Genomic DNA, 72089 nt, shown 5'->3' with positions numbered 1-72089 from the left:
TTTATAAACAGACACATCACCTTAAACACGAGACCTTTACTGGAAGGAGACTCCATTTTCTTCCACAAAGCGTGACAGTCTTATAACAACCTTACAGTCTTTGCTTTATGGTAAATCTCACTGGGTAACAATCATTACATAGTAAATATTTTATAATAATTTCTCCACTTAAGTCAAAATTTTGAAGTTACACACGCATGAATTTTCCCCAGAATGTTTCTAATTCGATGGCAAGATTTATAAAATGTAAAAGTTAGAAGGCTCTTATAAAATATACAATTCTTCTCTCTTCTAAACATTTTTTATTATTTGAAGAAATCTTTAATAAAACAATTTAAAGGTTATTCTTCTCTTTCTGACCTCTCTGCTTCAATAGCTACAATTAGATTTTTAAAAAATGATTATCATTAAATAAAGAAATTCTTGGTTTTAGCTAATTGTTAAGCATTTTAACGCCCAAAGTACATAGGGGGTCTCCTTAAATCTCATTTAAATGACATCTCATGAACTATTTCTTCTTACTTCTGTGAACTGGTGGTTTGAGACTTTTAATTGAAATATAAGGTTGACAAATAAAATACAAGACATCCAGTTAAACTTGAATTTTAAGCAAACAATAAAAATATCTTTATTATACATCCAAAATATTGCATAGGATATACTAAAATATTTCAGTTTACCACAAATTCAAATTTAACTTGGAATCCTATATACTTAAAAACAGCTTTATTAAGAAAGTCATGTATCATAAAATTCCAGAGCTTGTGTATAATTTAGTGGTTTTTAGTTTATTCAGGGTTACGCAACCACCACACAATCTACTTTTAAAAACATTTTATCACCCAGAAAAGAAACCCTGTAGTCATTATCAGTCACTCCTTTCCCCAGTTCCTTATTCTACAGCCCTAGGCAACCACTAATTTACTTCCTGTCTTTACAGACTTGCCCATTTTGGACATTTCACACATAAGGACTCATAGATACGTGATCTTTTGTGACTGATTTCTTGCACTTAGCATGGCTTCATTGTTTATCCATGTTGTAGTGTGTATCACTGCATCCTATTTTATTTGCTAAATTGGGCAAGCCTAATCATAAAGCAATTTAAAATGAAACCCTTTACCTAGTGTAAGGCCAACAACTGTTTTTACTTCCAGACTCAGATCGGAACAGATCCCTGCAGCTATTGTTTCAAATTCTTTTGTCTCCTTTGTTTGTACTGTTGGGAACTTGTCCTTTTGCATTTGGAGCCTGGGATCAGAGATATCCTCAAGGCAACAGGGTTGGGGCAGTTAGCGGAGAAGTTGCCCAGAGTCAGAGGTGAAGGATGGAGAAAGAGCCTGGTGCCCCAGTTGGTAGTAGAAAGGACCTGAAATAACCAAATGCACAAATACGAGGTGGGAATGGTCAGAGCTACCTGCCTGCTTCCACACCTCTGGGGCTTTTGTGATGTCTCCTGGCTTTCTCTTTCCTTTGGGATCTCCCCTTGACGTTGGTTGTCACCAAATGTCCCCTCTATGAAATGTTAGAAATATTAATAATGCAGTGGGGTTAATCCATGACCTACAGTTTGAGCTAGCATTGCTAAAGTTTGAGTTAGCCTTGCTTTTGATAGTGGTCTTCGGCCAGAGGATGTGATTTAAAGAAACGAGAACAGTTTTGCTTTGAAAGTCAGAAGAGCTTGATTTCACGTCTGCCAGCATCATTCTTCCTCAGCCTGGACCCCAGCCCTGACTCCATCCCTGCTCTCCTTCCCTCCTCTCCCTGGCTGCCCCCAAGGACAGGACGATCTAAGACCAAGGTCCTGCCTTTGACCCCATCGTCCATTCTGCTCATGGCCTTTAGAACTATGGTCTACACAGGACAAACCAAACCACTGCTGGAATTGTTAGGGGAAGCACACTGACTGAAACCGCCCGCCCTGGCCAGGCTCTCTAGTAACCATTTGCATGAGTTCTTTTACAACAGGAGGTCCTGATAAGGAACAGGGAACTAGGAAGTCACCACCAACCGGAAGAACTCGGGAAAAGTCAAAAGGAGACACCGCGTGTCCATCCACCTCCCAGAATCCCTCTCGCTGGCATCCATCTTGGCTGGGTGATGCGTGCGTCACCAGGAAGGACTCTGAGTCAGAATGATTGGCCAGACAACCCGGAAACTAATCCCATCTCCATAAAACCTGAGACCCTGAGCCACATGGCAGAGCAGTTCTCCTGGGTTCCCTCGTCCTGCTGCTCTCCAACTGGGTGCCTTCTTCCAATAAAGTCTCTGCTTTGTCAGCATTTTTCTCCTCGGACAATTCTTTTCCGAGTGTTAGACAAGAGCCCGCTCTTGGGGCCCTGGAGGGGAGCACCCCACTTCCTACAACATAATTGCTTTCAGATTTTCCTATCAGATGACGAAGGAGACAGTTTTAGAACCTCAGCAAATGACAGTCAAATGAATTTCCTTTTTTTTTCTTTGTTTCTCTCTTCCTCTGTCTCTGCCTCCCTCCTTTCTTTTTCTTTCCCTTTCTTCTTTCCTTCCCCGTCTTCCTCCCTCTCCCTCTTTCTTCCTTTCTTTATCTCTGTAGCATTATTCTTTGCCCTCCCCAGACTGAGAGAGCTGACTTGTCATCTGGACAGGTCTTAGGAATTCTGTGATTTTGCTCCTGAGGGTGAGTGAGAGGATCTCTCCTCGCAAGGGATCTGAGGCATGAGTTCAGCCCCACTCTCTGCCTTGCGTGACAGGATGCTCCGTGCATGCCTGCTGGAATCCAGGACACCGTCCTGCGCCCTCCACTTGTAAAATATGTATTTCAAACTCGATGTATCTTTCAACTTAAGCCTTCGTCAAAGCTGTAGCCAGCATCAAGAACTCCCCCAGAGGGCCTCGCTCTAACACTTCTCTCTCCCACAGAGAAAGTAACCTGCTGTCACCCACTGTGTACATGCTCAGCTGGCAGAGTGAATCTTTATCATGTTAAAAGTTGTGGGGTGGGGGGAAGAAAATCACTAGCCATAATTTCTCCTCCAGAAATTCTTACGAAAAGGTCAGCTTTAATGCAAGGCACATCAGATGCCTTTTAAGGAAAGCAGGGCTTGGTTAACTTGTTCCCAAACTTTAGTTCTTTAAGGTTTTTTGTTTTTTAAGTTCCCAATCCTCTTCAAACTCCAAATATGTGTGGTTTTCTGAGAGTGGGCTGTTGTACTTTGCAGCACAGCAACCCCGAGGCAGCAATTTTCCCTGTCAGGATTCTAGAGAGAGACGAAGGAATGATAAATAGAATTCACTGTGGGTGAGTTTGGTCTAAAGGAAGTTCTGCTCCTTCTGTGCTGTGGGAACCGTATCCGGGAGCCACAGGGTGTCCAGGACCAGAGATGCCTCACAACTCAGGAAGGCATTGCCCACACCTCCCAGCCCTCAGCTCCACACAGCCTCTGCACTGCCCTGTTCATGCCTCATTCCTGGCCAGGTCTGCGAAGAAAGTTCTAGCGTTTCTCAAAGTAGATTTCATCATGTTCACTAATTAACAGCAAGGCATAATGAGCTAAGTACATATTGTATGGCATGGTTGGATGGCATCACCGACTCAGTGGACGTCGGTTTGAGCAAGCTCCAGGAGATGGTGAACCACAGAGGAGTCTGGCGTGCTGCAGTCCATGGGGTCACAAAGAGTCGGACGCGACTGGCTGACTGAACAGCAACAATATATTGTATGTGTAAAGACTAAATAAGGATACCCTAAAAGTGAGAAACGCATAAGACACAAACACAAAACCACTGAATAATCCGGAAGACTGACATTCTATCCCTGGGCCCAGTCATTTTCAAAACTACTTCCCTCAAGAGACCATTCGCAAGGCACAGATGATAGTTATTTTATCAGTCTATCCATCAAGCATTGTGTGTGGAACACATCCTAGAGTATGTCAGGCTCTGTGAAATGATTACCTGAATCTAAAGTACTAGATGCATCTCTTGCAGTTGCAAGAGGTATGATTATCTCATTATTTCAAAATAAAATTTCTAAATGTAAAGCATTAGTGAATTCCAAGATTTTATAGAGGTTTGTAGTCTCATCATAATGAGTGAACTCTCACAACAAAAATTCCCAAGGAAGATAATGGTCCAATCATCCCTCCTAGTCAGTATAATGCTATGTCTTGGGTTTGGCTCACTGAACTCATTTGAGCCGTGTATCATTTACCAAGCAGGTCTCTTGAAAGAGTAAACCTTTGCTATGGAGTAATTGGGAGGAACCCCCCCATACCACCTCTGTACTATATTACACCTATATTGTGTCTGTGTGTATGATCTCTGTGTATGTGTGTGTATACATATACACAGACATACTTTAGAGATATTGCGGAATTGACTCCAGACCACTGCAGTAAAGTGAATATTGCAATAAAGCAAGTCACATAAATTGTTTTGGTATCCCACTACATATAAAAGTTATATTTATACCAACCTCCAGTCTATTAAGTGCTTCCCTCGATGGCTCAAGCAGTAAAGAATCTGTCTGCAATGCAGGAGACACAGGAGGTGTGGGTTCAATCCCTGGGTTGGGAAGACTCCCTGGAAGAAGAAATGGCACCCCACTCCAGTATTCTTGCCTGGAAAATCCCATGGACAGAGGAGCCTAGCGGCTACAGTCCACAGGGTTGCAAAGAGTCAGACATGACAGCGCGCGCACACACACACACTCACACACACACTAGTCTATTGAGTGTGCAACAACACTATATATTTTAAAAAAAATCATGTCCTTTAACTAAAGAGTACTGTATTGCTTTAAAAAAAAATGTTAACCATCGTCTGAGCCTTTAGCAAGGCATAATCTTTTTGCAGTAACAACATCAAAGATGAGTGATCATGGGTCACAGTAATAAACATTAATAATGGAAAGCTTGAGATATTGTGAGAATTATCAAAATGTAATGCAAGATATGAAGTGAGCAAATGCTGTTGGAAAAATGGTGTCAATAGACTTGTTCAGGGTTGAGTTGCCACATTCCTTCAATTTTTTTAAAAAAGAAAACAAACCAATATCTGCTAACGCCATTAAGAGAAGCACAATAAAATGAGATATGCTTGTGTATCCCCTATCCTATGCTTAACTAAATTAATCCATCAGATTTATCTCTAAAGTCCCTTCAGCTCGAAGATTCCTGGATTCTGGGTTGTGTCAATGTCTAGATCCAGCTGGAGGGAACAGAATCTGGGACAGGCCTAAGCTTTGAGAAATAGGGGGATCTGGAGAACAAGAGGCAGTCTAAGGGAGTGAGCAGTGTGGGGCCTGGATCAGAGAAGGGACTGTCCAGTGGGAGAGGAGTCAGACGGCAGCTGTGAAGGCAACACGTGAAACTTGGCCATGATCATGGTTTTACCCAGAGCCAGACCAACACCTGCAAAACCGGATTTAATGGCAAAATGTCTAAAACTTGCTCAATGAAAACAGTCTACAGACCTTCTTCTCAGAAGAAATGATTGCTGGACCCAATGGGGTCAGCCTCTGAGCCTTCATTTTATGCCTAGAAGAATCTGCATTTATACAGTCGATTTCCTCCTACCCTGGAGTTCAACTTTTGACTTCTCCTTTGTTGAATTCTGGCAGGAAAAGGGGCCGGAGGTTAATGGACTTGAGTGTACGAGGCTCAGTAATATAAGAACTGTACATTCCTTTACCACTTAAGCTTCTACACATTATCAGACTAAGTAAACATAGCAACACCTCACTCAGCTACCATCCAGATATACGGCAAATGCATAAATTGGAATCGGGAAAGCAGGAAAGGGGTGGAGATGAGAGGCCCTGGAAAGACAGTGTTTGGGTTAGAGACAGAGGGACAGACAGACAGATGGACAGACAGAGCCTTGTGTAACCATTCCCGCTAACCTGCAGGCAGCCCGCATCTTGTGGAGTATATCGAAGGGAAGCAAATTCCTCGAAAGAAATCAATTAATGAAACTTGCATGCTTCAAGACCTTGCTTTGAACAAGGGCCTATAGCTGTGATTAGCGATACAAGCCTTAAAGAAAAAGGAAAGATTTACTGTGGAAAAGAAGAGCCAGTAGCACAGGGACAACACGCAAAGGTGAGGCATCCAGGTGGCTGAAACACGGACCGCACGCTTAGCTGCAAGACTGAAATGTTGTTAGCTGTTCCCTAATTACAAGGAATAGAGTACCAATACATAGGATTGTTTCTAGCCTTCTCCAAATGAGGTGTGATGCTATCTTGTTGCATTCAAGCTTTCTCAACAAGTTCCAAGTCAGTAAGCCTTTAGAATCTTGTCTTAAAAAAAAAAAAAAAAAAAAGAACAAACAAAAAAAAAGAATTTTGTCTTAGTTCTGTTTATGCTGCTTGCAATATGATCTCACGAGAAGCCCCTTGGCAGCCTGGATGTGAGGGGAGTCTGGGGGAGAATAGACACATATATGTGCATGGCTGGATCACTTTGTTGTGCACCTGAAACTATCACATTGTTAATCAGCTATACTCCCAATATAAAATAAAAAGTTTAAAAAAGAGAGAGAGAAGCCCCTTGGTTGGTTATTAAGTCTGTGTGAGGCTAAATTTTACAGTTATAGCGAACTTGGAGTTCTGGCTTTCCAACTCACTGAAATTAGAAGTGAGAGAGGGTTTACACAAACACGAACGCAAACAGCAACAGGAAATGACAAGCAATAACAATAAAGGGAAAGAAAATGGGTACGCTCGAAACGACCAACCCAACGGTCAGAGAGCTCAGCCACGCTTCCAACCCCATCACAGACCTTTGTGACAGACAGTGAATGGCCTACATCTATTGAAAAAATACAACTGGAATCAGTAGATTTGATGTTTAAATGTTAGGAAATGTTTTGTCCAAAGGGGTTAAAGAAAAATGGTCTCTTGGCTACCTAGAGCAAGTTGTCAAGAGATACGGACAAGCTGAGGTCTATATTGGGTTAAGTCATGTCTCCCCGAAATGTCTATCACCCAAAAACTATAAATGTGACCTAATTTTTGAAACAGAATTTTTGCAGATCAGGTTGAGATGAGATTCTACTGGATTGGGGAGGCTCTAATCCCATGATGGCTGTCCTTATAAGAAGAGGAGAATTTGGAAACAAAGGCATGGAGGAAAGAGGACTACATGAAGACAAAGGCTGAGGTTGGAGTGAAGTAGTCCCAAGAATTGCCAGCAATGAACAGAAACTCAGAGGAGATGAGGCAGGGTCCTTCCTTGGAGCCTTTTGGTCTCAACCTTCCAGGCTCCAGAACTGTGAGATTATAAACTTCTGTGGTTTAAAGCCACTAAGTTTGTAGCACTTAGTTTTGGCAACCCCAGAAAATTAAAATAAGGTCCTCTTCTCCGTGGTTCATTCCATTAATTCAGAGTCTGTTGCTTTTAAAAAAAATGCTGTTTGTTGAGTGTAGTACTTCATACAGTACCAGAGCATAAATATTAACATAACATTAACCTAGAATAGTGAATAAATTACCCCTTTTAGAGTTAACCTGCTTCTGGTTCAGTTACAATCTCTTCTATTTACCTGCTTTGTGACCCTGAAAAAATTACTCAACTTCTCTGAGCCTCAGTTCCTTCTTTTATAAAAGAGGGTAATGCATAAGATTGATGTGGAGAATAAATAAGAATGTATGTGGCACATAGTCAGCTCTAGAAAAGAAAAAATTTATGTCTCTTCCTTTCTCCTGGCTTTATGCCAAAGCAATAAATTATGGAATTTCAGGCACCAGTGAACCAGGAGGAATTTGTGTGGAGGGCATGAGGGAAACAGAATACAACATTCTGGCATTCCTGAATCACACTTGTTGGGGGGGACACCTCTTTGCCCCCACTTTTCCTTTTAAACTTGAGCATCCAGGAGAGTGCAGTACAGTTTCCAGAAGTGGGCAAACTAGAATGAGATATTACCATGCAAGGATGACTAGTTAAGCAATTTGGCCAAACATTTGGATATTTAGTCCATGAGAGGCCAATGATCTGAACACTGCCCTGGATTTTGACCACATATTAGCTCAACTTAAGCATTTTTAGCAAATGTATTTGCACTTTAATGCAAATCACTAGGTTTGAGTTAGAAAACCCAAGTTCAAATTCCAGCTCTGCCACACGTCACCTGAAAATGAATAAATCATTTGACTTTTGTGGGCCTGTTCTGTCATTTACAAAATGAAATTATCTTTGCTCTATCTTTCTCCTAAGGCGATTACATGAAAACTCTATGTAGACCGTACAGTGCTTCTGTAAAGATATGATAACATTATTACTGTGTTATAAAGACATGGAGATTGTTATTCCCAATAATATTATTTCTGGGGGCTTTCAGTCAGGGCAATAGCATTTATAAATATTTCCAAATCCCCATCGGCACAATAGGAGAGCAACATTTAAACAATCCTCAAGCAGTATTTTTGATAAAATTAGGTGACATGGTTTACTCTGGTGGTTTGGGTAGGACCAAACCACCACTATACCTGGAACCTACTCACAGCCTTTATAGGTTAACAATTCTACGGGAAGAGAAAAGGGAGTTCTGAGGGTGTAGGAGCCAGCTCTCAAAAAAGTTTAAAACATTAAAAAAAAAAACCGACCAAAACAAACAAACAAAACTCAGAAACCAACTTGACAGGTAGTATTTGCTGAACTTTAGGTATAAATACTCCTCAGTCCTCTTGGAATTTGCAGTGATGCTCAGTAAATGGTAATTAATATCATAATCACCACTGTCACCATGACTACCATCCATTATCCAAATTTCCCCTATTTGATTTTAAAACATTGGTTAGCTCTGAGCAGTGCACTTTTTAAATTAAACTTTTTATTTTGAGGTCATTATAGCTGGGGAAATCTGAATGAGATTGGTAGATTGCAAAAATGTCAAAGTCCTGGTGTGACATTGTACTTTAGGCTTACCTAAGGTAAACCTTTGGGGACGCTGGTAAAGGGTACACAAGATCTTTCTGTGTTATTTCTTACAAATGCAAGTAATCTATAATGTGCCCCAAAGATTAGTGTTGCATACATATTTGTTGAATAACTGGCATTGAGCAAATCCTAGTTGAATAAATGAACAATTCTGCAAGATATCTATTACTCTTCTCATGTTTCAGATGAGGAAACTGGGACTTAAAAATGTTAAATAATACCCAAGTGTCACATAACATATAAAGAGAAAAGTCAGAATCAGCTGATCACAAAGTCTGTTATTAATAATGACATCATAGTCTCCCAAAACACTAGCGTAACTTCTGATAAACCAGCATGAATATTCTTTATTTTGGTATCACCACTTTAAGTGCCTGGGCTTCCTTGGTGGCTCAGACGTTAAAGAATCTGCCTGCAATGCAGGAAACCTGCTTGGGAAGATCCCCTGGAGGAAGAAATGGCTATAGTCCATGGTATCGAGAATAGTCAGACACGACTGACTAAGCACACACACATTTAAGTGCCTAGCATCTCCCCACTGAATCTCATGACTATTCCTATTTATAGTGATTCAACCTCAGCCCTCCTCCATGCCTTATTGTTCTCAGAGCATCCTTGTGAGAGCTTATTATTAGTGCCACTGCATGTGAAGAAAAAAGAAGACGAGTTTACACGTGTTTAGAAAAATCTACCGATTACTAGCATGTTTAAAGCATGTTAGGTTTTTTAGAAATGTCCATTAATTTCTGAGAATACACTTGTGACTTTATACTATTCCAGTTGAAGCTGCCCATGTAAAAATCTGCAAATGGATCCGCTGCCAGGCATAAGAAATAGTTTGAAAATAATAGGTCTGGCTGCTTTGGGGAAAGATGATTCAGAAAATAACCTCCCCTGGTGTAGAGAATAAATACTGGAAATAAATTCTCCAAGATGTTCAAGGTCTTGATCACTAGGTAATGAGATTATGAGCTCTTCATATTTTTCTGCATTTTCTGAGTTTTCTACTCTGCATGTATAATGCTACTGAAAATAATATAGTAAAACTAAGAAAGTGAATGGTCTGGGTAAAAATTTTACAAAGAAAAATTTTCATTTAAGTGAAAAGGTATTCTGGAATAAACTTATCTTAGCCCAGGTTCTCTAGAAATCAGAATGAAGAATCAATATGTGCTGTCAACAACTGGGCCTCTTTGGGGTTTCCAAGAGGGAAATATCAGAGAGTGAAAAGTTCTATGTGTCCATGACTCATCATGGATGAGATCGTGGATGGATCATGTATCCATCCATCCTGATGCCTTGATTTCAATGAGAAAAAAATTTACATCACTCTATTTTTGCTGCAAAGAATGTAAGTTAGCAAACTCTTGCAGAGAACTTTCACTGAGATAAATGACACTGGCGAGCAGGATGTCCCACAGTGATGCTCAGACTCACTGGCCCCCGCCTCTCTCCTTCTAGAGCATTCACAGCGCACAGCTCTAGGACCCACCAGTCACAAAATTCAGTGTGGACAGAGCTGGGCCACATGGCAGCCTGACCACGCCTCTTCCCATTTCTTACATCAGTAGGGAGGAGACCAGGACTCCAAATGCAGGAAATACAATTTTCTTGGGCTTCCTAGTGGTAAAAGAACCCACCTGCCAATGCAGGAGACTTAAGAAACGCAGGTTCGATCCCTGGGTTGGGAAGATCCCCTGGAAGAGGGCATGGCAACCCACTCCAGTGTTCTTGCCTGGAGAATCCCAGGAGCCTGGCAGGCTACAGTCCATAGGGTTGCAAACAGTCAAACACAACTGAAGCAACTTAGCAGGCACGCACAGAGTTTTACTACAAATCGGGGTCCCGGAGACACAAGCACAAGAACAGCAGGCAGCAGGAGGGAGAGTGAGCAACATTTGCAGGGGCCTTGGTCCAGCTCCTCCTAGGACGTCCTGCTTTATTTAATCCTTGGGCAGGTGACTCCATTCTTATATCTCTGAGGATGAAAATGCCATACAGAGTTTTTGAAGAAATTTCAAAGAAAAAATCAAAATATCATTACAATTGGCATCATATTTTACCTTTGCAGATGAGTCCCACCTCTCTGCCTCTTCCCCAGAGATAACGTTTTCTAGAGCTTTCCCTGGGGCTCAGAACACAGAAACACAGCTTGGAGAGAGACATGAGGATTTTGCAAAGGGAAACAGGGTCCAGTGCCTGTGGCTTCCGAATTATACAAATTACACTGGCCCTCAGGCTGCAGTGTCTGATACAGCTTCTCCTCACATTTGAAAAATAGTGTTTATTTATTTATTTGCCTGCCCTGGGTCTTAGCAGCAGCATGCGAGATCCAGTTCCCTGACCAGGAATCAAACCCGGACCTTCTGCTCCCTCTGGGAGCTTAGCCACTGGACCACCAGGGAAGTCCCTCCTTCTCACGTTTTGACAAAAATCGTTGGCATCCCTAGTGTGGGGATACCAGCGTTCCAGTCTCTCTCATGTTTACAAGGAGCTGGAAATAAGAATAACGGCACAGTTGGAATCGCTTGAGTTTTGGTTTTGGCTCTCCTATGGCTCAAGACGTTGTTGGGTGGGACTTGGAAGTTTCGAGGGGTCAGACAACAGCTGTGGCCCATGGGTTTTGTTGTCACTTTTAGTAAATACCTGGATTGGTAGTGAGCAAATGACAAATGGGCATGGGGTGGGAAAGGAAGGAGTTCTGATAGATTGTAAAAGTGAAAAGAAAAGAAGAGGGAGAAAGGATAAGAACTAAGAAAGAAAAGGAAAGAGAAATCTGAACACCTGAGAGATTTTCAAACAGTAAGTCTATAGTTTATCGCTATATTTACTGATATCAATATTTACCCGTTCCTTCTAATGTGTCAGGAATAGTTCTAGGAGCGAGAGACAGACCAGGGAATAAAACCTGTCTTTTGGGCACTTACATTCTTGTGGCTCTGCTGGAAGGCCCATTTAGGATGCTATGGCAAGAAGGAAGCTATTGGGTCCCCTTTAGTTAAGACTTCGCAGCACTTTGGGTCCCTCTGACATCATCCCCAAGGTCAGAAACCTAAATCGAGACCTGTCTCCTACAATCCAAAAGCTGAGACATGACAGAGAATTACCCCGGCCATAGAGGATTGGAAATTGGAAGAGAACCAATTCAATGAACATGTTGCCAAGCAACAGATCAGAGTCACCAACATCCTGAGGAATCTTCCGGGTAAGAGAAAAGCATCGTGGTTATATCAGCAGTGGCGGTTCATCTGCTTCTTCCTTGAGTGGCCACAAAACAGGAGCAGATCTGTATCTTCTACAAGACAGAGTGTCTCCAGCAATCTACACGGGTGCTTCTAGGGGGTATATTGGTATAGTGTCAGCAGGTGTGCCCACCCACGGACTCTCTTCCCACTGGGCCCGTGACACTGTTTTTTGGTTGCTTTTTTTTGTAATATAAAATTTGTCATTTTTTTTTTCTTATTAGGAAAAAACCATGTCTACTGTTGAAATCACTGTAGAACAGATAAGTAAAATGAAGAAAATTAAAATCACTTATCATCCAATAAGCCAAAAGTAGAATTTGATGCATATACTTCAGACCTTTTTCCTTTGAGTATGTGTTTGTGTTTTTGTGGTGTTTGTTTGGTTTTGTTGTACAAAACAAGATCAGATCACGTGCTGTTTTGGAACATGCTTTTTTTTTTTCCCCACAACACTATAAAAGCGACCATTTTCCATGTTATTAAAGTACTTCCCTTTGATCAGACCTATGTATCTGGATAAAGGTGATTTCACCAGGGAGGAGGGCCCTCCTAACAAAGAAAGGTTTGTCCATGGGGGTTCAGGCCCCACTGAGAGCTCTGCAGATCTGCCAAATCAAACAGGAAAAAAGAGAGAATGCCGGCGGGACCTGAGTCTAGCAGTGCTGGCGTCTGCAATGCAGGCCACGCTCCCTTCCGGGAGGGGACATTCCAGAGGCACCTGCGTCCACTGGCGTCATCCCCTGGCCTCTGTCCACTGAAAAAAGATGCACAACATGAGCGTTACCAGTTCAGTTATAACTGGGGCAAAATGAGGACAGCAGACTGCAGACAGCGCCTCAGATGGTTCTGGGAGACAGCTCCAAAGAGGTAGGGGGGAAATGTCAGTACATATGTGATTTTGGTGAAAGGGAATACATGTAATCAAGCACATATTTTTCCAGAAGGTTTCTGCTAGTCTCGTGAAGCTTTGCTTGTCACGAGAAACAGTCATCACCATGAAGGATTTTAGTGCTTTTCTAGATATGAGGAGATACAAGAATTGTGATCATAAAATTAGTTCCTGAGCATAGCTAACTCTCTGAAGACCTGTCCTGCCAGTTTACCCCAAGCTCAGAGTGCCTCATTTCTGCTCTCCTCCCTCGGGCCTTCAGGGGGTGTCGGAGGTCAGCAGCAGCACATGATTTAATCCTTGTAGAGGTAGATGGCGAGCCCATGACAAGTACCAGTTTGCAGCTGACAGCCGGTTCAGATACTAGCCTCCTGCCTTCTGGTCACAGAGCTTCTCCACTCTTCTATTAGCAAGACTTTTTGCATTCACTTTGAAAACGCCCCCAGGGGCCTCTTTCAGAGTAGCAGCTGGCCGGCTTTCTGGAAGGGGCTGCATTACGTTTAAGCCAGGGGTGATCCCAGTAGGGTGAACGTCTGTCTCAGACGCGCTGGGGGTCCAGCGCCGGGGCCCAGCCTCGTTGCCGCGGCAGCCGTGGGTAGCTAGGTCCTCGCATCCCTTCAGCGCACGCTGCGGGGACCCGGGAGTGCAGTGGACCAGGGGTGCAGTGGACCCGGGGGTGTGGGGACCCTGGGGGTGCAGTGAAGGGGAGCCTTAGTGCGTGCGTGCGGAGTCGCAGCTCACCCGCCCAGCCAGGGTTTCCGCAGGTCATCCCAGCAGGTACAAGAAAACCTTTTCGCTGGCTCGTCACAGCTGGGTTCCGATTTTAAAAACATAAAGGCGCCTTGTCTTGAAGTCACCCAGCCCGTCTAACCACTTTGGAAATTTCTTTCTGCTTCGAAGAACTCGGAGTCAGTCATGCGACATCGTCCTGCGTGGTGAGCTGGCGTTATTCACGCACCGAGCCTCTCCTCTCGCAAGGGGCGGCCCTGGTTTCATCTTCTGTGAGGCAGCGGGTGGCAACACTTGAAAAGAAAGGTTCAGCTTGCCCAACCCGCTCAGGCACACTTGACTTTGAAAACAGTAAATACTCTACTACCTGATAGAGGAAGAATGATTAACCTGAAAAATAAAACATGGTGGTTAATGGTTGTAAGCGGGCATGGACACCTACCCCCTCCTCTGACCAAACTTTAATCCGGCTCCTCTGAGCACCTCTGCTCAACCAGGTCCGACTTGGGCTTCTCTGCCTGTCCCTGGAGAATCCAGTTTGGGCAAGAATCTTGCTAAATCAGGAGGAATTCCCCCACCTTGGTACCTGACCATCTCCACTGCATTCAGCAGGCATTCTGTTGAGTTGGTCTAGCAAGAATCCCCCTTACCCCTTAGGGTTTGCCTCAGCAGTAAAAAAAATTTCCCCAGGTGGCTCAGTGCTAAAGGATCCACCAGCCAATGCAGCAGTTGTGGGTTCGATCCCTGGGTTGGGAAGATCCCCTGGAGAAGGAAATGGCAACCCACTCCAGTATTCTTGCCTGGGAAATCCCATGGACAGAGGAGCCTGGTGGGCTACAGTCCATGGGGTCATGACAGAGTAACTAAACAACAACAAATTTCCCATCCACTGACCCCCACTGGCTCCTTGCCTTCAAATCCACGCTCATCTCTGTCAGACTTGAATCTGATCTCGCTCCCTTATAAAACCCCATCGCAATACCCCCTCTTGAATAAGTCTGGCTAATTGTCATTAACAAGTATCCTGAATAATTTTTTAACAGTATCTGCGTCTGTGTTGAAAGATACACCATGCCGTGATAATCCAGTTTTCAAAGAATTTGTAGAAAATCCATTTATTAAATATCATTGAATTTTTCTTCCGTATCCGGCTCTTGCACTAATTCCTCTAGGGAATCACTTGGAACCTCTGTAATATTGATTTGTAGTGTGTGATTGGCCCAGGTTTGCAGGAGTGATTGTCTGACAAAAGTTTGTAGAAAGTTTTCTTGTCGGTCTCATTCTTACAGCTGAAGATTCCTTGTCAACTTTACTTTTCAAAGTAGAGGCTTTACAGGGGGTAAACACAGGCATAAGAATCCCTCTGGGGACCTCCCTGGTAGTCCAGTGATTAAGAATCTGCCTTCCAAGACTGGGGACACAGGTTGCATCCCTGGCGGGGGAGCTAAGATCCCACATGCCACGGGGCAACTAAGCCCAAGCACTGCAACTACGGACCCCACACTCAAGAGCCCATGCCCTGTAACAAGAGAAGCCCACTGCAAGAAGACCCAGCATAGCCAAAATGAAATAAATAAAGTTAAAAAAAAAAAAAAGAATCCCTCTGTTCAGATGAAGCCAGATGGAAGGCACTATAGATGTCCCTATAGAGAAGGTGACAACTGCCACCAAAATGTCAGAAAGTCCTCACACCAACTCCCCTGTTTGCAGTCTTTCGTTTACATGATTATTTCATAAGAAGAAAGGAGAAAAGGAGAGGACCAGTAAAGCAAAACAAAAACCAAAGCTCTTGGTTAACAAAGAGTTAGTTAAGGCACCCCTCATTATCCTGAAAATTATAAAGAGAAAGAATCAAGTCATTAAAAATTCTTTTCTTTCCTATAGGAACTATTTATTAGAGTAATTACATAGACCTAGTGGGTGAGGGGGAAGAATGCTTCTCGACAGCATAATTCCAGCCAATAAATGCAGGCCAGTATATTAAAATTATATTTTGCAACTTCTAATTAAGTGACTGATTCAGACAATTGCCACTGATGGATGTTTAGCTGAACCTTATAATAAAGGGATTAAGCTGTCATCCTGTAAGCCCACTGATCTATTCTAGCGTCACTAAAAGTGAGGCAATCAGATCTGTGTGGCAATAGATAGGCAGCAGATCAACTGTGAGATATTCCTAAAAAAAAAAAAAATGGGGCAGGGGAGGAGGTAGGTAGAAAGGGACTCAGGCAAGCTCTAAACACTTAACTCCTAGTCCACGGGAAATCCAAGGAAGAGAGAAACAAGCGAAATGACATCGTGGGAAGCAACCAGCCAACACCAGGGCTACTTTACAAGACACTGACCCCGTTTCTTCAACAGGTCAATGATAAGGAACAGAAGTGGGGAAGGGACTGTTCTACATTAAATGAAGCTTAAAAAAGCCTTGGGACATGATTAAACATAATGATGGACCTTGTTAGTATGCTGATTGAAACAAACCAACTGTAAAAAGACTGCTTAGTCCATTAAGGGAAATTGAACATATATTGTATATTAGGCAACTTCTAAGGAATTATTGGCAACTTATTAGATGTAATAATGCATTATATGTTTTTTTTAAAGTCCTTTGATTTATGGGTGAAATTATATAATAGGGGAATAGATGTCAGTACAGTGCTATGTAGATGGTAGATAGCCAAGTACGAATGGTTACAGAGCTGAGTAGACACATGGAGGTGTATTGCAGCCTCTTCTCTTGTGTATGTTTGGAGATTTTCTCTATTAAAAAATGAAACGAATTAAGTGGTAGCAATTACAAGCAGGGAAAATATTGCAAATGTAGTCTGAACAACTTGTAGGCACTAACACCTCTGATAAACACACGAGCTATCCTGTGTTTAAACAATTCAGTATTTAAACACATCCTGAATGTAAGGGCTCCTTACTGTTTCTTGGTAAGTTGGGCATTTGGGATTCAGTCCTTTGTTGAGACGATGGTTTTTGATTATCACCCAGGGTCAAACATTTTTCAAGCCACAACTCCTCAATACTCTGATGAGAGCACTATACAACTAACAAGCAGACAGACTTTGTTCAAAATGATCAAATTCCAACAGAAAAAGCCCTGCTGTCCAGAAGCAACAGTGCTGACAGCAGCGAGCGTTCTTTCAGTTTTCAGTGAGTTTCATTCCACCCCTAATTCTCTCATCATTGAATGGGAACCTCTCGGGTAGGGAAAACAAAGCCAGCGTCACTCAGCGGTGCACGTCTGTCTACACTGAGAGAGCTTGGCATGCGAGGAGGTGGGCAGGACCCGACACCAGCCAGCACCTGACCTGTCTAGTTTACAAACTATGTCCTCAAAACCCAGCTCCTGTAACGTTGTCGTTTCAGGAGTGATGGAAACGCATTCCCATTCAGGAAACACTCCCAGTAGTTTAGGGACGTGGAAGCCACTCCAGCGTCACTCCAGGAGTTAGCTCCTCCTCTCTGCTGCTTCCTCACTCACACCCTGTAATCACCTCCACTGGGGTGCCTCTCTACCTTGAATCTTTATGAATTTTTTTATCATGGAAAATTGCAGACCTATTCAAAAGTACAGCCCCCAGGCACCCTTTACCTACTTTTAAAGAATGATCAACGTTTTTCAAATCTTGTTTCATCCACTTCTTGCTGACCTAGGTTGTCTTCCGGTTTTTTATTTTGTTTTCTGGAGCATTTTAAAGCCATTCCCACACATGTCATCAGTTAACCGGTCTTGTGCCCACTTCTACTGCATTCATTGCATGGCAGCATCTCGGGCTGGACTCCCGGTCCTCAGGAAGAGGATTGCTTTATGTTTTAGTCGCCGAAACAGAAACTGGACCATGGCGAGCACTCTGAACACTTGGAAGTCAATGTGTAAGTAAGGGCAACAGCGTTGCTGCCATAGACTTAAGAACAGGTCTCGGTCACAGAGTGCGGAGTGCCTCAGCCCTCAAGCCCGTATTTAGCCAAAGCTCATCTGTTTCGGAGCAAACACTGGCAGCCTTAGAGCGGTGGCTGCGTAGCGTGGCGGTTCAGCATGTGGGCTCTGCAGGCAGAGGTCCTTGATTTGAACCCCAGCTCTTCCACCACGTGCCGTGTCTTTGGGTAAGACAGGCTGCGTTTTCCAAAGATTGCAGTGAGCTCTCCTGTCCCCGCTGTTCTTCTAGGATGTGGCCATTTCCCCAGCAAGAGATAGGGTTCCTGTTCCCTCCTCTTCAAGGTGGATGTGCCTGTGAGCATCGTGGAAGTGACGTTCTGTGCTGTCCAAGGCCAGGTCTTGGAAGGGAATGCGGCCTCTGTATTCCTGGCTGCACCATCCAGGCCATGTGAGCATCCAAGCATTCTGAGACCGCCATGCTGTGAGGAAGCCCACAGACCACCTGGAAAGGTCCTGGACTACACGGAGAGATGCCTGGCTAACCCCAAGCTGCTTCAGCCTCCTTGTTCTCACCATCCTATTTCTACTTCATCTACTGTCAAGCGAACAGCTGCATGAGTGAACCCAAACCAGAACTGCCCAGACAAGCCCTTCCTCAATTCCCGACCCACTGACACCATAAAAAATGATTGTTGTGTTAGGCCACCAAGTATTGGGATGATTTGTTGTGCAGTGATAACCAGAATATTGGGCAAGTTACTTAACCTCTCTGTGCCTCAGTTTCCACATCTTTAAAATGGGGATAATAGTTATCTACTCCACACTGGGCTTTTTGGAGTATTAAACAAATGAGGTTAAGACCAAAAATCACCTGGTACTCTGTAGCCCTCAGTAAATATTGGCAATTATCATTTGGGAAACATACATGGTTTAGAAATCCTGGCCAACCTAATAAAGATTAGCATTTGCAAGTTCTTACATGCCAGGCAGGCTGATAGCTTCTGCGTGAGAAGTGTTTTCCGTAAATGAAAAACCAGCTGCAAGGTGGCTATGAGTTTTGCATTCTCTGAACGACTGGGGAGAAACTAGAATTTAAAACATGGCTCAACCTATCATTTGTACAGTATATGTCACCGGAAACGCAGGCGTGCCTGGCAGGGCTGACTCTGGTAAAACACGCTTCAGAAAGCAGACACAAAAGGCCCGGTGATCACTGTCTCTTTTGCTCTCAGGCACAGGTAAATTGAGTGGAAGGGAAAGTTTCTCACCAATTTGACCTTGGAAGAGAACCTGAACGTACTTAAGCCAAGAATTTCTTTTCTCGTGCATGAAAACATGGGCTTTTATACTCATTTGGCGAATTGTATGCAGTCCTTCAGTAGCTGTCTGAGAATGGCGTTGTTGACTAAAATACAAAGAAGATGGTGGCCATGGGGCTCACTCATCAAAGGATGGCATGAGGATCCCTTGGTGGAAATGTTTCAGAACACAAATCCACAGCTAGAAGAAGTCACATTTCTATTTGCTATCACATGTTCAGTCAACAATCACTAATCACTAATGTCGCACCTAACCGCTTCCTGAAAATTATAGCCGTTACCATCTATTCTCTCAACCAGTAAATAACACAATCCATCTTCTGCATTTTTTTTTTTACCTAGTGTAAAAAGTACTAGGAGTTGGGACACTTTTGGTGCCTTTTCTGGGGTTTTAGGTCAAGAGAGGAAGCTTCAGAAAGGTACATGTGGAGACTACATAGACCCTCCTCATTAAAAGAGTGAGTTTAACTTTCCCACTTGTTTTTTCCTTGAAAGCACCCCCCTCTTTCTTTGTAATGCCAATGTGGAAATTACAGCTCAGAACTCTTTAGAGCTATTGTTAGAGACAACATCAAGAAGACAGGCTTTTCATATTCTTGGGTGGAGTTATGAACGGGCCATGAAAGAAATGACGGAATGAGAACAAAAGAATCTTTTTTTCAAGTAAGGTGAAGACATAAAAAAAAAAAAAAAAAAAATCTAAGAGCCATGAACCATACAGTCCCTTAAAACGAAGAATTCAAAGATAAGGAACCTAACACTGTATAAGGAAAACTGAGTTGAAGTTGTAATTTTAGGATCATAAAAATATAAGATGAAGCAAACTAGAAATTATTTTTATTCCAAAGACATCACCGTCCCCATCCTCTTGGTAACATGCCACACTGATTAAAAACCAGTGCTTTCCTTCAAGAATCAGAAAGCAAACTTTAGTCACTCCCCCAAAGCCCAAGTTTTAAATGCTTTCTTTAAAAATGTGTCCCCCGGAGTGGTGCGTAGTACTGCTAAGGAGTAATAGTGAGACCCGAACGGTGACACAGGACTCAGAGAGGAGACAGGAGCCTCTCAGGAGGGACAGAGGGGCTGTGGCTGAAGCACAGCGGCTCCAAGGGGAAGGTTCTACGGTCCTTCTGGACACTTGTAACCTCAGTGAGTCAACGGCTCCTGCAATGCTGTGATAGCTCTGTTTGGGGAACCCAGGCAAGATCACTATTTCATGTATTTCTGAATTAAAATTTGCTGTAATTTAAAATAAGTAAATGGAATACATTTGCAGTAAAATGAACGACTTGGGAGAATTCCTGGTTGAGAATGGATTACGCTTCTGAGGGAAAGCACAGGCCGATTTATGTGGCGTGTTTGCACTCTCAGAGATCACACTGACATCAAGGCTAGTGATGCTAAAGTGGATGCCGGAGAGCCACGTGTCCTAACACGCCCTGGGTACTTCGTGTCTGACAATGGCGGTGTACACACAGGAGACGTTTATTATGTGAGTTCGGCGTCAGACACACCTGTGATTTTTCAAACGGCAGGTTACATCCTGTTAGTGAGTCATGAAATCAATTCGTTACACCAGGAACATCTTTTAACAAAACAGAGTAGGATATAAAATAAAAGAGCACAGAGAAAACATTACTTCATGGCATTTTTGTTTACAGTCCCTCTGTGTTTTTAATTTTTATCATCCTCATAACATGCGTCTCAGAGGGTATTATCATCATATCATCCATGTCTCCCAGGTAAGAAGAAGAGACACACAAAGGGCAACCTGAACAAAGCCACCAGGGCTGGGCCTTGGCCCTGAGACAATCCGACAAGCTCCCGTGGTCTCCCCCTGAGCAGCGGGGACGACAGGGAACTCAGATCCCCCCAGCCCATCTCGGCCCCTGGCTGCACAACATACCCCCCTGCAACGGTGTCTCCCAGCAAAAGCCGCTCCACAGAGCAGCTATCCAACAAGCTCAAAATAAATAAAAGATACATACGAGCAGGTCTGAAAGAGAAAGCTATTTATTTACATCATTCTTTTCCTTTTTACAACTCCTCTGCTTTTAAATAATAAAAATTTCTGGATAACGGGGGAGTTTTAAATTAAGATATTTTAACAGAGGATTTTCACAATATGTTTTTTTATGTACATGAATTTTCAAAAGTTTTAAACAGTTCTTTTCAACCTGCATGACATAACTAAAAGCTGTAGACCTTTAGATTTAGACCATGCATCTTTCTCTAAAACTTTCAGTTTAGGAGATTATGTTTAGCATCTTGCAGTTCAGATCCTGACAGCTGAGGATCTTGTTGACGTACCTGCTTCGTAAATGAATCAAGTAAGCGGAACCGATCTGAAATGTTTTGGTGGTAAGCAAAGGTTATTTTTTTTAGACATCTTACACTGCTTTCATGAAAACTTTCTGGAAGTTGTCTCTGTCAGTCACATGACTGCTTTCTTGTTCCTGTGTATGGACTCTGAGCACACGTTAGATGCATGAGAACAGGTTTATTCTATTCTATCTCTGGTTTAGCCAGCTCTTAAAGACACCCACGGGGATTCCAAGCTTTCCGGGGGAGACACTGGTGCGTGGCTCCCCTTGTCCGGGCGTATTTCGGAGAATTAACTTTCCTTGGCTACTGCACATACTAACCCCCTTACTGTGAAGATGCCCGCGTCCATAAGACGACTTTCAACAAAAACAAAGGGCTAACACCCTTTCACATCACGCTGACAGATTTCAAATATTTATTAGTCAAACTAGAAGAGAGATTTTCCTAATATTTTAGCATGACTTCCTCTGAAGAGTTGGTGTAACATCCATTAAAAAGTAGAGAAGATTAACCTGTACCATGATCAAGTACAGCTAACCAGGAAACAATCACACAGTTCTGTCCAGTTTCTCCGTGAGAACAGCTGAGGCCCATCCTGAATCTCACGCGGCAGCGATGGAGGCATCGTCCATGAGCCGGCCCTGTGGCTTCGGAGGGGAAAACAGGGACGGTGTGCAAGGTAAGAATGACCACAGAAGCGCTGTTAACTGGAGAGGGTCTGCAAGTACTTGGAACTGTTTCACGGACACAGAATAGATGTGTGCAAGTTCCCATCTGTCTCCTTCCCCCCACTTTCTCTCGCCACGGGAGCCTGGGAACGGCGACCTCGCAGCTTCCGTGCGGCCCGCTCCCTCTGTTCCTAGTGGCAAGCTCACCAGTGCATCACATCCTCTGCCCGTGGAGTCCCCTCGCCCCCTAACCTGCAGCCGCCACCCACCCGGCAGTGTACCGCGTGCGACAGGGCGCCTAGCCCCCACTCCCGCTCGAGTGGGAAAGCTTTAGCCTCCCTCTCGTGCTCAGCCTGTGTCCCGGGCTCCAAGCGGGCCACAAACCTGCGCTGCCAGCAAGCTCCTTGGGACTCAAGGGCTCCCCTTCTCCTGTTTGGGAAAGAGTGATGCATCATGAACTCTACGGTGCGTAACTACAAATACTGGGAGGACTGAAGTGGCGGATAAGCACAGAATGCCCCTTTCTCGAAGCTCACTGATTGGAAAAATTTGAAACATGACATCGAAGAGGAACAGCTAAGAGTGAATAAAAGATATCGTGACTGCTTTTAGGTGTAACGTTTATGACAAGTCAGCGACACCCCAGAGAGTCATCAAGTAGTTAAAAGAATGAGATTCCTGCAAATGACCTTATTACGCTGACGGACTTTAGCAGACAGAGAGCAGCAGAGTCAATAGACCAGCGTTAGAACCGCAGCACCACAGGTTGACGCTGTGATTTAAGCAGACGATTCTGGGGGTTCCCTGAGGCAGTGAAGGGGCTCTCCTGCTCTGTTCTGTTGCTGGGAGGCTTCATACATGGAGATACACATGCATGCATGCGTGAGTAAGGCCACTGAAGCTCAATGCAGGAATGGAATGAATGAAAGACTAGGTCAATCAAAGAACAGGAACCTGGAAATCATATCACTGTTTAAAAAAATCAAAACATTAAACCAGAGTATAGTTTCTGACTGGTGATCATTTTTAGAAAAGATCCAAATCCAGGAGCATTACATAGTTATTAGAATCAGAAAAGTTCAGGGATTGTATTCAGAAAATTAATCCATTTTGATTAAAAACTAGTTACAAATTAACTACAATTTAAAAATATATTTCTAAAAAATAAATTATAAAATAAAATAAAACAATTTTAAAAGAAAAACAAAAATAGAAATATATTTTACTAAGCCAAAGGAAACGCATGTTTAAGGAGGCCATCAAGATAAATCTTAATTTGCCCAAAGGAATAAAAATCTTTAAAATTAGATCTAAAAAAAAACTATAAAACAGAAAATAAAAAATTGATAATAACTTAATAAGAAACAAATAGCAATACTGCCAAATTTATGTAGTAACAGTCAAAATACTAACATTGCTAGTCTTAAAATACTATTTAGTGAAGTTTACGTGAAAAAACTGTGGTGTTGGAGAAGACTCTTGAGAGTCCCTTGGACTGCAAGGAGATCCAGCCAGTCCATCCTAAAGGAAATCAGTCCTGAATATTCATTGGAAGGACTGATGCTAAAGCTGAAACTCCAATACTTTGGCCACCTGATGAGAAGAACCGACCCATCTGAAAAGACCCTGATCCTGGGAAAGATTGAAGGTGGGAAGAGAAGGGGACGACAGAGGATGAGATGGTTGGATGGCATCACTGACTCGATGGGCATGAGTTTGAGCAAGCTCCGGGAGTTGGTGATGGACAGGGAAGCCTGGCGTGCTGCAGTCCATGGGGTCACAAAGAATCGGACACAACTGAGCGACTGAACTGACTGACGTGAAAAAACATCTACTTGCCTTTGTTTCCAAGACAATAAAAAGCAGAAAATGTCTAAGCCTCACCTTTACAAAAATACTGGTTGGGATGAAGCGCCTGAGCAGTTGATTTGTGAAGTTGGGAAACCTGAGCAAGTTGATGTTGAGAGACGGCAGCTGCTGGTACCCAGCCATCAGAGGGTAGAAGTTATATAACATCTCCTGTTCCGTGCCGGGGAGGATACGTAGTCGAATCTAAATCACAGAAGTGACAGAAAAAGATAAACAAATCCATGTATGAAATAAACTTGCAACAGCTACATGCTGTTACCTGTTGAATTCTGGCAAATGATCAGACACTTAAGTCTTTCTGGAGAAATATTCGCACCCTCTCCTATTCATACATCTTCCAGACAGACACCAAAATGTAGGGCTGAATTAATCAGGCCAGAACCACGCAGGTAACATGTAATACAGACATGTGCACGGTTTCTCAGCTTCTACCAACATGCAGAAGGCAGTCTGTACTGGCTTAACAACGCAAACACTAACAGCTCAGCACGTCCCGTGTCTCAGACCAGGCAGGTTACAGCCACAGTGCGCGATGGGATAACGTGTAGAAGAGCATCTCTGTAAACATTACATCGCCGTGAGAGGAGCTGGTTGTTTCCTGTGTTTTGTCTTAGGGATTTTACCTTTCTGGTAAGGTAAGTAACTTCAGGGCGAAAAAAAGATGTTTGTACTTCAGGAAAGAGCACCACCTGGTAAGATTTTCGGTACTTTAATTATTTTTTAAGTCAATACGTGAAAGAGATCAGGACAATCAAGAAAAGCTTACTCATTTGCAAGTGAGTACATAAAGGTATGTGATGCGTCAGAGATACTATATGTGTGTGTGAACCAACATATTACAGCCAACATTATAGTTGGTATAGAGTAACATTATAAATCTATATCCATGTACAGACCTATTGTACACTTCATGTGTAATTCTACACTCATTTAACAGCAAACACCGCACTCAGGACATGCCAGCCAGATGGCTGACTCAGGGTGAATACTACTTGGCGTTATTACAAGTTTGCGCTCTAATTACACCCTTATTATTAATAATAAAAAGCATGTGCCGACCACTGAGGTGTGTCTCTGTTGCCATGTTGACACAGGAGGACAGTATTCTTGCTGAAAACATGGTTTTGCCTGGGAGAATGTTCCACCCAAAAATCTGATGAACTTTTCCACCTCTGATATGAACAGATGAAGCAAAACATCTGAATCATGAATTTTTCTATGTAGATACAAAATTGTGCCTACACGTAACACAGGTATTCTATGCAGGATCAAAATCTCTAAAAAATTATACTGATAGGTTAGAAGCGAATTAGGCTTTTAATCTGTGCAGTTATACTTCAAAAGGTCTCAAATTAAAAGATATATGCACAAACTCCTTAGCAATAAAAGGAATATTTAAAAATTTTCAGGGACTCTATTATTGTCCAAGGATTTGTGAACTCTTATTTTATATGGAGAAAGAACCTCTATATGTGATCTCAATATAGAAAGGGTGGCCCATTTAACCCACTTCTACAGCAAGTTGTAATTAATCTTCAAAAGTGACTTAAGATTCACCACTATCAAAACAAGAGGGACCACAGTCAAACTTATCAATTCATTTCTGACAGCTCTCCACTTTCTGGCCACACTCCTGTGTCTTCACAAGCAACCCCGTGAGATACAACCTGTACCTGTTTAAGCCCTGAGAACATGAAGGCATCGCTGGGCTCCACGGAAATCTCCACGTCTTGAACTAAGTCCGTCTTATTCTGCAGGTGATACCTGACAGGTAGCGACTCTCTGACACGCCCAAACGACGGCAGATCTGCAGAGGTGACATTTCTCTTGGTTAAAAAATAACAACAAAGCTCACCATTCATGGGTTCCTTTTGTAAATAAATTTCATTCCATAGACATGGAATTGTTTAAATTAATGAGAGCACTGCATTGTTGTTAAATAAGAAAATTCTCTGGAAAATAGCCACAGGGCTATGATAAAGCAGCCTAAGAAGAATCAAAGTCCTTCTACAACTGATTTGGCTCAGAAAGGGTCTCGGCTACCAAGAGCTGAATTACCTTTTAGGAATAATTTCTTAAGCCTACAAAAAATTTCCCTAAATATCAACAATGGCTCGAGAAGGGATGACAGATAGTATGGGCCCCTTGGTGGAAACTATGATGTATTTCTGTCAAAACCTTTAACCTGAATTTGACCAAGACTAGAGATCTAACTGGGATTCCCAGGTGGCACAGTGGTAAAGAATTTGCCTGCAATGCAGGAGACACAGGTTTGATTCCTGGGTCGGGAAGATCCCCTGGAAGAGGAAATGGCAACCTGCTCCAGCATTCTTCTTGCCTGGGAAATCCCATGGACAGAGGAGCCTGGCGGGCTACAGTTCATGGGGTCACGAAGACATGACTGAGCGCGCACACACGCACAGATCTAGCTACTAATTTATAGGGGCAGAGAAATACTTAAAAATGATACAATGCAAGTCAGCAAATCCAGACTGTAAGCAGCTTTACAGGACAGTTTCTGCAACAAATGAACATCAAGGAAACGAGGGGGGAGGTGAAGGTGGTAGAGAAGGTGGCGGGGGGGTGGGTAGAGGCAGTGGAGTAGGGGAGAGGCTGCCTGCCTGCCTAGGGAGTTTAAGAGTCTAGACACCAGATACCAATCAACATCAATGCAAGGCCTTATAACAAACTATGAAGAACATTCAGAGTCAGCTAGGGAAATTTCAACACAGGAATTTGATCATAATGCAAAATTATTGCTAATTTTTAAAGTTATCATAATGACTCTGTGATTATGTTTAGAAAAATAGCCAGTGATGTTAAAGATGCATACTGAAATCTCTATAGATGAAATAACATCCTGGCACTTACTTCAAAATGATGAGGGCAGGAGGGGTGTGTAGAGGTATAGATAAAACAAGACTGGTCACAATCTACTTTTTGTAAATAGCAGGCATTTCTCGTAATGGGGAAAGTTAGAAAAAAATCTTAGAAGCTAAAATAAATATTCTCATTGGATTCCTTAGCTCAAATACAATGTGAGCGGGGTCACCTGCGTTCACGTGGAGAGGGATGTTTTCCACGATCACGTGGGGCAGGGTGATGACGGTGCTGATGGCTGGGACGCTGTCCATGGCTGAAGTCCTACAGCAGAAGAGAAGCCACTTAAGTCCATGTTTCATGCAAGAAGTAAATGCGTCAAAACCAGGGAACATGGCTATTCACCAACTCACTACAAAGCAAATACAAATGACCCCTTTCCTAAAGGGTTAATGGAAGGAGTTTGTGAAGCAGGAGCTTTTCCAATCCCACTTTTGAGAATGTCCAATGAACGAGCTGCTGTTTGGTCTCAGTGATGAAGTCAGGACTCATTACGTCAGAACGTAAGTCAACTGCACCACATGGAACACCATCTAACCCAGCGTTCTGGTAGCAAAACGTCCTCAGTCGGCAGCAGGGTGGTGTCACATGACGACACGCCGCCTCCTCACACTGGGGACCGTCCCCAGAGGGGCCAGGCCACTGGACACGCGCTGCTGTGACGGCGCTGGGGGTGTGCAGGAGAGACTGAAGACCTAAAAATACTTCACTATCAGCCGACACAGTGGCATTCCAACGCCACTGATATAAAGTGAGTAACGCTATGAAACGGTCGGATACTTTTCCTGCAGGACAGTCAGGGTGGGACCCACGGGGCGGCTGGCAACTCTCTGACAACCCGTGGGAAGAGCCTGTGTGCAGAGGTGGCACCTGTTGAAACAGGTGGCACTGTTTCAAAAGTGCAAAACACTACTGAGCAGACGCCACGGGCAAACAGAGCCAACCCCTCACTCTTAAGACAGATGCGTCTTTACGGTATTACGGTGACACGACAGAGTCAGCCAAACAGTGCCTCCAAAACACTGATTTAACGCCTACAAATGTGAACTGAGCTAAACATCAACATGGTAAGTTCAGGAGTGTGGAAAGAAAGACAAGCTAATTTTTTTTAAGAAAATTATTTTTTCTTTCTTATTTTTAATACTTAGTTTTAAGATTTATAAAATAATTAAGCCACACAAGAAAATAACACATGAAATGCCATGTATCCACCTCCTAGTCTAAGAGAACATAATGACAGGGCTGAAGCTTCTCGTGGACCCATTCCTGCTTGGAACCACCCCCCCCCCAACCCTCCGCTCCAAAAGTACCTACTAGCTTGAATTTGGCATCCATCATTCCTGGGTTATTTCTTTATGCTTTTCCAAACTATACATACAGCCTAGGAAGCATATGTTTTACATGTTTTCCAATTCTGCACAATTTGTTCACATCCTGAACATACGCAGTTGCTTTGTTTCATTTAACACTAACAGGCTGATAGCTGCAGCTCTGGTTCCTTCATTTTCACTGATATATAATATTCCACTGTACAACTGTGCCACAACTTACCTAACTTCCTGCTGGTGGGCATTTAGGTTGTTTCTAATTTTTTATTATAAACAGTGCTGCTATGAACATTCCCACCCATGTCCCCTTCCTGTATGCTTGAATCATTTCTAGGACTGCATGGCATAGTCTTCAGCTTACCAGGTATTGCCAAACAGATTTCCAGAGCAGCGTTCTAATTATACTTCCCCTCGTGACAAACTTTGCATTGTTAAACCTCTTTATTTTTGCCAAGTAGTGGGAGTACACACATCTCAGATTACTTGTAAGGCTGACCTTTCCCCTGTGTTTACTGACCATTCAGCTTCTCCTGATCACTATGCCTACTCAAGTATTTTTCTCAACGTTCGGTTTAGATGTTTCTTTTTAATGATCTGAAAAAGTTCTTGATCTGAATTCGAATCCTTTGTTCATTTCAGATGTTGTACGTAGCTTTCCCCACTTTGTACTGTCTTTTCACATTCTTCATGGCATTTTCTAATGAACTGAAAAACTTAATTTTAAGAAATCGAATTCATCAATTTTAGAGGCTCATACTTCTAGTGTCTTATTTAAAGAAATTCTTCCCTACAACAAAGTCATAAAATGATTCTTATTTTTCTCCTAAAAGTAGTAAAGTTTTGCTTTTTACAATTAGAACTTCAATAAATCTGAAATTAACTTTCATATACAATGCACAACAGATATCCCATTTTCTCCCCAAGTCAATACTCAGTTGTTTACCACCAATTATAAAACAGTTCATCCTCCCCCCAGTGATAACAATGCTACCGCTATGAAACGTAATTTCTCTGTGTGGATGTGTGGAACAATTTCTAGACGTGCTCTTCTGTTCCACTGGTTTATTTATACATCTCCGTGAGCCTACACCATAGTGATGACCACTGCAGCTTTACAAAGAGTCTTAGAATCTGAATGGCTAAGTACTCTCGCCTAGCTGTACCTCTTCTGAGGAATTCTGACAATTACTGACAATTGACCTTTCTATACAAATTTTAGACCTGAGAGTGTCAAGTTCCACAGAAACAAAACAAGCTGCTGAGATCTTGAAGGAAATTACACTGAATCGACAATTTATAATATTAAATCTTATCCAAGTCCTATCAGAGACTACTTTGTACCTCTCCCATTTCTTTAGGTTTTCCTTGAATGTTTTAAATTTTTATAATTTTTTCCATAAAGGTAATATATGTCTTTTACTAGATATGTTTCTCATCATTTTGCTATTACATAAATGATACCTGTTTTAAAAGTACTTTGCCTTGAGGTTTATTATTGATATATAGAAATACAACTGATTTTTGTATACTGATGCTATATCCACAGCAGTCTTGCTGAAACTATAATTCTAATAATCTGTCGATCCCCTTGGGTTTTCTGTGCAAACCAGTCCTACTGACTGCAAACGAGGGCAGTTTCTCCTAATGCTTTCACTGGTCCCGTTATCAGAATTTGGCTAAAATCTCGTCAGTATATAGATCACAAACTGTAACAAACACGAACGAAAGTTATCCTTATCAATCTGTGTTTTTGACAAATGGTCAGTGGCAGCATGTAGCTTCTAGCCTGTTCTACAGGCTGGCAGAAGCTCTCAACCATAACCGACAGTGACGCACAATAAAGGCACGAGAATGACGCAAATAACGGAGAAAAGGCAGGGTGGACACAGTCTTACCTCTTCCAGGAGATAATATAATGCCCGGTTGCTACTCCGCCTTCAACATTTCCAACCGACGGGCATCGGAGACAGAAGCACTCACTGGCACTCTCTCCAGTCTGCAAGACAACTGCAAGACAGAGACTTTATAATCCTCCACAACCATCTCAACTATAAACAGAGGGCTTTACATCCACGTAATGTAACAAAAAAGGACACCTTCTCAATTTTTTGTGTATCATCTATAGAGACTTGGAGAGGTTAAATGACTTTTTCAAGGAAGACAGACAACCAGAGCAACTAAAATAACCTGCTTATATTTGGTCTTGGGATTCCCTGGTGGTTCAGATGGTAAAGAATCTGCGTGAAATGCAGGAGACCCAGGTTCGATCCCTGGGTCGGGATGATCCCATGGCGAAAGGCATGGCTACCCACTCCAGTATTCTTGCCTGGAGAATTCCATGGACAGAGGAGCCTGGCGGGCTACAGTCCATGGGGTCGCAAACAGTCCGACACGACTGAGCAACCCACACACATATTTGGTCTTAAGACTACATCGTGATTTTTTTCCCTCACAATATTTGCCCTTATAATCCAGTTGAGCATAATTTTGCTTGGGCTAACATTTAAACTAGTTTTTATTCCTTTTAAGAAATACAAGAAAGCCCAAAGTACCCTGAACCAGAAAGGTATTATCTCCTCTATAAACTGTTTTAGTTGGATGATTTAGAAAATTTGTCTACTTTTCTAAAAAAAAAAAAAGAAAATTTGTCTACTTTTCTGTTTTCCAAAGTTTCTTTGATAAACACCTTTTTCCATTTCAAATTGTAAACAGTAGTAAACATCAATTAAAAACTAATTAGAAAAAAACAATCTATTAAAAATCCAAACAGGAAAAAGTACCGTATTTTCAAGTACATTTCTTAGTCACTTTTTAGAGTATCAAGAATCCGATCCTTTAAAACAAGGTCAACTGTACATGATGCTAACTGTCCCCCCACTGTCTTCTGCTCGCACCTCTGTCCACCTGGGACTCCAGCTGGTCCACAGCGGTCATGGAGGGAGCAAGCTGCAGCTCACTGGAGACGATGGTGAGGGCCCAGGGCGAGGCACTCAGCAGGTCGGTCATGAGCAGGAAGGGGATGTCCGCATAAACCCTTTCCAAGTGCTCGAACTGGTGCAGGTGGAGACAAAGGTCTGTCAGGAAGTACACTGACCCATTTCCTTTTTTCTGTTAATTTCTATCAAGTGATTTCCAATATGCTTCCCAGGACATACCTTTGTAGAAACAAATTTAACTGCAACATCAAATGGGAAGACTGTTTCTATTGTTACAGTTTCATCCTGCAAGGAAACGGAAAGGGCACATCGACAGCTTTTATTAGTCTTAACAAAAGAAAATTACAGAACAGAAATCGATTACTGATCAATAAAGAATCCCAACTTAAATATGACAAAACTAGGACTTTTCCCTTAGACAATATTTGTAAAAACCTATGTAGAGAGTCCCAGTTAACACTTCTAACAAGGCATCTACGGCTGTGTGACAGTTCGCCCTGCAGAGCGCTTTCTCACACATTCTTTATGGCAGGATCCGGCAACAGCGGGCAGGGCAGGCGTCACCACCATTTCACAGACGAGGACCCAAAAGTTAAAGCAGATTTAGCAGATTTAGCAACTGGCCTTAAGCCATGAAGCTAGTGGTATGAGGCCTAGAATCTGGGTCTTCTTTCTCTCTAAGTCCCTTACTTCACTCTGACTCAAGGTGACTAGAACGAGGATGATGATAACAGCAATGATGTGCTATGACAGCATCACCGTGTGTGCTCAGTCGTGTCTGACTCTGCAACCCTGTGAGCTGTGGCCCGGCAGGCTTCTCGGTCTATGAGACGTTCCAGGCAAGAACACTGCAGTGGGTTGCCATTTCTTCCTCTAGGGGGTCTTCCCGACCCAGGGATCTACTCTCCTGTGTCCCCTGCGTTGGCAGGTGGCTTCTTTGCCACTGAGCCACCTGGAAAGCCCCTTATAATCACTGTACATGTACCGTAATGCTCACAGTAACTCAAGAAAACAATGTCAGTACCACTGCTGCTTTAAGATGGGCGGTGCGGGGGGCAGGGGGGCAGTGGTCCACAAAGCTAGTAGGTGACAGAGGCAGAAGCTGAACAGAATCTGACCCTGGAGTCTGGACGCTTAACCCACCTGTTCCATCTCCTCTGCAAGGGTCTGTTCACAAAACAATGGGCTTTTATTTATCTTTGCGTCCCAGTGACTTTTAAAAGAGCCCAGAGCCCAGACTCTCTGCAGTGACCAAACTACAAACCCCCAGATCTCTGGGTCTCCTCCTCTGTTGGGCTGGGAGGACACTATGATCACCTAAGCTGCTCATTTCACAGGTTAACTAAAATAACACAAAACAGAAAAACACTCCACATATGATATTTCTCAAAGTCGCCATGAAAAAGGTACCTTGTGACACTTGCAAACAATTTCTTTTCCTTCAATAGTTGTATTGATCAGGTAAGAAACATACACAAGAAACATTCTTGAGCCCACTGTTCCACAGCGAAAGTATAACATTTTCTCCAGCTGCAACAACATACAAGTATTTTAATTAATATTACAGAGACTGCCTCCTGATATATATTCTAGGATAATGCTCCCACCTTCCAGAGTTTACTGCACTAACTGGGAAAACACCTGAACACTTTTTTATAGCTGTTCCTGCCACAGCCTAAGAGTGGGGTCATTATCACACCATCTTTTTTTCTATTATCATTCTCAACTTCTTGTGAACTCTGTGTTTGCTTTGGAAATAAAAGTTGACTGAAAGGTTCTCTCACAAAGTTATAAAGTTTATGTTATTTAGTTATTTTACCAGGCAATGGATTTCCTATATTAGGATCATCTGTTATAAAATCCCTTGTATAAAAACTGCTGAAGATATTTTATAATTTAAATATGTGACACCACTCTTATGGCAGAAAGCGAAGAGGAACTAAAGAGCCTCTTGATGAAAGTGAAAGAGGAGAGTGAAAAAGCTGGCTTAAAACTCAACATCCAGAAAACTAAGACCATGGCATCCGATCCCATCACTTCATGGCAAAAAGATGGGGAAACAATGGAAACAGTGACAGACTTCATTTCTTGGGGCTCCAAAATCACTGCAGATGGTGACTGCAGCCATGAAATTAAAAGATTCTTGCTCCTTGGAAGAAAAGCTATCAGCAACCTAGACAGTGTATTAAAAAGCAGAGACATTACTTTGTCAACAAAGGTCCATCTAGTCAAAGCTATGACTTTTCCAGTAGTCATGCATGGATGTGACAGTTGGACTATAAAGAAAGCTGGGTGCTGAAGAACTGATGCTTTTGAACTATGGTGTTGGAGAAGATGCTTGAGAGTCTGTTGAACTGCAAGGAGATCAAACCAGTCAATTCTAAAGGAATTCAGTCCCGAATATTCATTGGAAGGACTGATGCTGTAGCTGAAACGCCAATCCTTTGGCCACCTGATGCAAACAACTGACTCATTTGAAAAGACCCTAATGCTGGGAAAGATTGAAGGTGGGAGGAGAAGGGGATGACAGAGGATCACATTGGATGGCATCACCGACTCAATGGACATGAGTTTGAGCAAGCTCCAGGAGTTGGTGATAGACAGGGAGGCCTGGCGTGCTGCATGCAGTCCAAGGGGTCGCAAAGAGTCAGACACGACTGACCAACTGAACTGAACTGAAATATGTGAAATATGTGTATAAAATGAGCATTAGTTAAATGACTTGTTTAGTCTCAGGATGTGCTGTTAAAATGCGCTAAAGCTGTCTAAAACCCACTCCACATTTAACTACAACCTAACTCATTTCCTCTCCAGCCCCGGCTGGCCGAGTTCACCTGTTCCCCGGGCTGTAAGTCCCCGACGGGAATGTCAGTGAGCAGAGCCGGGTAGGACTCGTCACACAGTTCTGTCCCATGAAGAGTCACATGCGTTTTCTGAGTTAAATTGGCATCCTGTCCTGAAAGTACAAAATGCTGACATTTAAAAAATACAAGATTCAAAAATAAAATAAAATAAAAAATACAGAAGATTCAAATGCTGTCCTGCAAATCAACACCGCAGAGTGAGCACTCGATTATAACCATTTTTAAAACAGATTTCCTCAAGTTAATACTGTGATGCTTATTTTGTGTTGGATCAACACAGATGAAATTTTGAAAAGAAAAGTTTACCAGGTTTTAAACCAGCAGTGAGCTTCACGTCTCTGATCAGGGTCTTCTCATGGGATTGAACAGTCACAACCAAACAGTACATTTCGTTAGTCAGGGCAGGGGGATCGTGTCGCAGATGGACCGAAATGTTTGGAACTCTGGAAATGATCCTTTGGGGGAAAAAAAATGCTAGCTGAGTAACTGATCTAAAAACAACAACAATAACAAAGTATTCAAAGAAGTGAGATGACCTTCCACCACCGGCCCGAGGCCCGACTCACATGGTGCTCGCCTGGATCACGATGCTGTCCCAGTGGACCTCGCTGTCGGGGAGCCTGGGTCTTCGTTTGAACGAGCGCGAGGCCTGCAGGGCCTCCTGGGCAGATGCGGCGTCCCCGCCTCCTCCCTGCCAGTTCAGGACCACACACCTGCCCGCCTCGCTGCCCAGAACCAGATCCATGGATGTGATCTGCGAGGAGGAGGTCTGTCAGAAATGCCACCTCGTGAAGTTTGTCACCATCCCTTCCCAGGAAGTCTCGGGGTGGGCTGCTGGGCTGTGGCGTCCCTGGGACCCGCGACGTGACACGTAGGTCAGAACGCCGGCTGGGAGAGCCCGCTCCCAGGCTCCCATCGGCGGGAACAACGGCTAGCAACCCTGCACCAGGTTTCAACCTCTTCCCCGTCACACGAGGACAATAAGCCGACTCTCCAGCCGAGACGAGACCGTGCGGCACTGTTACCGCAGCAGCTGGGTGGTGCCCGAGGGACAGACACGCAAGCAGTGGCTGCTGGGTGAAATTAACGAATGTCCCGGTAACCACTCACCTCCTCCTAACCTAACTCCTAGTTCCACACGGACTTTTCCTGATGACATCGACAGTACAAGCAAGGAAATGCTTTACTAACTGAATAAAGGTCCTTTCCACTAAATCTATTAACAAATATATTCAATAGCATTGTTAATTTTGACTTGTATCTGGTAGGCTTCCTTAGGTGTCTTGTAAAAATTTTTTAAAAACTTCCTTAGTTGTAAAAACTTAAAACACGACATTAGGGGTTTAGTCAAAATCAAGAAGAATTTTTTTAAATGAATAAGCAAAAACTCTAGATACTGGTTTACAGATTATATAATAAACAGATTCACAAAAATGGCTATGGGAATCCTGGGGGTGCCGTCTTATGCTTCTGTCTTAGAAATGGTCCCAAGTTCAGATTAGCTTACCTGTCCCACTCCAGCCATGGGAAAGCAACACTTCCTGAGAGGCTTACCCCATACTAATCACTGTTCCAGGAAATTTACACTAACTGATTTAATCCTCATGAAACACTAAGAGGGAGGTAACACTATTATCCCCACTTTACAGATGAATAAACTGTGATAAAAGCGGTCAAGTAACTGCCCAGGGACACAAACAGGCAAGCTGGAGAGCGGGAACTGAAACCCGTGGAGTTTGGCTCCAAAGTTTATCCTCAATAAAAATGAGTTTCATCATATATTTCTGAAAGACATTTTAATTATCTACATTAAATGAATCCTTTAAAGTACCTATCTTTTTAAAAAGGTGCAATTAGCAATGTTTAAACATCAAAATGGTATCACACCTTAGCGTGAATTATGTTGTACTTTACAAAATATAATTGCTACATTATAGAATGCTTGCGCTCGGTCACTCAGTTGTATCTGACTCTTTGTGACTCCATGGACTGTAGCCCGCCAGACTCCTCTGTCCATGGAATTTCCCAGGCAAGAATACTGGAGTGGGTTGCCATCTCCTCCTCCAGGGGATCTTCCTGACCCAGGGATCAAACCCCGGTCTCCTACATCTCCTGTGTTGGCAGGTGGATGGTTTACCTACGTGCCACTTGGAAGCCCACATTACAGAAAATATATACACACAGATATACATGATATACATAGTTTAAAATTCTTCAACTGATTATACAGGCATTAAAAATAAGGTTGGTCTCATGTGTTAACAGGAAGTGATGTCTAACACAACACTATCTAGCAAGTTAAAGCCAACTATCAAATATTATGTATAATATATTCTCACTGAAAGGAAATCTATCAAAAAACTGTAATGAATGATTTCCCTTGGTAAATGCAAATGGAAGATTTTCATTTTTAACTTAATAAACCTAAGTATTATTGAAATTCTTTCTGATGTATATTCATTATTACTTATATCATTTAAAATATTTTTTAAACACATTTTGTAACTAACCTCAATTTTCTTTCCTACATCTTCAGTTTTTGCAACAAACTTAAATAAAAACTTCCTTGTTTTACCAGGAACTAAACACATCTTGCCTTGAGTCAAATTTTCTAAAACGTCATTTGCTTTGGATGATTCTTCGATTACACAGAACTGGTTGTATTCCTGAAAAAGACAAGAGTGAGGATCATGGTTTATGTTTCTTACACATTAATTTCATGCTCTTGCTTTAAGATTCTCCAATTAATCAGAAGAAATCCTTGGGTAATGGTTTGTAGTTGAATAAAACATACTAATCTTCAAGTGACCCAGGCATGCTCCTGCCTTTGCTCTCAAAATGCTTCTGTTTTAATGGGGTTGACATACACTGAACTTTCTCAGGTTCACCACGATGCTAAGAATATTGAAACTCTCAATAAATGCTTTCCGGTTAATAGCTCAACGTACTTTCTGGGTCACCAGAAAATTAGAAGTGGACGTATAACTGAAACAGAATGTACTCAAGCACTTGCCTACATCACACTACAAAAATGTTCAAATGTGAGAAATATACTATCCCAATTCTGTAGAAAAAAAGCTGCTTATATATGGGCGCCATACGATGTTTCAACTATTTGAGAAGTTAACTGTGATGCCCCCAAAGCAATGAAACTGGAAGAGCACATTTACATATTTACTTTATATCCATCTATTCAACTTTCATTTCTTTAAAATAAAAAAGATAACAGTTTTATAATGAAAAGCTAATACTGTTAGAATAAAACAAATGATTTTGAAAATCTGATCACATTCATTCTGAATATATCTTGAAATTCAAGTTACATATTATAAAACTTTTCTCTATGTACAGACAAAGTTCATAGGTTTCCTAAGCAGGAAGTGAAAACAAAAATTAGAATAGGAAAACTGTAAAACTTGCATTGCGGAAACAGAAATTGAAAATTATAAATACACTTATTTTTAGATAGACTTTATCAAACACTTGTTAGTGAGAAACCTACTAAGACCTAAAATTCACTAAGTTCATTTTACTTTATTTAATGCAAGTTACAATACAATACATACATGGTAAAAAACAGATTAAAAGCTACCATTACCTGATTATTAAAGCTAATACAGAGTTTAGAAAACCGAATGGGATGTGGACAATCAGCCTTCAGATAAACATCAAACTGCACAGGAACATCGACATGAAAACTTGGGGCGTGGAACTTAGCTTTGCATTGCACTAGAAACAAAACAAACGGGCCAAGTCAGACTCCACCAGACGTGCTAGCCCCACGCATGTTTTTCTCCGACCTACATCTGCTCTTCAGAAAGGAAACATCTCTACTGGTTATTCTAACTGACTCCTGAACTTGAAGCATTTCAACAGACATAAATGCAGTTCACTCTTTAAAAAAAATTTAAATGAACTCTACCTCCAAAAGCTCTTTAATTTTAAAAGCATGCTTGCTCCTGAAATATAACTGACATATGATTTTAAAGAAAAAAGAACCATTTTGTTATTTTTAGCTTATTTCAAACCACCTGCCTAGACAGGAAAGCATAAACCTTTTAAATAACTGTCTTTTCAAATGTGTTTCAAATAACATCTGAACTAAGAATGAACACAGCAGAAAATTTTAAGACCTAAACTAAGTATTTAAAATTCTGACCATTCTTGTATGTCGATGGCGAAAGTAAAAAATAATAAAAAAGAAAACAAATCAGTTTATCTACAAAATGACTGCATTTGGAAAATTCTCTCTTTGACTTTGTATTTATTATTCTGAATCTATTTATTTCCTAGAAAATGGGCAACTTCTCTAAGATAATACTAAAGATGCTGGTTACCCACCAAATGGCACAAAGTCCTGTACGCCTATTGTGAAAACATTGCTGCCAGCCAGAGAGATTCGGTCCGCCCACAGCTTCTGAGCAGTTTTCACAGCTAAGATATCACAGTCAGGTTCAGGATCAGGACTTTCATTCTGCACCAACATGGAGTTAAACATTTGTTCAGCTAATTATAAAAAAATACACATATCCAGATACAGATTTTATATATAAAGAGTTCCAACCTACCATTAAAACATTTATGAGGTTTTTTTCTATCCGAGATTTCTGGTCATCTTTTAGCGTTGAAGCTAAAAGGAAGGAAGAAGAAAAAATCAGAACTATAAGACAGGCAAGTAAGTCTGTGACCCCGTACAGGTTATTAGGGGGGTAAACCCCAAGTAAGCTGAATACCCTCCCTACAGGTATTAAAATACTGTAGATAAATATCTCTTCTAAGATGGCTATGCACAATTCCAGAAAACTGACAGCTCAGCTTTCTAAATCAGCCTCAAACTTTATGTGAGTTTGGACTCTTACATGAAAAATCATTTTATGCCATAGTCTGAAAAGTAAGGCAGAAGAAATCTGTTCTTCTCAACTACAGTAAGACCTTCAACCATAATAAGTTCCATTAAAGTATAAACTCCTTCTCTCAGCAAAGTGACCGGCGGGTGATACAAGTACTATCAGATATTTGATACTGAATGATTCTTCCAATTTAAAAGAAGCTTAAAGAGGCTCTGCAGTTGTTAGGATTCCAGATTTTACTCAAAGGATGTCATTACCTCTGCCAAGGAGTTCCAGGGAGTAAGTGATGTAATCTTTCAGCTGGGCCATGAGGTAGGAACACTTGAGAGCCGTGGTCAGTATAGACGTGAGCAGGGTCCACCAGCCTTCACTCCGATAGTCACACATCACGTAATCTAGCAACCTGACAGAGGACGACATGTCAGACACGCCGAGCCAGCCTCACGAGGCAGGGTAGGAAGAGTTCATGGAGAAACTAAAAGAAAGTGCTTTACTTGTTTTATATAAACTTCAGAAAAATCTTCCTGAAATAGTTCAACAGGCATTTTCACGTTAAATATATGTGAGGTTTGCTAAGACTCTGAAAAGGACGGTACCAATAGACATTACTTGAAATTTAAAAAAAATCACAGAAATGGTGTTTAATAGAAGTGGGAATAAACACAGAAGTAATAAATCCTCCAATACAAATTTCCGCTGTCATTTACCTGCAAGGGAATCAGAACGTTTACAAAAATAGTGAACAGGACTCACTTCAAAGCTTTGGTATAATCCTTTGCATAGTAATATTCCTCTCCCATTTGAACCACTATAAAGGAAAAAAAGATTGTATGAAACTATTCTGAAATCACTCAAAAGTCCCATGAAGTAGTGGCATGTCAGAGATACATACTCAGGTGACTCTTCATTCTTGGACACTTGTATTTCTTAAACTGTGCAACGGCATTGCTCAGAAGAGTTATTATTACTTCCTGTTGGGAAAGATTAAAAGTGTGAAACATTCCAATAAAAATAATCTCATGTTTTCCTTGAAAATACAGTTTGTGCTGGGAAAAAAACAAAAGAAAACTCACAGAGTGAACAACACTTCTCTCCTTCAGCTGAATGGCTAGAATCCCCACCTTCTCTTTCTCGGGATCCGAAAGATCAAAACCTGTGTAAGAGAGGACACAGCCCATTTCGGAGAGCTCATTGAACACAAATCCTTCACAGGGACATTGGATGTGTACACTCCTTGAGTCCTTTACTATAATGTACTTCAGACTCTTCAACATTCTAGAACTCTGAAGAGTCTGAGAGGCGGCTCTATCGCATGGAATTTTCGGTGCGGCCTCTGTTCTGAACGGAGCGATGCTGAGCTCAACACTCTTCTGCTCAGTGGAAGCGACCACCTCAAAAGTGGTATCAAAAAAAAAGTGGTATCGATATCATTCTCGAGACAGAATACATTTCCTAGAGACCAAAGTAATAATCTCTCTCTTTTTAACTTTGTATTCTGCATTGGGGTAGAGCCAGTTAACAATATTGCGACAGGTTCAGGTGAACGGAAGGGACTCAGCCATACGTATGCATGTATCCATCCTCCCCCAAAGTAAATGATTTCTTAACACTTAAGGTTTAACGGCCACAGAAACTGCTCCAATTAAGTGTGTATAAAACAAGAAAGATGTAGAGAAGTTATTTTTAAGGTAGTACAAGTAATGTTTTAAAGTGTCAAATCTAAAAATTGGCCACCGTGGCTTACTAAATTCTTTCGTTTAAGACAACAGATGTCCAAATGTGTTGATCACATCATTAGCTATGTTACTCTAAGATGCAGTTATAGAAACAACACATTCTAAAAAGTAAATCTTAAAAAAATGTTTAGAATCTAAAAAAGACTGAATATACGTATATGTATAACTGACTCACTTTACTGGACAGCAGAAACACAATATTGTAAATTAACTGTACTTCAATATTAAAGAATGCGTAAAAAGCAAATATTTCTACCTCAACATAATTTGTTATACTAATGCAGCCAAGGGAAAAATTATGATAGCAATCTCTTGCCTTTCGAGATTGACAAAAAAGGAAAAAGGAAAAATTATTTACTGAGTATTCCTTGTCGCCATGATCGTTGTCCATAGAAGTCAAGGACGCCTGCTTGTGTTTCTAAGGGATCAGGGTTGGGATACGTTACAGAAGCCTGTAAGTTAAAACACAACCCTGAATAAGTTTACAGAACCCGTCACTAACCAACTCTTCCCCAATCATTGTCAGAATAGAAAAGCTTTCATAAATACAAACCACACATTTAAATATCACAGTTGTGACTATTTTAACACAAATTGAACTTTCACAAAATTAAACAAAAACTGTTTAACATTGCATGTGAGTTCTCAGTCGCTAAGTCGTGTCCAACTCCTTGCTATATCCTGCCAGGCTCTTTTGTCCACGGGATTTCCTAGGCAAGAATTCTGGGAGGGGTCAGGGAGTCTCATAAAAATAAAACTGAATAAACCAACCTGATTCTAACAAATGATTTCATAACAACTAACTTCTCTACATTTTCTTTTTATTTATAAACCAGTAAAAATATATTACAAATGAAACTTGATAGTTAAACCATATATATTTTTGTGCAAATAAAAATGTTATCAGAAGTTTTCTTTAAAAAGATATGATTTTCTTTTATCACAAGTGTATTAAGTCCTGGTATTGGTGGAGGAAGGATATTTTTGGTACCAGGATTCACAAATTTATGCTGCTTTCCTTTTTTTTTTATAACCTTCTCCCCTCTGAAACCAAAATGTAATAAAAGAGTTTTGTTGAAAAATAAAGAAAACTTCCAAAAGGAAAAGGATAAAAATTTAAATTACCTGTAGACCTACCACCACTATTAACAGTGTGTGCATTATTCTTCCAGATTTTATATGTGAATGTTTACTTGTCACCAGCTGAAATAATTTTTCAACCTACTTTTTTCATTTAAAGACATTTCCTGTATCTCACCATATCATTGAATATTCTTCCAAAACATTATTTTTCATGGCTGCCTGCTATTCCACATTTTAACAGATTCCCTATAGTTGTTTACATTATTATTATTTTGCACTACGATTAATAAATCTGTCAGAACAGTTTTATAAATAACTCTTAAAACTTATCTCTTAGGATCCCTTATCTGCTTTAGGCTTCCTGAATATGAAATTCCAGGTCAAAAGGTAGGCATGGTTTTATAATTACTTGACAGAAATATAATTACTTGACAGAAGTATCATTTTACACTCCAGCCAGTATTTGCAAATGCCTGTTTACACATATCCTGACAAGGCCTTTTAAAATACTGTGCTCAAATGATAATATGGCAAACTTTAAAAATATAAACCATTCAATGAAATTATACATTATATACAAATAACATGGTAGAAAATAGTCTCGGTATATTATGATTTAAGGGGAAAAAAATTCAAACATTTAAAGTACTAATATGCAAATTGTTTTTTTTTTTCAGAACAGTTTTTTAAGTAGCACTGCTATTTAAATTCACCTATCTTCAGAGAAGAATTTTGAGATTTTAAGTGAAAATAAACTGATATAACTATATGAATGCAAGTGTCTCTATCTATGTATATACACATATACACATACCATGTTTTTATTTTAAAAGGTGCTTATGGAGTAATTGGTATTTAAATATAAGCATGCAAGAGAAAGGCAATATAAAATGTCAGGTTTAAACAACCATGCAATTAATAAACCTAAATAGATTCTTTAGAGTTTTCCATGGAGGAGAACTCCAGGAAGAGAAAGAAGTCCAGTGACGTCCTCTCCACTGGGTCAAAATAAAGCACACTGCTCAGTGTCCTTCAAACTGCAAAACAATGAATTTACGGTGTGGCAAAGACTAAACTGTGGCTTTTATTTTAAAGCAACTTTCCCTGATCAAAACCACTAACTTATGGCTAATCAAAAATCAGTTCTTCAAAGAAAAATGTCTGATTAGTTCATAGGTGAAAACAGAGTACTCAGGCTAAAACTGAAAATAATCCTAATTCCTGAAAATATCAACGAAAAAAACTTGTTATAGGCAAAGGCTTGGAAAAAAATTATCAACGCCAATCAGCTTTATCCTCTTTCAAGAGAAGGTTAATAAACTTCCTAATTGCCAGGTAATACAGGAGTCAGTGACTTACTTCATGGTTACAGAGGGCTTTGGCAAGCTGTTTCCGCTCCTGGGCATAGTACGCTGCCTGCTGATAATAGAAACCAGGATTCTGAGTCTGAATAGCTGTCAACCCCAACTTAATAGCTTCATCAAATAAATCTCCGAAGGCCTGGAATCTTCCGGGAGTGGGGGGGCATCAAGAAATTTTAAGAGAGAAAAGAAAAAGAAGCTTACTTCTATTAATACTAGTCTTTCATCCTGAAACCATAACCTCAGAAGACTGTATCCAGAAAATGCCACTGGTGAGCTGTAAACTGTGGGGACTGCTTTGTAAATACTAATACACAGTGATTGTAGGTTACAGAAAAATTCTCTAAGTCAACTCTCCCATGCTAGCAAGTCTTTATTAATGTATCATCAAACCAGATGTCAACATGGCGCCAACCATTCAAATATATCCACGTGTCTGGGATATTTTTCATTTTAGCAACTTTTTGTCATCAGTCTCAGAGAGCAAATTCCATTATCAGTAGGGATATTGTCTATTCACTGCTATATTCTCAGTGTCTGGACATATGGCAGAAACTTGATATATTTGTGTGTGTATGTGTGTGTTGAATGAAAGAGATGGGACCAGTAAGCAGCTGATTGCCATTAAGGAACTGTATGAATCAATATCTGCCACTACACCAAACATGCTAGATCATTAAAAACCTACTTACTGACAAATATCTTAGTGCGATTTATAACCAAAGTCCATGCTAACTCCATCCCTCCAAATTCCAAGAATTTGATTAAAACAAAATTCTGAAAATAAAATTTAAAACATACTGTTTAGACATCCATGCTGCATGCTCAAAAGCCAACTCTGCACTTCCAATTTTTTTCTTACACAAGTCAATATGCTTTCGGAACTGAGCGATTGCATCCAGCGGCGTGTTGTGTTGAAAACACAACCTACAGATCTGCAAGATGTAAAACCCAACACTGAAGTTAAGAAGAAAACCAAACTCAGAAGTGTGTTTATTTAAAAGTATATAAAATTTGAGACTAACTTTAAAAAAACTATAGAATGTCCATCTCTGAAGTTCAATAGAATTGAAGTACAACAGAACTGATTTTCTCTGTTAGAAAAGTTATCTAAAAAGGTTATGTCCCATTGATTAATGAAATAAAATTATTCACTATTTGTAGTGAATCTATTCTATACCTTAGAAAGTTTTGTTAAGATATATAGCATAAGGAAATATTAAGTCCAGTGAAGAGCATAAAGATGGGCAAAAATAAAATATTTCCCACAGGTAACTGAGAAAGGACAGATGAACTTTCAGTTTTAGAACTGTCAGAAAGCGAAAGATATCGTGCAGCACAATAAAAGCACAGTAGCCTCTGTATCAAAGAAGGATTACAGAAATTCCTGAAAAATTTTTCTCTGGGATACTATTTCAAAGTAATAATCTATATGTATGTAGGGTAAATGAAAAAAAAAGAAGAAACAAGGCCTAAATTTATTTCTACATGCGTACTGCTGTGGCTTAGTCACTCAGTCATGTCCAACTCTTTTGCAACCCCATGGACTGTAGCCCGCCAGGCTCCTCTGACCACGGCATTCTCCAGACAAGAATACTGGAATGGGTTGCCAGGCCCTCCTCCAGGGATGCTTCAGGGATTGAACCCAAGTCTGCTGCTTGGCAGGCAGATTCTTTACCACTGAGCCACCTGGGAAGCTCACATACTTATTAGCAGTTTTGATTTTATTTTTTAGGTAAAAAGGAATAAATGAAAAGTTGTATCTCTCATCCATCCCTGTCCCTCAGGGATCCAATTTCCCCCTCTAAAGGCAACCAGCTCCTGGCATTTGTGGTATAGTCTATGCTCAGACAAGTATGTGCATGCATTTACATGTGAACTATTAATATTGTTTTCATACAAATAGCATTTCACTAAATATACTGTTCTGTGCCTCACTTTTTTCACCTACCAATATATTTTCGATATCATTCCATTTCAATATGTGGAGCTGCCTCATTCTTAATAGTTGTGTATTTCATTGTTCAGAGTTATTTATGTTGACCAATCACTTACTGCTGGGTTTCCAATCTTTTCTTATTACAAGATGCAATAAATATCCTCAAACACGTGATTTGTAAGTCTTAGCACAGACGTGGGATAAGTTCCCAGAAATGGAATTGTTAGGTCAAAAGGAATGTGCAAATTTAAATCTTCACAGTCATTACAAAAAAATAGTTTCTGTAGAAGGTGTACCAATCTACACTTACACGAGTAATGAACTGAGTGTCCGTCTGCCCTCACATCACTAACCCAGAGCCAGCCTCTTTAAAAGATGAGTGCAGAAAGGTGAAAAGCAAACACACAGCCTCTCTTACCTTCCAGAGGCGTCTACTCCTACCATATACAATCTTAGAAGTGCTCACTAACAGGTATAAAGTCTTCTCTAAGGGGAATAAGTAGACTTTTTCTGGACTTATGCCATTACACCAAAGAAGGCTTACCCAGTTCTAATAGATTGCATCTTTTAAAATTCAGTACTATAGGCAGCTTTCTTCTCACTGCCTCCTGCGCCCACTTAAAAACAAAAGACCCTCCTCAAGGAGTTTTACAAAGATAAAACTGTTCTAAATGAGAACTCTGGGACCCATAGCTCATAACCAAGCATTACAATTAGGCTGCTAAGAACCAGGGCAGCCCTTGAGATAAGGGACATAATGGGACAGAACACAACTATCCCCCTGGAGAAGGGAATGGCAACCCGCTCCGGTATTCTTGCCTGGAGAATTCCACAGACAGAGGAGCCTGACCGGCTACAGTCCAGGGGCGTCACAAAGAGTCGGACACGACTGAGTGCCCAGCACAGTTTATCAAGTGATCCCTTTTCAGAGCAAGTGACTCATCAGGATTTTCAAATCTTAAGGGGACAATCCCATATTTAAAGCCAAATATTCCTTATTCTTGGAAGTGGAACTATTACCTTGTAGTTTGTAAATCCTGCCATGGTTTTAATTTCCAGAATGTTAGTTTCATGGGCTCTCAGTTCATGTACAAGGTTATAGGCAGTCCTGTAATTCCTAATATAAACACGGGGAAGGTGGTTAATCATGACGCCAGTTGATTTTAAGGAAAGATTCCTAATAGCAAAATTACCATTAATAACAGAGTGACATTTATTCAACAGTCTTAACATCCAACAGCTTCAGTAACAACATACAGGGATCAGTCTCTGAGGTCCTGGAAAATGACACATTGATTCATTATGTGTGGGAGGAGTCAATGTCTTTTCGCTAAGAACAGAACCCATGGTAGGTTGTTTGGTCACTAACATCTGTCTACAGCTGACAAGAAGTAAGTTGAAAAAATGAAAGTAAAGTGGAAAATTGACCAAGAGTTACAAGGCAAAATTAACATTCCGTTAAAATACAGGTAATTTTTAAAAGCATCACTGTTGAGCTCCTCAAAGAAACAGACACTGAATGAGCAAAGAAGGAGCCATCGAGACAGAGATGGGTCAGCAGCTTTAAACCCAGGCATCTCTCCACGTGAAGTCGGGACCACTGGTCTCGGGAACGGACTGCAGTGGAGACACCCTCAGGGCAGCTGGTGCTTAAGGAGAGAGCAGGGAGAGAAAGCAAAGTCTGACAGAAGGTAATGAGAAAAACCGCAGTCTTCGCCAAAGAAAACTGCGCCTAACTTCTCCAGGTAACAGCTTTCTTTCCAGCACTGTTTTTGAACAGAAATAGAATTGAAGGTGTTTCACTAATACCATGGACAATAAACAAACTACCTTTTAAAATGAGCTAAAACTATACATGAAGTTGCTGAGATTTATAAAACACGATTTGGTGCTTAGCACTTCATTAGAAAGAAAAAAGAAGAGGTTTCTGCAATATTCTTCTGAGTAACAGACTGATTTATGATTTTTCTCTATTCCACCTCCCATGTATACTTAACCCTTCCTCAATTTTAGGGTATAAAGCTGGTTTTTATCCTTTTGCTACACTGGCACTGTCAATCTTAAAAAATTCAGTTAAACTAGAAAGAGATGTTTGACTATATTGTGTGTAGCAAAATAAAAGAAAAGGGATAAAATATCTAACCACTGCAAAGCATCTGCGACTATTCTTCAAAGTGCTAAACAGAGCCTTTGAATAATAGACGATGCTCCTGGCAGGTATTATAAACTAGAAACAAAATTAATTAAAATAAAATCACAGCTGAGTTGGATAAACGTACTACACACCTTAAAACATTCAGTCTGATTCAGATAATGTTCAATACATATTAAACTTTGAAAATCAGTCTTACCCCAAGGGTTTTACTGAATACACAAATGAGAAGCAGGCAATAGGAAGAGAAAAATTTTAGTACTCTATTTCTCCAGATCATGAAATTAATTAAATTAGAACACAAAAATTTCTAGCACTGTAAAATTTTCTTTTGATAATAAAATGGATATTTTTTCAAAAAAACTCAAACATTATATTCTATTTATCTCTAGAAAAATTAACGTGAATATTATAAACCTGAATTTAAATAAGATAAACATTTTAAAAATTAAAGTTTGGTTGTGATTCAGAAATTGCTGTTAATATGTTATTGTTAACATAAAGAAAAATCTAGTTTGACAACGGTTAGAAACTTACTTCAGAGCATTTTGTGTATCTTGTTTCAACTCACTGAAGAAAGCTATTTTGAACTGATGTCTAACAAATAAAAGCTGAAAAAGAAAAAAAAATACATTACACATCTTCTCTTAAAAATATAAAAATTATAATAATGCTTGTTGAGAGGAAATCTAAAAGTATAAAGGAAAATATTCGAAAGTAAGGTTCAAGGATTATTCCAGTAAACAAATGTAGTTAGGAAGGCTATAAAAGTACATCTTCATGAGCTTTAAGGGCAAAGAGGACAAAAGATAAATTAATTTTTAAAAGCTTTAAAAAAAAAAACTTCAAAAGTACAGAAGCCATTTAAAAACATCAAAGTATTTAAGAACTTTAATCTCCTCAAAAATAACTGATGATGAACAATCTGCTCTAAAATGCTGCTATTATTTCCTCCTCTAGGAAAAGACGTGTACCTGGTGTGTTGTTTTATTCAAAAATTCTTTATGAGATTTCACTCTTCTAATCTCAGTGTAGTAATAAGTCTGTGCATGTTCATAAAAGGCATTTTCTAATCTGTTAAAAAAAAAAACCAACATTCAAACATTAAAGTTACTTTAAACCAAAGTGTTTTCAAGAACCACATTTCTAAGACCTGAAAGTAAATCCTGACAGAGATAACGCCTGATTGACTTCATAAGATAAAGAGTAAAACAAACTATAAACTAAATTTTTAGGAAAAAATATCTAAAAATAAGACCCACCAAAAGCCATTTAAAACTATTTACAGTCTAGGAAATAATCAATAAAAATAACTTTTACAATTTCTAAAAATTAGGTAAGCTCTAAGATTACCCCCACTCCACTTATTTTATTATTTTATAAGTATGAAAGAAATAAGATATCTAATACTCAATTAGATTTGACTGTTTTTGTGACTATAACATTTAGGGTTTAAAGATAAAGAAAACTAACAGGAAAGGGACCAGGAAGTGAGGACTAGCAAATGAAGTGAAAGTAACATTTGTGTAAGTTAAATCCTGCTTCACTCTATAATTATGAGATTACAGAGGAACCAAATTGCCTGAAGATGGATAAACGACTCAAAGTTCTGCTTATGAAAATAAGCACATATCAGAAGTATCTTCCCAGGGCATGAAAGAAAGCTGACTTCAAAGTCAAACAAAGATTGACCTTCAAGGTTCTTCCTCCTTGGAAGGGTTCTGAAGTTATAAAGGATTTCAATACAGCTAATGAAAATGTGCAAAAAAGTAAAATAAAAAGGATTAGTCAAAACTTAAATAATTCAATACACTGTCTCGGTTATTTACCTTATAATATAACCCACAAGGTGGTCTGTATGGGGCAGTACAAATAAAGACTTTCCTGATAGCTCACATGCATTGCATAAGGCTGCAGCCCTTTCTGAAGCAATGACATCTTCTCCTGTTGACAAGTTTCATAAAGAGAGAAAATCAACATATTTTTCTAAATGAACACTTTCCCAAACTGGTACAACATAATTCCACTTTTCACCACATCTGTAGGACCCCAGGGGCCCTTGAGAGCTCTGTGGGGCGCTTAGAAGCTGTACCATACATCTCTTTTATAGAAAAACACTATGGAATTTTCTATAGAGCCAAGACAGACAGGCCAAGGAATGACAACAGATATACCACGTAACTGTTTCAAAAACTGTAACTAAAAATAAAAGCAATAATTCATGAAAATGGTTTGCAAAACTATTGAAGATGCTTCAAGTTTCAACACAGAAACCAAAATATATTTTGACTTCTAAAGTTTGAGATGGTAGAAGAAACAAGAACTTGAAATAAGACATTTTCTTATAGGAAATTAGAAAAACTCCCCTCCAGCACTTTTCTTTGCCCTATTGGAAATTAAAAAAAAAAAAAAAAAATTACATAGGAATATAATTTCAACTAGATCTCATAAGCAAAAAAACCTTCTTTAATTTTAAACATTAAGTGAACAACTATGCTGTCAATTATTATGTGCCTCCCTAGGTGAGGTGAGTGGAACTGGGGAGCAGGACTTGAGAAGATCTGCACTCTTTAATGTTTTTAATTCTTTTATAATAAGCATTTACTCCTGCATTACTGGCACTTTTTTAAGGTTAACACACCATCTTTCGCATAACCAAATGCATAAAAGATTTTAATATTAAAGACAATGTCTCCTGGTAATAAGAACTGGAGGGATAAACCAATCAATTATTTGTTAAGCAAACTTCTGCTACCTGGGGGCAAGGGGGTTTTCTTCTGAATCAGAACCACTGCAACTTTGGTGTTTCTCCCTTGTAAACTCTGCCTGCAGGGGAATAGAGCAATAAGATGAATTAATAATTAAACTGTTTTTACTTAAAAAGTGTATTCATGATTTTACATAAGATACAAGATTGACAATTTAGTCCAAGAAAGACAAATTTAAACTAAAAGAAAAAAAAAATCAAGATTAGGGGAATTTTTTCCCCCACATATAATGAAACATACATGCCACAATTATTTAAATTTTGAAAGTATAATCTCACACTGAGCTCCCATTTCTTACAAAAAAATCTTAGAAGGTAAAAGTTTAACATATACTTTAATGTAAAAGTTACACAAAAACTTATTTCTTTATAGTGATACGTTAGAATAGTCATCCAAAAGAATTATTTAGAAACAAATGGTAATAAAGCAAAAAGTGCTTTATGAGACTAAATAATAAACCACTACAGTTCAAAAAAATATATAAATGCAAGAAGAAACATTTGGATATTCAGGCCAATTTGTCTCTGAAATTCCTTCCCATTGCTTAGCATTCTGTAAGTTAAGGTCAGTTAATGGTACCTGTTAGCAAGTCAACAGGTTTCCCCGGAGGCCAGTGATCCCCGACTGACCACTGCAGTCTTAACAGCACTCAGCTGCCTTCACCAAGTGTCGGTAAGCCCCAGAGGTGGGTCTGACCGCACACAGTCAACCTGACGAAGGGGACCATACCTGACTATTTCCACTCTGGTGGCACATTCGGACTGCTTTTCCTTCCACTGGGGCTCATCCCAGTCCAGCTCATAAAACACGACCACTAGGGCTGGCACCAGATTCAGATGTTTGTTCATCCAGCCCGTCTTTAAGATCCCTTTGGGGATGTACCATTCATACGAAGTTCTCTGCAAACATTGGCCAAAGTTGAAAAGAGGTACTCGACAAGGAGAACAGCAGAGACCACCTGTTATGAAGTGTAGGCACTTTCTGGTTATTTCTCTCATTCCATATACACATGCCACACCTTTTAAAGATAACACTTTTTACAGAGACCAAATAAGAGACAGCAATTTTTGGAGGTAGACACTCAACCCTAGAGCCAGTACCCTAACCACTTAAAGGACCAAAGCCGAAGCACTTTTAATGCCGTCAAGTCTTTCAAATAACGATGTCAAGCTTTCAAATTCAAGAGGCTGAACTAAACAGCCCTTTCCCCAATAAATTCTACTTATATGCCTCACTATCCCAGATTCTGCTCTTATAAAAGCTGCTCAGGTGTTCTCTAAAGCCCAAAATGGCTTCATTTGTTTCTAAGTCACATGGCCAGGATGGCATTATACCTCCTTGTGGGTAAAAGAAAAAAATGAAGGATAATTCCTAAGTACAGTGGTGTAAGAGCAATCACTGGGTCAGCAGGAGTGCCACGTCGTGGGGAGGGGATGGCCTGAAGCACCCAGATCCCCTCAAATCACCCCCAAAGCACCTGCACCAGCCAGACTACTTCAGCTCATGCTGGTCCAACATTTACTCCACATGAGCAAAGAGAGGACAGAATACAAAACACCCTGGGAACTTGCAGCGTATTACACACACGAAAACATCTAGAGTTTTCTTCACACACCTCTGTAACCATACCCTTGATAAACTCAGGGGTTTCCCTGCACAGATATAGGAACAAAAAAGATATACATACTCAAAGAAGGGGAGACAGAGGGAGAAGGAGGGTCCCCTTGCAAGTATAATGTCATTACCTTGGGTCTACATTTAGGATACTCGTGGTCACCTGGGAGCACCTTGAAAGAAATCGGTACCCGATCAGCCCTCCGGTTGGCACAGAAGGCATCCCAGACAGCTCGGTGGACGGCATTATAGACCACATCCAGGCCTGTGAGAGTGACGAAAGCCATAGGCCGACAGCATAATTCTACAGGGAAGTCCCACTGTGTAGGGCTCATGTTTAAGATGTCACGGAAACTCTGAAATGCAAACGTTAAAACATTAATAATTAATTTAGTAAAAGCCCATATCCTCATCTAACATATGAACCTCTACCATTCAGGAAATATTACAAAAAGGCAAAAGACTTTGAGTATTTACAAACTGTCGAGCAAATCCAAAAGAAGAGAGCAAATGAGAAAACTTTAACTCTTGAATTGGACCTATTAAAATTTAATAACTACACATGGACAGCACCAGATGGTCAATACCGAAATCAGATTGACTACATTCTTTGCAGCTGAAGATGGAGAAGTTCAATACAGTCAGCAAAAACAAGACCAGGAGCTGACTGTGGCTCAGATCATGAACTCCTTATTGCCAAATTCAGACTTAAATCGAAGAAAGTAGGGAAAACTACTAGACCATTCAGGTATGACCTAAATCAAATCCCTTATGATTATACAGTAGAAGTGACAAGTAGATTCAAGGGACTAGATCTGACAGAGTTCCTGAAGGACTATGGATGGAGGTTTGTGACATTGTACAGGAGGCAGTGATCAAGACCATCCCCAAGAAAAAGAAATACAAAAAGGAATAGTTGTCTGAGAAGGCCTTACAAATAGCTGAGAAAAGAAGAGAAGCTAGAGGCAAAGGAGAAAAGGAAAGATATACCCATCTGAATGCAGAGTTCCAAAGAACAGTAAGGAGAGATAAGAAAGCCTTCCTCAGTGATCAATGCAAAGAAATAGAGGAAAACAATAGAATGGGAGGCTAGAGACCTCTTCAAGAAAATTAAGAGATACTAAGGGAACATTTCATGCAAAGATGGGCACAATAAAGGACAGGAATGGTATGGACCTAACAGAAGCAGAAGATATTAAGAAGAGGTGGCAAGACTACACAGAAGAACTGTACAAAAAGATCTTCATGACCCAGATAACCATGATGGTGAGATCACTCACCTAGAGCCAGACATCCTGGAATGCAAAGTCAAGTGGGCCTTAGGAAGCATCACTGCGAACAAACCTAGTGGAGGTGATGGAATTCCAGTTGAGCTATTTCAAATCCTAAAAGATGATACTGTGAAAGAGCTGGACTCAATATGCCAGCAAATCTGGAAAACTCAGCAGTGGCCACAGGACTGTAAAGATCAGTTTTCATTCCAATCCCAAAGAAAGGCAATGCCAAAGAATGCTCAAACTACCACACAATTGCAGTCATCTCACACGCTAGCAAAGTAATGCTCAAAATTCTCCAAGTCAGGCTTCAACAGTACGTGAACCATGAACTTCCGGATGTTCAAGCTGGATCTGGGAGTCAGAGGAACCAGAAATCAAATTGCCAACATCTACTGGATCACAGAAAAAGCAAGAGAATTCCAGAAAAATATATACTTCTGCTTTATTGATTACTCCAAAGTCTTGACTGTGTAGATCACAACAAACTGTGGAAAATTCTTCAAGAGATGGGACTACCAGACCACCTGACCTGCCTCTTGAGAAATCTGTATGCAGATCAAGAAGCAACAGTTAGAACCGGACATGGAACAATGGACTGGTTCCAAATCTGGAAAGGAGTACGTCAACGGTGTATATTGTCACCCTGCTTATTTAACTTCTATGCAGAGTACATCGTGCACAAGCTGGAATCAAGATTGCCGGGAGAAATATCAAGAACCTCAGGCATGCAGATGATTCCACTCTTATGGCAGAAAGTGAAGAAGAACTAAAGAACCTCTTGATGAAAGTGAAAGAGGAGAGTGAAAAAGTTGGCTTAAAACTCAACATTCAGAAACAAAGATCATGGCATCCAGTCCCATCACTTCAAGGCAAACAGATGGGGAAACAATGACAGACTGTTACTTTCTTGGGCTCCAAAATCACTGCACATGGTGACTGCAGCCATGAAATTAAAAGACGCCTGCTCCTTGAAAGAAAAGTTATGACCAACCTAGACAGCATATTCAAATGCAGAGACACTACTTTGCCGACAAAGGTCCGTCCAGTCACAGTTATGGTTTTTCCAGTAGTCATGTTTGGATGTGAGAGTTGGACTATAAAGAAAGCTGAGCGCAGAACAATTGATGCTTTTCAACTGTGGTGTTGGAGAAGACTCTTGAGACTGCAAGGAGATCCAACCAGTCAATCCTAAAGGAAATCAGTCCTGAATATTCATTGGAAGGACTGGTGCTGAAGCTGAAACTTCAATCCTTTGGCCACCTGATGCGAAGAACTGACTCATTGGAAAAGACGCTGATGCTGGGAAAGATTAAAGGCGGGAGGAGAAGGGGATGACAGAGGATGAGATTGGATGGCATCACTGACTCGATGGACGTGAGTTTAAGCAAGCTCTAGGAGTTGATGATGGACAGGGAAGCCTGGGGTGCTGCAGTCCACGGGGTCACAAAGAATCGGACATGACTGAGCAACTGAACTGAACTGACTGGTATAACATTTTTTAAAAACCTTTCATAGGAAGGACTGATGCTGAAGCTCAATAGTTTGGCCACCTCTTGTGAAGAACTGACTCATTGGAAAAGACCCTGATGCTGGGAAAGATTGAAGGCAGGAGGAGAAGGGGGCGACACAGGATGAGATGGTTGGATGGCATTGCCAACTTGATGGACATGAGTTTGAGCAAGTTCTGAGAGATGGTGAAGGACAGGGAAGCCTGGCGTGCTGCAGTCCATGGGGCTGCAAAGAGTCGGACACTACTGAGCAACTGAACAACAACATGTACGACGGCTGTAGTTAACTTTAAGACAATCACTAGTTCTAGTAACATCTCAAAACCACACAGAACTTCAGGATGAACAGACTAAAAAAGCAGGAGGGTGATCAAACTATCTACTTCAATTATTAAAAATAATATAGTAATGATTGACTTTTACAGTAAAGTACAATTATCTCTAATTTCTCTGTAACTGCTAATGTCTGATTTCCTGAGCTATCATTAAAATTGTAGGCTAATTATCTAAATAGCCATGTTTTCTCATTTCTCCACAATTAATGCAAATACATCACTTAAAGGAAAATCTACAAGGGAAAAATTAATACTGAATGGAACCCTCTAGGAGAACATATTTCTATTGTGTCTGTTAGCTGAGCAGCGGGCTGTATCAATCCAAGATGCACTAAGTTTACAAAAGCAATCGTATAAAGATGTGCTTATTGCGAACGAAATTATCACTGTATTATAAGAATAATTTCTCAAAAAAAAAAAGAATAATTTCTCGTTTCCAAACACCTGTACCATAAGACTGGTTTAAAAGGTGATCTTCACCAGCATGTCATACAGGACTCACACACAATTTCTGTGAGAGGACTTAGGCCACTGAACAGTATTTTTACCTGAAAAGTTGATTTAGGAAAGGCTATTAGGCTTCTCACCTTAGGTACTAAAGGAACACTGGGTACTAGATAAATGGTTTGGAAAGCCTACCAGAAACAACAGATGTCCACAATAGACAGACGTTTCAGAACTGCTTAAACAGATAGTCTGAGGACAGGATTAAGCTATGAGGGCAAAGGACTCCATGTTCAGAAAAACAGCTATTCTAGTTTCAGTGAATTTGGGGTGAAAATAAAAATGAGATGGTTAAAGGACAATCTGAGTACCACTGCTTGATCCCAAAAAGTCTAGATTAGAGCCCTAAATGCCCACTTTCTTTAATAACCCGAGACTCAAAAGAATAGTTGTGGTCCTTGAATATGGGGTGGAAATAAGGAGAAACAGAAATGACTACTAATCATTTAAAATAAAAATCCTGTCCAAGAGAAATATAACATAAACTACTAATACATAAATAACTTCAAATTTTGTAGTAGTCACATTAAAAAGGGATGAAATTAATTTTATTAATATGCTATTTAACCAATGTCCAAAATATTATCAATTCAACATAACTATAAAAGTTACTAATGAAACCTTTTGCCTTTTTTAATACTAAGTCTTTCAAAGTCTGGTGTGTATTGTACACTCAGAGCATGTCTCAATCAGGCTAGTCTATTTCAAATGCCATCTATGGTGACTGGCTATTATACTAAACTATGCAGCTCTAAATGATGGTAACTCTGTACCAAAAATTACCATATAAAAATAAATCAGAAAGTCTTCCCACATACTACCTTAGGAAGTTTTTGCATTTGAAATGGCTATGCCTTATCAGTGGCCAAAAAAAAAAAAATGGGAAGAATATCAGCAAAGGCCAATTGCAGAGATTGTATGGATCTCGATGACAGCCTATAGGAGAAATTTCCAGATCTCCTGGAAGAAACCAATGAGGCAACTAACCAAACTATGATCTAGAAGGAGATGGAGAAGTAGGAAGTAAACACTCTGGATGGGAGAGAAAGTAGTGCAAGGGGAGTAGTCTGGAAGCTGGCGTGATCATACAATTACAAGGAAGACTCTCAGAAAGAATGCATGAGTGCTACGTCGCTTCAGTCATGTCCGACTCTTTGCGACCCCATGGACTGTAACCCACCAGGTTCCTCTGTCCACGGGATTCTCCAGGCAAGAATACTGGAGTTGGGTGGCCATGCCCTCCTCGAGGGGATCTTCCCGATCCAGGGACCAAACCCACCAACCTCAGGCCTCCGGCATTGGCGGATGGGTTCTTTACCACTAGCGCCACCAGCAATGATAGACGGCAAAGAAAGGTGATCTAGTCAAAGTGGCAGGTAATAAGAATAATAATAATGCAGTCCCTATTTTTTAGTTAACGGAGGTTCAGGATGCGCAGGACACAAGGCCGGTAAGGATGGGATTCAACCATGCCCAATTACAAAAACGATCAAAAGAGGAACGACAGCCTGGGGCCGAGACGGTGAAACAAAAGTTGATGCTGAGGTTGTGAAGCAATAGCCCGACTTAGGAAAGACATGCCCCCCACCCCGCCCCTCACGGTGCAGAATCTTGCTCCCGGGGCTCAAATGAAGAAGCGCTGCAGTCCTAAAGGCAGACGCTCACCTTCCTCCTCTCCTCCCCACCCCACCCCCTTTAAAGCTGGGGCGTCTTTTCTTTAGCAGGTAAAAGAGAAATGCACTCGCTGATGCTGTAGGAAACCACAGTCCCCCCTACCCAAAAAAAAAAAAAAAAACCAAAACACAGCATATTTAGACGCTAGCAATGTCCCTCGGCGGTTTCCCCCGGCTCCGAAGGTCTTCCAACCCGGACTCACCCAGGTCGCACCTCCCGGGCCCGCTGCGGCTGTGGCCGGTCACCACCAGCTGGCGGAGGACGAGAGGAAGAAGGCAGAAATGTCACAAAACGCCGCCGGGAGGGGGGTTGCCGTCGTCCCTGCCGCCGCCGCCCCTGCGCCGGGGGCCAGCAAGCTAAACTTCCCAGGACCCACCTGCGCAGGCACAGGAAGCACTTTCCGGACCTGACTGACAGCGCTGTGCACCAATCGCAGCCCCGGAACTGGACGCCGCTCCCGGAAACGTAAGGAAGGGGCTCCCCGTCCTAGAGGAGAAGGAGCTGGGGGGCGGGGAAAGGAGGAGCCAATCGGAGCAGCGGGAAGGAGGAGAGGGCGGGGCTTTTGCGGTCACCGCCCCGCTGCCGCTCCTCCAAGTCCCCCGGCGCCCCGGCGGCCGCGGCCTCCCGGTCCCCCGCCCGCGGCCCCACGGCTCTGCTCACCCCGGGCATCGGGGGCGCGCGACTCTTCTGCCGCGCGAAGCGTGTGTCTCAGCAGCCCAGGGCGCCGGAGAGGGAGTGGCCCCGGCCTCGGGGCCACGGCCCTTGCTTCCTTTTCGTTGTCGCGAAACGCCGTGCGCCCCGTGACCGGGGCGATGGGTGCCAACGAGGACCAGGAGGTGAGTCCGGGCTGGACGCCCCCTCCCCGCGCAGGCGCGGTGCCCGTCTCCGCCCGCTCGTGCCCTTCGCTCCGAAGGCGGCAGTCTGGTTGGAGCAGCCCCAAGTTTGCAGGCGTCCTGCGGGGAGAGGCCCCGGCACGCCTGCCGGGATGGGGGGCCCGCCTCTGCTTTTTCTCCACCACCACCCCCACCCGCCCCGCAGTTTTAGATTTTTGCAAAGCCGGGGATCCGCCCCGCACCCCCAGGTCTCTTGATAATAAGGGCGAGTGTCCTTGGCCCGCAAGCCGGTGCACTTGGTTGGCCTTAAACCCCGGAGTTGTTATTTAGCGCCCGGTTTGGAGTTAGGCTCCTTGGAGTCCCGTCTCCTTTACATCTTAGAATCTGTTGTTGGCCGGCAGAGAAAGTTAATTGAGTTAGTTAGATTTCTGGTGCAGGGAAGTAATGGCCCTAGTGTCTTCTGGCCATATGGCTTGGTAGAAGGAATCATTTATCCACCTGATGTTTTCCAGTAGATACGAAGTCAGTTTTGAGCATCCATGTACTAGGGGAGTTGTATGGTTTACACTCAGGTATTTTCTCATGAAATGCCACTTTGACATTGAATCATATGACCTGAGAGTCGGAAGGGATGCTCCAGGTCATCTCTAGAGGGAGCTTCTAAATGTGTAATGTGTACAGATAAGAAGAACGGTCTACAAACATAAAAGGACAGTCCCAGGGCTGCACAGTGAGTTTGTAGTAAAATCGGGTGTAGAATCCCCGTCTCCTAGATAAATAATCCCAATCTCACTCTTCATTTAGAATATACTGCTTGAAAGTTAGCACTTTTATCAGTACATGATAGAAGTAATGGAATCTCGGGGTTGGAAGTTACCTTTAAAGAAGGCCCACAAGCCATGATGTCTAAATGCTACTAAAATACTCTTGCCAGATTAGTTTCTAAGCTAAGGCTTGAACAGTTCTAACTGTGAAGCTGCAGGGTACGGTGTAATGTTTCTCTGTTTGGCCCAGAGACCCCCACCTAGAACCATTTGGGCAATTGTTAGTAAAACTGATGCCTGCTCTGTCTCATATACACTGAATCAAAATTCCTGTGGTGAGAACCAGATCTCCATTTAACAATAAAATGCGGTTCTTCTTTCATAGGGCCGATCTTCAGATGTTTGAAGATCATTTTCCTGCCCAGTTTTTCAGACCTCCTCTTCTCACACTGACTGGTTCCTTTTAGCTTTTCTCCATTTGTTCTTTCTTATTAGGTCTGTCAGTCTTCTAGAATTGTGTGTCTGTGGACATATTATAAGTTTATGTTCTATTTCTCATCCATTTGTACGATTAAACAAAACCCTTTTCTAATCCATTTGTATGATTAAACAAAACCCTTTTAATTCATTTCTTTCAGATGGAACTGGAGGCATTACGCTCTATTTATGAAGGAGATGAAAGTTTCCGGGAATTAAGTCCAGTTTCATTTCAATACAGGGTAAGACCTGGCATGAATAGGAGCACTTACTACTTTGTTGGGAAGCTGTTTTTTAAAATGCTGTTGGTTTTTTTTAATTTAGTGGCTTACATTTACCCTGTCTTTGGATTTGCTGACACATTTAAATGAAAATGAAAACTCATCACCATGACATCAGTTATTTTAAAACTTTGAAAACTTAATTCAGAAGCTTTTTCAAACTAAGATAAATGTGTTTTTATTGTAACAGAAATATAAAACATTAGAAATGGAAGAAACGTTAGAAATTGTGGTTTTTACCTTCTAATCTTATAGATAGCATCTCCGCCCTGACTTCCCAAGTTCCACAGTGATATTGATAAATGTTAGGGTTAAAATCCAGGTCTCTAGGCCAACGCCTAGTTTTCTTTTTACTGCTTTACAACTTAGTCAAGAAAAGTTGATATTTTTGAAGTTCTGTATTGTCAACATATGTGAATATTTTTCGCATATGTGAAATGTCAATTTTTCTTTAAAATACAGGTTGCTTATAATTCTTTTTCAGCGTGGAACAGCACCAGTATTTGATTTCATAAACAAATAATATAAACCATTTATCCAAACTGTTAAGTAGTGGCGGGTGGTCGGGGAAGGTTTTTTTGTAAGAGACTTAAAGGTTTATGGTTGTTGACATTGTCACCATTTAAAAGAAATTGAGAAATGGTCCTTATACATGATTGTTATCAACCTCACAAGAAATAAATCCTTTATAGTTATTTCCTTCAGAAACTCCCCTCTCTGCTCAGTGCCTCTCGATTCCCTTTCAAGCTCCACAGTCCTCACACCAGCCCACATGAAGAATAGCAGAAACTTCGTGGCCAAAGGTAACAGGGAAGTTAAGCACTAGGCCCTTCTCTTTGCATCCAGTCGCCTCCCCAGACTTCCCCATCCATGGCCCCCCCCAGCCCTAGCGAATGGAAGGGCACCCCGTCCTCCCCCGATGTCTGCACTGACACCAGCAGTTACTCTCTGAGGATGTTGCAGGATACGTGGGGGTCCTGTCGGGTAGACACTGATGGATTTATACGCAGTGAAGCGTGCGTGAGTGTTCATTGTTTTATTCCAGTTTTTCTGTAAAAGCTTTCAAAGTGAAAAGCTGGGGAAAGCAAAAGAAAAAAGATATCTGTAAGCAACTCAGGGCAAATAGGATGTCGAAAGATATAAGCTTCCAATCATAAGTCCTGGGAATATTGTATACAGCATGGTGACCACAGTTGATAATACCCTATTGTGTAGTTGAAAGTTTCTGGGAGAGTAGATCATAAAAGTTCTCATCATAACAACAAAAAAAACCTGTAACTGTGTGTGTGGATGGATGTTAACTAAAGTCATTGTGGTGATCATTTTGCAGTGTATACAAATGTCAAACCATTATGTCATGCACCTGAAACTAACATAATCTATGTCAATTACACCTCAAAAATAGAATAAATAAAAAAAGAAAAACTTTTTTAAGAGTTGTCCTCTAGGCTAAGGCACTCCTTCCTTATCTCTTTGCCCTTTCTTTATTTCTCTGAATTTTACGTTTCATTTTCTAGCTTCTTGGGATTGTGCTAACACCTATCTATTTACATGTTCTTAATGTCTATTATGATTTAGCAATTGGAAAACTGAAGGGAAAGATAAGGTATTTCAAGTGTGTGGATTTTACTTTATCTATTCTCTTCCTGTTCTCCATGGTTGTTGTCTTACCTTTGTCCTCAGAAATCTTTGATGGTATAAAAACTGTACATATAAGACATATAGTTGTTGGGAAAGACTGGAGGCAGGCCGTGGACATCAACAAAAGCTGTTAAAACAGCCTCAGAGTGGGTTAAAAGTCACACACGTTTACACTGCCCTCACCCTCGGCAGGATCTTAGCTCGTCCCCTTGAACTTTTCAAAATAATGACATTTCTTATCTGATCACGAGCTTTGGAAGGGGTCATCATTCTAACGAACATCATTTATTATTCTTTGTAGAACTTTTTACAAGTCTAAGATTCCCCTTTTCTTCAGATAGGTGAAAACGGAGATCCCAAAGCCTTCCTCATAGAGATTTCCTGGACAGAAACCTATCCGCAGACCCCTCCCATCATATCCATGAATGCCTTTTTTAATAACACCATGTGAGTACTGTTTTGTTGTCATTTCAGTCGTGGTAACTCCCTCTTTACTCTTCTCTTAGTGGTGTATTTCTTGTGCGTTGCAGATCGTCAGACGTAAAACAGAGCATACTAGCCAAGTTACAGGAGGCGGTGGAAGTCCACCTCGGGACAGCCATGACCTACACGCTGTTTGAATACGCCAAGGACAATAAGGAGCAGTTCATGGAGAACCATCATCCCATTCATTCTGCTGTGAGCAGGGGATTCGGCTTTTGCCACGTTTTGTTTGTTTTGGTTTTATTCTACTAGTGATTCATTTTTACTAGTTATTTATTTATTTTTTTAATTGGAAGGAGACTTTGTTTTTGATGGGGTTTTTTTTTTTTAGTTTTACTAATTTATTCGGCTGTGCTGGGCCTTCCTTGCTGCACAGGCTGTTCCCTAGTTGCGGTGCACGGGCTTCTCATCGTGGCGGCTTCTGTTCTCGCGGAGTTCGGGTCTCCGACATCTCCACGTCGGTAGTTGCAGCTCCAGGGCTCTAGAGAAAAGCTCAGTAGTTGTGGTCCACGGGCTTAGCTGCTGCTCCACTGGTGGGATCGTCCCAGATCAGGGGTCAAACCGGTGTCTCCTGCATTGGCAGGCGGATTATTTAACCACTGAGCCACCACGAGAGCCTGGAAGGAGACTTTGTAGTAGATGCAAAATGATAGTTAGAGCTGGACCGAGAGGCAGCTAGAGGAGCAGAGAAGGGCAGTGCCTCCCGCCCTGGGAGCACGACCACGTGGCCCTGAGAATGCTCTCTTCGCTCGTGACTCTAGGCAGGTTTCTTAACCTTGCAATGCTCAGCTTTGTCATCTGTAAGATGGGAGCTATAATAGTAGTTACCTCATAAGATTGTACTCAGAATCAAATGAGTGATATATGCACAACATTTACAGTAATGCTTGGCACCTGGTAAGCATTTTCAGTTTTGTCTGTCTCAAATATTTAAAAATTTTCCTTCATTTTCTCTGGGAACCAGAAGGCTCTAAGTAGCCACATGTGATTTTTCTAAAGACATATTTAAGCTTTCAAATAATAGCACATTAACTGAGTTGTAAAATTACCTGGGCACTTCAGAGCTTTAGGATAATCCTGGCATCAGATCTTCTTTCTCAAGGAACTGGTGATAAGAGTGTAACTAATATTATGTTTTTCAGTGTGAACTTTTAGGAGAGTGAAACCAGTCATGTGCTGAGCTTCCTGACCTGATTAATGAATATAATAATGAAGGATTCTTTTGCTTCACAGACCTAAAATTGTCAGCTCGTTTCAGGATGTGGACATATTTAGTGTAATTCGATAAGCTTGAGCAAGAGTCTAAGAATTATTTCTTTTTTTCTAGACATCCATAAGCAATATCATCTCAGTTGAAACCCCTAGCACAGCCCCATCAAGTAAGAAAAAAGATAAAAAGGAACAACTTTCAAAAGCCCAGAAACGTAAGCTGGCAGATAAAACAGGTTTGTGTTATTTTTTTTCTTTTATGACACATTTGACTGCTTTTTGATGTGATATGGGTGCCTAGTAAGTATTCTTTAGATTTAGAAGATTGGTTCTCTGCACTCTTTATTCTTGAACCATTTGGATCAGAGACAGTTTTAGGTCACAAATATGTATTGAAACTATTTACTACTACTTTACCACAAGAGAGGAGCATTTAAGAAGAAGGTGAAGTGGCAAAGCATACATGAGTCTGAATACTGTAGAATATTAGAAGAGTGAGCAAATATGTGTCCTACTGGTACCCTCTCTGACATGTCTGGTATTTTCCTGTTTGTTTACCTTTATGACAGATAAGTATATTGTTGATCTTTTTTTTTGAAACACAGCTTGCATTTGAAATGAAGTCTGGTCTACCATCAGATCATAACACAATAAATAATGGTTTTTTCTGTAGTTGATCTATTTATATAACTCACAAAACAGCACACCGACCCAACTTATTTCATTAAGCAAGGACCTTATATAAAGCAGGGAAGTTGTACACGGGCATCAAACTAATTAATTAGCTTCTCTTCCTGGCATTACCAGCTCACCTCCATCTTTTTCCATGATGTCAGGTTTTGTCTTGAATGGGAAGAGGATAAATAAGAAAGGCAGCACATCTAAAACCTTGCAAGTATTCCCGGGGGAACCGTGCTTTCAGTGCAGAATGATGATAAGCTCTTTTTCCGCCTTAATAATAAATTATTTAAATTTTTAGTCCATTTGTGGTATAGAATAGTATAGAAAAATCTTACTTAAATTTAAATATTACTGATTGATCTTAGCAATAAAGTTACTGTTTTTATGCTCTAGATCACAAAGGAGAACTTCCTCGAGGATGGAACTGGGTTGATGTGGTGAAAGTATGTAACGTTTGTTCTTATCTTCAAAAGATTCTTACAGTTACTGCTGTCAAGTAATGAAATTTATGTCTTCCGTTTTCTCCCCCATCAATCTTTGCATTGGACTGGGATGTCTGTTTCCTTTTTCACATTCAGCATGTAAGTATTTTTGAAATATCCTTCACATTTTTCTCTTCCCTGGCCCCTCAGTTTTAGGATTTCTTTTTTTAAATAGTGGAAAATCTATAGAAGTAAGTTATAACTACAATAAAATGTGACTGTTAATGTAAGACTTGACTCTAATTATAGATAATATGGAATTTGAAGGAACAAGTCATGAAAAGGAGTGCTTTGATTTCTTAGTGGAGGTGAAGTAGTTTTTTTAGGACAGACCCCCGAAATCTGGTTGCCCACCATCCTCAAAGAAGTTTTTTTGTTTCTGTTGTGCAGAATTGTTTACTTTCCACTTAGAATTTTCGGCCCACTTCTCTCAGTATTTGCCTTGCATTCCTTGTCAACAGATCCTAACACAGCGAGTTAATGCCCTCCCTATCTGGGAATTTGTGAAATGAGTTTTCATGCCAATTAGTGTCACTGTGCCGTGTGAAGTAATTCCTGTGATCCAAAGTTAGGATCAATGAGGACCCACAAATACGGGTAATTTAAAAGCAGTGTTTTCTTAGTTTATTTTGAAGCCAGCTATTTGGACCTTTTCTGTAGAAACTATTTGAAGCAATTTATGTGGTTCTGAAACCTAGTACACAATCATCTGAGACTGAGGAGCCATGAGCTGCAATTGGAATAAAGAAACTCAGTATAGACAGACCTCGTTTTCCCGCAGTTCACTTTGCTTCATCGATACCATTTTGTACAAATTGAAGGTTTGTGGCAATCTTGCATTGTCAAATGAGGATTTGTATTTTTTAGCAATTAAGTATTTTTTTGATAAAGGCGTGTGCATTGTTCTTATATACATAATGCAACAGTATAGTGTAAACATAACTTATATTCACTGGGAAGCCAGAAAATTTGTGTGACTTGATTTATTGTGATGTTTGCTTTACCATGGTAGTCTAAAACCCAACCCACAAGATTTGAGGTTGACCTTTATTTCTTATCATCTTCTTGGGCAAGAGTCTGACCCTGCAGTTCAAGAGTTGTATCATTTTCAAAATTGTAAGAATTGCCTGGGTAAGGTGATAAATCTTAACATTTTTTCTTACCACAATTTAAAAATTTTAGAATTTATTGTTTGTAAAAAAAAAAAACAAGAATATCATTCATTTTATAAATGGCACCTTTTGTATACTCTTGTTTCCAATTTATTTCTTGGAAAGCTTCAAGGAATTTTTTTTACTTTTTCTGTTGAGGTTATGTTATCAAAGAATCCTGTTTAAAATAGCTGAGCCTGAAGTTAAAAAACATTAGTATTTCCACGTGGTGAAATCTTTAGGTGATACAAGTTACCTGAACCCTGTTGCCTGTTCTGTTAACTATAAATGTTGACTTTTGATTTTACGTGGAAAAAGTGAACTCAGATAAGACGATAGCTTAAACTTGTTGAATATTTGTTTTCATCTTTTTTTGTAGTTGAGCAAAACTGGCTCTAAAGACGATGAATAGCCCTTGGAATCCGAGACAAGGGAAGAGCATCCTTTAATAAGTAAACGGGGTTCAAAATCTTTCATTACTCTTTTCTGGTATTGAGGTGGCTTTTTGTAAAACAATTGTTTTGTATGTTTCTTATGTAAAAAAAAAATGTTTCAAGTTGAAAGTAAAGGAATCTGGTTGTATTAAATTATTTTCACAAACTTGCCTTAATAAAAGGTGAAAATGTTACTGTTTAGTATAATACTTTATGGAACCAATTATAAACGGACAAATGCAAGGAATTACAAATAATCAATGTCAATTTATGTGATCTTATTCCGGTGGATATGATATTTCTTAAAGGAGTTTTAAGCTCTTTTCAAATTCTTATCCCAATGGAGAATATGAATGAACAATGTGTTCACAGTATGATCTGTATTAATAGGCTTCTCGTCTTTAAGTCTTTGTTCCTTCTTTCTTTTAATTACTGAAGCATAAATTGCTTCAGAGAGATTTAAATACTAGTATTTGAACTTTATATGTAATATTCTTTCTAGGTCCTTTTTATTTTTCAAGGGTGAACTGCTTTTTAAGAAATATATATCTGTTAATATTTCTGATTTGGGTAATGATGTTTGATCCTGAGAGCTTTCAATAATATGTGGAATCAGAGAAAGGAAAAAAAAAAGATCTGCCAAATACTTTGGAAAATATTTGAATAAACGTGCTGGTTCCCATTTAAACCATTTCTCTTTGCTGCATATACCTAGATGGGAGTAAAAGATGCCTTAATATTTAATTTTTATATTGTTAAAGACAGCGGTTTTAATAAATTACTATTTATCCATTGTGTATTTTTAGTTGTTTGGTAACTGAGTTCTTCTAAGTGGTTTCACATAAAACTACATTTTAAGCCTTGTGCATTTTCCAGTACCCAAATGTATGTCTCAGCCCAGGCATCCGTGTACAAATAGACATAGAAGTCTTTCAAATGCTGAACTGTAGTACTTGCTGGATTTTTTTTTTTAAGTCATTAACAGAGGAAACTATTAGTGCAGTTTTAGCAGGAAGTTACTGACATGTATGTGAGATAATATATGCTCCCCAGCTTCAAAAATGCTTAGACTACTGCCGTGGTTTCTTTAAAGGTCATCTGTTGGTCCCTCAAGTTATATCTGTGCAGCTTGAATCTGAGTTTCTAAAGAAGCATAAACTTTTAAAGACGTTTCCTTAGCAAAAGAGCAGATTGTCGTAGCCGTGGTTTTTGCTAGGTTCACATAGGTGTCAGTTCAATCGCTTGAATTCTAACATAAGCATAACTACAGTGAAGAAGCTCAGTCTCATTTTTAAATGCTGAATCACATTTTTATTGCTTGGATTAATCCAATGGAGACATCTAAATTGAGGACCACTGGAATATGCTAACTTTTGTTTTTGTGTTGTATGCGTAGTTTCTGTTGTGCCAATTTGCTTGTTTTTTGAAGAAACAGAAATTGCTACATCTGCTAGTAGGAAAAAAATGCTTTGTTTTATGCAGAAGATTCTGAAATTATTCAGGTGTGTCGTGGTTCATAGATTACAAAGAATGATGCTAGTTAAATGCCAGTGAACTATTTTTACTCTTTTTGTATGAAATGTACAAATTCCAGGGGACGATGGTGGCAGCGGTGCGTCTTCCTACCTTACGTAAAACTCTTGAACATCCTCATCAAGGTTGCCATCATCTGGTTAATCCTCCCAGTATATTTTCTCAAAGTCTGTTTACGTAAAATTGTATGGAATAATGTAACAAGCAATAAACCTGAATCACACCCGGTGACATTTCTGTATGTCTTATTTCGCGTCATTTGAGAGAGAACTGTTGGTTTTATAACTGCTCTGACTTACAATGCAAAATATACCATCCAGCTAGAAATGGTGCAAAATGTTGGACCCCACCCCCCAAAAAAAAGGATTTTTTAAATGAGCTGATGAGAGGGTAAGAAATACCCAGCATCTAAAAAGTTACATGCAAGTTGAAAACCTTTAGTTCTCACAGCCTGGGGGGCCCAGAAGACCGGAGATGAAGTCCAGGATCAGCTCAGGGCAGAGAGACACACAGACACCGCACACATGAGGCTGGGACTGGCCCTCGTGGGGCCCCTGGGGAAGAGTTCTCGTCTTGAACGTTGGTTCTGGATGGAGCGGTAAATGTCGGTATACATACATGTGCTCTCCTGCAACTCAGAGCAAGTTGTCTCACTCTTTGGTTTCAGCCTAAATTCCTCCCCGCTGTGGTGGTGGTGGTGGTGGGGTCGCTAAGTCGGGTCTGACTCTTGGAACCCCATAGACCGTAGCCGGCCAGGCTCCTCCATCCATGGGATTTTCCAGGCAAGAATACTGGAGTGGGTTGCCGTTTCCTTCTCCAGGGGATCGTCCCAACCCAGGGATTGAACCCGGGTCTCCTGCACTGCAAGCAGATTCTTTACTGACTGAGCTGCCATCTCAAAAAAAAAAAAAAAAAACCCCTCAACCCAGGATGGTAAGGAGTGGATAGAACCTCTGGGTAGCTGATAGAGAGGACCACAAATCTACCGTGGAAGGTTGAACCCACCCACAATCCAGACCTCCAAACAGAAGGTCTGTGGAAATAGAACAAGGAGTGTTACCTGGTGGAGATTACCAGGTGATCTATGATTCTGAATTTCAGTGTTTTTGACAAAATAAGGAAGTGATACATAGTCAATTGCAGGGGTCCCCAACCTTCAGGATCTAATACCGGATGATCTGGGGGTGGAGCTGATGTAATGATAATAGAAATAAAATTCACGATACACACCTGCCAGTCCATGGGAAAATTGCCCTCTGTGAAACTATGGACTGGAATGAATTAAAGGAAACACAAATGGATATGACATGTAAGGATATTTTGTGGTGTTTAAGTATTATGTAAAATATATTTCTTAAAGTCAGTAACGGTGAAACAAGTTTGAAAGCCACTGCTGAGAGCATACAAAAGATGAAACAAATTTTACATGAAGGCTGTTAATTTTCAAAAAGACAAAATGAGCCTGCCTTTCAAAGTGCTAAGGATGTTCATTGTTGATTTTTGCCTTATTCCTGAAGGCCAATTAGCCACATTGCAGCGTATAATGGGAGAAGAACAAAACGTTTGATTTAAGAGTAGGGTTTTTTAATGACTTTGTAAATTTGTGATATGAAAATCCTTGCAAGACAATTTTTGCTTATATGAAGAACTGAAGAGAACACCTGAGAGCTAATACCTGAATAAATAATCAGATGAATAATTTTAATAGCTTAAATTTCATATGGATAAGACTGAACATAAGAAAATTAGTTCAGCTTTCCCACCGTTTCTAGAGAAATGATCATTTTCTTCCTGGGTTTTCTATATCAATCCAGCTTCCAAAATAAACCTGAGAGAATTGTTGGTTTTATAACTGCACTGACTTAAAAATGCAAGATGTAACATCCAACTAGGAACGGTGCAAAGTGTTGGACCAAAAAAAAATTTTTTTTAATGAGCTGAAGAGAGAGTAAGAAATACCTAGAGTCTAAAAAGTTAAATGAAAGTTGAAAACTTTTAGTTCCCACTAATTGCTGACAAATGCCATCTGTACCTAGTGATCCAGTGGTTAACACTCTGCACTTGAAGTACCGGGGACCCAGGTTCTTCAATCCCGGGTCAGAGAACTAGATCCCATGTGCCACAGCTAAGACCCAGTGCAGCCAATTTTTTTTTTTTAAAGCATACTTTGACAAAATAAATTATAATCTGCTTATGAAAGTAAAAGTGAAAGTCCTCGGTCGCGTCCGACTCTTTGCGATCACATAGACTATACAGTCCGTGGAATTCTCCAGGCCAGAATACTGGAGTGGGCAGCCATTCCCTTCTCCAGGGGATCTTCCCAACCCAGGGATTGAACCCAGATCTCCCATATTGCAGGTGGATTCTTTACCGTCTGAGCCAACTATGGTGGCGATAAAACAGACGAAGCATCCCTGCCCCAGCCCGTGTTCCCCTGTTTGTAACTCCTGGCAGCTGGGATGTTTGAAGTGACATTGCACGTTTTTCTGTGTCCTTCTGGACTCTATAAAAGATCTTTTTCTGTGGCTTCCACAAAGATTGGACCTGTTAGGACACTTCTTGACACTTTAAACAACAAACGGTTCTGTATGATCAGTTCTTTCTTCTTTCATAAAAGAGAATGCAAGTTATAAAGTAAGGCATAAACTGTCCCAGTGAGAGAGCGGAGGATACAGATGAGAAACGTCTTGCTTCGTGATTAGGTGGTTAGAAATTAGCCTTGAAAGTTTTCAATGATGACAGCGTTTAGAGCCCAGAGATAAGGAGAAAGGTTTCCCTGTGTGGAATTACAAGGGACCAGCCTTACCACCCCGTGTGTAGATTGAAGAAGCCTATCCTCTAGCGCTTCATTCTGCTGCGACTGCAAAGTGATAATGTGTGTGTTTTGACAGAGCGCAGTCGGTGTCCTGAGTCACTATCCACCTCATTGGTGAAGGAACATACTTAAGACTCAGACCTTGTATCCTGGGAAAATCTGAGTCCCTGTGAGGTTTCAGTGGCAGCAAACTCTTGATTAATTCCTATATGCTTTTACCTGTCTGATTTGAATTCTTAAAATCACACCCTTTTCAAATTCTACCCAATAGAATGATTCTTTTTTAAAGCACAAAAATGAATGAAATTAAGTGAAACCTTTTCCTCTTTCTGTCCTGTGTCTCTGAAGATCACTAAATCTAGGATTTGCAAGTTGGCCATTTCATTTGACATGTGCTGAATACACTAAATATTCCTTCCCTTCCAGGGGCTGCTCAAAGATACAGTTTTAAATTGGTGGTTGTTATTTATTCAAAGTCTCCATAACAGAGAAATCATAGAGTTTGGTTACAAGAACATCCACCCATCTGCTAAAAGAGAAGCTTCACTCCCATTAATTGCTGGCAAATGCCATCTGTTAAAATTTCCCCTAGTTTCTATCTTTTCCTCCAAGCCTGTTTTTTACTCGGAGTAAGGTGGACAGCCTCAAGACGGGTATCCCCCCAGCTCTATTGATCTGTAATTGACATCTAACATTGTGGTTTGATACACTTATATACACATATTTAACACTTCCATCTCTTCACATAATTATTTCTGTGTGTGATGAAAACATTTTAAGACCTATTCTCTTACCAATGTTCAAGAATGAAATCAGCATAGTTAAGTACAGTCACCACGCTGGACATTACTTATTCATCTTATCGCTGGAACTTTGTTCCCTTGGACAGCATCTCCACATTTTCCCAACCCTCCAGCCTCCAGCAGCCACCAATCTACTGCATTTGACTTTTTCAGATTCCACATACACACCACACCATATTTGTCTTACTCTATATGACATTTCATTTTGCACAATGCCCTCAATTCTATCTATGTTGTCACATACCAAGGAAACATTTCACGCAAAGATGGGCACAATAAGGACAGAAATGGTATGAACCTAACAGAAGCAGAAGATATTAAGAAGAGGTGGCAAGAATATACAGAAGAACTATACAAAAAGATCTTCATGACCCAGATGACAATGGTGTGATCATTCACCTAGAGCCAGTCATTCTGGAATATGAAGCCTAGTGGGCCTTAGGAAGCATCACTGTGAACAAAGCTAGTGGAGGTGATGGAATTCCAGTTCAGCTATTGCAAATCCTAAAAGATGATGCTGTGAAAGTGCTGCACTCAATATGCCAAAAAATTTGGAAAACTCAGCAGTGGCCACAGGACTGGAAAAGGTCAGTTTTTATTCCTATCCCAAAGAAAGGCAATGCCAAAGAATGTTCAAATTACAACACAATTGCATTCATCTCACACACTAGCAAAATAATGCTCAAAATGAAGACAGGCTTCAACAGTACATGAACCATGAACTTCCAGATGTTCAAGCTGAATTTAGAAAAGGCAGAGGAACCAGAGATCAAATTGTCAACATCCACTGGATCATAGAAAAAGCAAGAGCGTTCCAGAAAAACATCTACTTCTGCTTTATTGACTATGGCAAATCCTTTGACAGTGTGGATCACAACAAACTGTCTTAAATTCCTCAAGAGATGGAAATATCAGACCACGTTACCTGCCTCCTGAGAAATGTGTATGCAGGTCAAGAAGCAATAGTTAGAATTGGACATGGAATATTGGACTACTTCCAAACTGGGAAAGGAGTACATCAAAGCTGTATATTGACACCCTGCTTATTTAACTTACATGCAGAGTACATCATGCACAATGCCGGGCTGGATGAAGCACAAGCTGGAATCAAGACTGCCGGGAGAAATATCAATAACTTCAGGTATGCAGATGACACCACCCTTGTAGCAGAAAGTGAAGAAGAACTAAAGAGCCTCTTGATGAAAGTCAAAGAGGAGAGTGGAAATGTTGGCTTAAAACTCAACATTCAAAAAACTAAGATCATGGCATTCAACCCCATCACTTCAAGGCAAATAGATGGGGAAGCAATGGAAATAGTGAGAGCCTTTATTTTTGGGGCTCAAAAATCACTGCAGATGGTGACTGCAGCCATGAAATTAAAAGACGCTTGGTCCTTGAAAGAAAAGCCATGACAAACCTAGACAGCATGTTAAAAGTAGAGACGTTACGTTGCCAACAAAGGTCCGTCTAGTCAAAACTATGGTTTTTCCAGTAGTCATGTATGGATGTGAGAGTTGGACTATAAAGAAAGCTGAGTGCTGAAGAATTGATGCTTTTGAACTGTGGTGTTGGAGAAGACTCTTGAGAGTCCCTTGGACTGCAAGGAGATCAAACCAGTCCATCCTAAAGGAGATCAGTCCTGAATATTCTTTGGAAGGACTGATGCTGAAGCTGAAACTCCAATACTTTGGCCACCTGATGAGAAGAACTGACCCATTGGAAAAGACCCTGAATGCTGGGAAAGATTAAAGACTGGAGGAGAAGGGTGCGACAGAGGATGAGATGGTTGGATGGCATCACCGACTCGATGGACATGAGTTTGAGCAAGGTCTGGGAGTTGGT

General features: G+C 40.8%; 2 protein-coding genes across 7 annotated transcripts; one reads left to right on the top strand and one right to left on the bottom strand.

The window, feature by feature from the left end:
- Window positions 1-20984: 20984 nt before the first annotated feature.
- TRAPPC11 (trafficking protein particle complex subunit 11) lies at window positions 20985-57211 on the bottom strand. 5 transcript variants are annotated; one of them, XM_043454196.1, is made up of 31 exons: window positions 57037-57211; window positions 56863-56911; window positions 51494-51718; window positions 50478-50647; window positions 49736-49806; window positions 48810-48924; window positions 47955-48054; window positions 47518-47591; window positions 45849-45945; window positions 43691-43824; window positions 42888-43035; window positions 40804-40897; window positions 39783-39862; window positions 39602-39680; window positions 39463-39517; window positions 38967-39112; window positions 38428-38489; window positions 38201-38333; window positions 37458-37588; window positions 36370-36525; window positions 34426-34613; window positions 34166-34314; window positions 33830-33951; window positions 32406-32525; window positions 31215-31280; window positions 30954-31110; window positions 29955-30066; window positions 26904-26995; window positions 25525-25658; window positions 23867-24034; window positions 20985-21961 (listed from the first exon to the last, which is right to left on the bottom strand). In XM_043454196.1, exons 3-31 carry the CDS (start codon window positions 51695-51697, stop codon window positions 21917-21919), a joined length of 3402 nt encoding a protein of 1133 aa, XP_043310131.1. In that variant the 5' UTR covers window positions 51698-51718; window positions 56863-56911; window positions 57037-57211; the 3' UTR covers window positions 20985-21916. The 5 variants fall into 5 exon arrangements, with proteins under 5 accessions (XP_043310131.1, XP_043310130.1, XP_043310133.1 ...); XM_043454195.1 differs by lacking the exon at window positions 57037-57211 and having other exon boundaries at window positions 56863-57030; XM_043454198.1 differs by lacking the exon at window positions 57037-57211 and having other exon boundaries at window positions 20985-21955; window positions 56863-57030.
- Window positions 57212-57254: 43 nt separating this feature from the next.
- RWDD4 (RWD domain containing 4) lies at window positions 57255-66857 on the top strand. Of its 2 annotated transcripts, none has more exons than XM_043454201.1 (8): window positions 57255-57496; window positions 58896-58976; window positions 60994-61103; window positions 61187-61334; window positions 62467-62584; window positions 63423-63472; window positions 63608-63610; window positions 65042-66857. In XM_043454201.1, the coding sequence occupies exons 1-8, from the start codon at window positions 57473-57475 to the stop codon at window positions 65072-65074; spliced, it is 567 nt and encodes a 188-aa protein (XP_043310136.1). In that variant the 5' UTR covers window positions 57255-57472; the 3' UTR covers window positions 65075-66857. The 2 variants fall into 2 exon arrangements, with proteins under 2 accessions (XP_043310136.1, XP_043310137.1); XM_043454202.1 differs by having other exon boundaries at window positions 57256-57496; window positions 60998-61103.
- Window positions 66858-72089: the final 5232 nt, after the last annotated feature.

The sequence above is a fragment of the Cervus canadensis genome, chromosome 31, assembly GCF_019320065.1.
Source record: "Cervus canadensis isolate Bull #8, Minnesota chromosome 31, ASM1932006v1, whole genome shotgun sequence".
Classification (NCBI taxonomy): Eukaryota; Metazoa; Chordata; class Mammalia; order Artiodactyla; family Cervidae; genus Cervus; species Cervus canadensis.
The sequence above is the reverse complement of the archived record's forward strand: the minus strand, read 5'-3'. Positions and strand labels throughout refer to the sequence as shown.

Coding starts and splice junctions, on each gene's coding strand:
- TRAPPC11 (XM_043454196.1), bottom strand. CDS start 51,697: ATGAGCCCTACACAGTGGGACTTCCCTGTAGAATTATGCTGTCGGCCT. Junction 39,863..40,803: donor ATGGCGACAAGGAATACTCA/GTAAATAATTTT, acceptor TCTCTTACACAG/GTTTTGATCTTTCGGATCCC. Junction 38,334..38,427: donor ACCTCATAAATGTTTTAATG/GTAGGTTGGAAC, acceptor ATGTTGGTGCAG/AATGAAAGTCCTGATCCTGA.
- RWDD4 (XM_043454201.1), top strand. CDS start 57,473: ATGGGTGCCAACGAGGACCAGGAG. Junction 58,977..60,993: donor CAGTTTCATTTCAATACAGG/GTAAGACCTGGC, acceptor CCTTTTCTTCAG/ATAGGTGAAAACGGAGATCC. Junction 61,104..61,186: donor GCCTTTTTTAATAACACCAT/GTGAGTACTGTT, acceptor TGTGCGTTGCAG/ATCGTCAGACGTAAAACAGA.